This window comes from Choloepus didactylus, chromosome X (genome assembly GCF_015220235.1).
Source record: "Choloepus didactylus isolate mChoDid1 chromosome X, mChoDid1.pri, whole genome shotgun sequence".
In the NCBI taxonomy this organism is placed as follows: domain Eukaryota; kingdom Metazoa; phylum Chordata; class Mammalia; order Pilosa; family Megalonychidae; genus Choloepus; species Choloepus didactylus.
This window is the reverse complement of record NC_051334.1, coordinates 168907937-168980025: the sequence shown is the minus strand read 5'-3', so window position 1 is coordinate 168980025 and position 72089 is coordinate 168907937. Positions and strand designations below refer to the sequence as shown.

The 72089-nt window shown below is 38.6% G+C and overlaps 1 pseudogene; it reads right to left on the bottom strand.

Moving 5' to 3' along the window:
* Positions 1–36363: 36363 nt before the first annotated feature.
* On the bottom strand, positions 36364–37728 carry LOC119523693 (annotated as a pseudogene).
* Positions 37729–72089: the final 34361 nt, after the last annotated feature.

Below are 72089 nucleotides of genomic sequence, written 5' to 3'. Positions count from 1 at the left end.
TGTGAATAATGCTGCTATGAACATTGGCGTGCAGATATCCGTTCGTGTCAATGCTTTCCGACCTTCCGGGTATATACCGAGAAGTGCAATCGCTGGATCGAATGGTAACTCTATATCTAGTTTTCTAAGGAACTGCCAGACTGACTTCCAGAGTGGCTGAACCATTATACAGTCCCACCAACAGTGAATAAGAGTTCCAATTTCTCCACATCCCCTCCAGCATTTGTAGTTTCCTGTTGTTTAATGGCAGCCATTCTAACCGGTGTTAGATGGTATCTCATTGTGGTTTTAATTTGCATCTCTCTAATAGCTAGTGAAGCTGAACATTTTTTCATGTGTTTCTTGGCCATTTGTATTTCCTCTTCAGAGAACTGTCTTTTCATATCTTTTGCCCATTTTATAATTGGGCTGTCTGTACTATTGTCATTGAGTTGTAGGATTTCTTTGTATATGCAACATATCAGTCTTTTGTCAGATACATGGTTTCCAAAAATTTTTTCCCATTGAGTTGGCTGCCTCTTTACCTTTTTGAGAAATTCCTTTGAGGTGCAGAAACTTCTAAGCTTGAGGAGTTCCCATTTATCTATTTTCTCTTTTGTTGCTTGTGCTTTGGGTGTAAAGTCTAGGAAGTGGCCGCCTAATACAAGGTCTTGAAGATGTTTTCCTACATTATCTTCTAGGAGTTTTATGGTACTTTCTTTTATATTGAGATCTTTGGTCCATTTTGAGTTAATTTTTGTGTAGGGGGTGAGGTAGGGGTCCTCTTTCATTCTTTTGGATACGGATATCCAACTCTCCCAGCCCCATTTGTTGAAAAGACCATTATGACTCAGTTCAGTGACTTTGGGGGGCCTTATCAAAGATCAGTCGGCCATAGATCTGAGGGTCTATCTCTGAATTCTCAATTCGATTCCATTGATCTATATGTCTATCTTTGTGCCAGTACCATGCTGTTTTGGCAACTGTGGCTTTATAATAAGCTTCAAAGTCAGGGAGTGTAAGTCCTCCCACTTCGTTTTTCTTTTTTAGAGTGTCTTTAGCAATTCGAGGCATCTTCCCTTTCCAAATAAATTTGATAACTAGCTTTTCCAAGTCTGCAAAGTAGGTTGTTGGAATTTTGATTGGGATTGCATTGAATCTGTAGATGAGTTTGGGTAGAATTGACATCTTAATGACATTTAGCCTTCCTATCCATGAACATGGAATATTTTTCCATCTTTTAAGGTCCCCTTCTATTTCTTTTAGTAGAGTTATGTAGTTTTCTTTGTATAGGTCTTTTACATCTTTGGTTAAGTTGATTCCTAGGTACTTGATTTTTTTAGTTGCTATTGAAAATGGTATCTTTTTCTTGAGTGTCTCTTCAGTTTGTTCATTTCTAGCATATAGAAACATTACTGACTTATGTGCATTAATCTTGTATCCCGCTACTTTGCTAAATTTGTTTATTAGCTCTAGTAGCTGTATCAGTCGATTTCTCAGGGTTTTCTAGATATAAGATCATATCATCTGCAAACAATGACAGTTTTACTTCTTCTTTTCCAATTTGGATGCCTTTTATTTCTTTGTCTTGCCGGATTGCCCTGGCTAGCACTTCCAGCACAATGTTGAATAACAGTGGTGACAGCGGGCATCCTTGTCTTGTTCCTGATCTTAGAGGGAAGGCTTTCAGTCTCTCACCATTGAGTACTATGCTGGCTGTGGGTTTTTCATATATGCTCTTTATCATGTTGAGGAAGTTTCCTTCAATTCCTACCTTTTGAAGTGTTTTTATCAAAAAGGGATGTTGGATTTTGTCAAATGCTTTTTCAGCATCTATTGAGATGATCAATTGATTTTTCCCTTTTGACTTTTTAATGTGTTGTAATACATTGATTGATTTTTCTTATGTTGAACCATCCTTGCATGCCTGGAATGAACCCCACTTGGTCATGGTGTATGATTTTTTTAATGTGTCTTTGGATTCGATTTGCAAGTATTTTGTTGAGGATTTTTGCATCTATATTCATTAGGGAGATTGGCCGGTAGTTTCCTTTTTTGTAGCATCTTTGCCTGGTTTTGGTATTAGATTGATGTTAGCTTCATAAAATGAGTTAGGTAGTGTTCCATTTTCTTCAATGTTTTGAAAGAGTTTGTGTAAGATTGGTGTCAGTTCTTTCTGGAAAGTTTGGTAGAATTCCCCTGTGAAGCCATCTGGCCCTGGGCATTTATTTGTGGGAAGATTTTTGATGACTGATTGGATCTCTTTGCTTGTGATGGGTTGGTTGAGGTCTTCTATTTCTTCTCTGGTCAGTCTAGGTTGTTCATATGTTTCCAGGAAATTGTCCATTTCTTCTACATTATCCAGTTTGTTGCCATACAGTTGTTCATAATATCCTCTTATAATTTTTTTAATTTCTTCAGGATCTGCAGTTATGTCACCTTTTTCATTCATTATTTTGTTTATATGGGTCTTCTCTCTTTTTGATTTTGTCAGTCTAGCTAGGGGCTTGTCAATCTTGTTGATCTTCTCAAAGAACCAACTTTTGGTGATATTTATCCTCTCTATTGTTTTTTTGTTCTCTATGTCATTTATTTCTGCTTTAATCCTTGTTATTTCTTTTCTTCTACTTGGTTTAGGATTGGTTTGCTGTTCATTTTCTAGCTTCTTCAGTTGATCCATTAGTTCTTTGATTTTGGCTCTTTCTTCCTTTTTAATATATGCGTTTAGTGCTATAAATTTCCCCCTTAGCACTGCTTTTGCTGCATCCCATAGGTTTTGGTATGTTGTGTTCTCATTTTCATTCGTCTCTATATATTTAGCAATTTCTCTTGCTATTTCTTCTTTAACCCACTGATTGTTTAGGAGTGTGTTGTTTAACCTCCAGGTATTTGTGAATTTTCTAAGTCTCTGATGGTTATTGACTTCTAATTGTATTCCATTGTGGTCAGAGAATGTGCTTTGAATAATTTCAATCTTTTTAAATTTATTGAGGCTTGTTTTATGTCCCAGCATATGATCTATTCTGGAGAAAGTTCCTTGAGCACTAGAAAAGTATGTGTATCCTGGTGATTTGGGATGTAATGTCCTGTATATGTCTGTTAAATCTAATTCATTTATCAGATTGTTTAGGTTTTCAATTTCCTTATTGGTCTTCTGTCTGGTTGATCTATCTATAGGAGAGAGTGATGTGTTGAAGTCTCCCACAATTATTGTGGAAACATCAATTGCTTCCTTTAGTTTTGCCAGTGTTTCTCTCATGTATTTTGTGGCACCTTGATTGGGTGCATAGACATTTACGATTGTTATTTCTTCTTGTTGAATTGCCCCTTTTATTAGTATGTAGTGGCCTTCTTTGTCTCTCAAAACATCCCTGCATTTGAAGTCTATTTTATCTGAGATTAATATTGCTACACCTGCTTTCTTTTGGCTGTAGCTTGCATGAAATATTTTTTTCCATCCTTTCACTTTCAGTTTCTTTGTGTCCCTGTGTCTAAGATGAGTCTCTTGTATGCAACATATTGATGGTTCATTTTTTTGATCCATTCTGCGAATCTATATCTTTTAATTGGGGAGTTTAATCCATTTACATTCAACGTTATAACCGTGAAGGCATTTCTTGAATCAGCCATCTTATCCTTTGGTTTATGTTTGTCATATTTTTCCCCTCTGTCTATTAATATCCTTTATTGTACCCATACCGAATCTCTTTAGTACTGAACCTTTCTCCAAGTCTCTCTGTCCTTTCTTTGTTTCTCTGTCTGTAGGGCTCCCTTTAGTATCTCCAGTAGGGCAGGTCTCTTGTTAGCAAATTCTCTCAGCATTTGTTTGTCTGTGAAAAATTTAAGCTCTCCCTCAAATTTGAAGGAGAGCTTTGCTGGATAAAGTATTCTTGGCTGGAAATTTTTCTCACTCAGAATTTTAAATATATCGTGCCACTGCCTTCTCGCCTCCATGGTGGCTGCTGAGTAGTCACTACTTAGTCTTATGCTGTTTCCTTTGTATGTGGTGAATTGCTTTTCTCTTGCTGCTTTCAGAACTTGCTCCTTCTCTTCTGTGTTTGACAGTGTGATCAGTATATGTCTCGGAGTGGGTTTATTTGGATTTATTCTATTTGGAGTTCGCTGAGCATTTATGATTTGTGTATTTATGTTGTTTAGAAGATTTGGGAAGTTTTCCCCAACAATTTCTTTGAATACTCTTCCTAGACCTTTACCCTTTTCTTCCCCTTCTGGAACACCAATGAGTCTTATATTCGGATGTTTCATATTATCTGTCATATCCCTGAGGTACGTTTCGATTTTTTCAATTTTTTTCCCCATTCTTTCTTTTATGCTTTCATTTTCCATTCTGTCCTCTTCCAGGTCACTGATTCGTTGTTCAACTTCCTCTAGTCTTGTACTATGAGTGTCCAGAATTTTTTTTTTTTAATCATTTTATTGAGATATATTCACATACCACACAGTCATACAAAACAAATTGTACTTTCGATTGTTTACAGTACCATTACATAGTTGTACATTCATCACCTAAATCAATCCCTGACACCTTCATTAGCACACAGACAAAAATAACAAGAATAATAATTAGAGTGAAAAGAGCAATTGAAGTAAAAAGAACACTGGGTACCTTTGTCTGTTTGTTTCCTTCCCCTACTTTTTCTACTCATCCATCCATAAACTAGACAAAGTGGAGTGTGGTCCTTATGGCTTTCCCAATCCCATTGTCACCCCTCATAAGCTACATTTTTATACATCTGTCTTCGAGATTCATGGGTTCTGGGTTGTAGTTTGATAGTTTCAGGTATCCACCACCAGCTACCCCAATTCTTTAGAACCTAAAAAGGGTTGTCTAAAGTGTGCGTAAGAGTGCCCACCAGAGTGACCTCTCGGCTCGTTTTGGAATCTCTCTGCCACTGAAGCTTATTTCATTTCCTTTCACATCCCCCATTTGGTCAAGAAGATGTTCTCCGTCCCACAATGCCGGGTCTACATTCCTCCCCGGGAGTCATATTCCACGTTGCCAGGGAGATTCACTCCCTGGGTGTCTGATCCCACGTAGGGGGGAGGGCAGTGATTTCACCTTTCAAGTTGGCTTAGCCAGAGAGAGAGGGCCACATCTGAGCAACAAAGAGGCATTCAGGAGGAGACTCTTAGGCACAAATGACTAGGGAGGCCTAGCCTCTCCTTTGCAGCAACCGTCTTCCCAAGGGTAAAACTTATGGTAGAGGGCTCAACCCATCAAACCACCAGTCCCCTATGTCTGTGGTCATGTTAGCAACCATGGAGGTGGGGTAGGCGAATACCCCTGCATTCTCCACAGGCTCCTCAAGGGGGCACTACATCTTTTTTTTTTTTTTCCTTGTTTTTCTTTCTTTCTTTTTTTTTTTTTTTAACTTTCCCTTCTTTTTTAAATCAACTGTATGAAAAAAAAGTTAAAAAGAAAACAAACATACAATAAAAGAACATTTCAAAGAGACCATAACAAGGGAGTAAGAAAAAGACAACTAACCTAAGATAACTGCTTAACTTCCAACATGTTCCTACTTTACCCCAAGAAAGTTACATAATATAGCAACATTTCATGTGAACTTGTTCCTACTATATCCATCAGAAATTAACAGACCATAGTCATTTCTGGGCATCCCCAGAACGTTAAATAGCTTATCTGTTCTTCTTGGATTATTGTTCCCCCTTCCTTAATTGCTCTCTACTGCTAGTTCCCCTACATTCTACATTATAAACCATTTGTTTTACATTTTTCAAAGTTCACATTAGTGGTAGCATATAATATTTCTCTTTTTGTGCCTGGCTTATTTCGCTCAGCATTATGTCTTCAAGGTTCATCCATGTTGTCATATGTTTCACGAGATCGTTCCTTCTTACTGCCGCGTAGTATTCCATCGTGTGTATATACCACATTTTATTTATCCACTCATCTGTTGAAGGACATTTGGGTTGTTTCCATCTCTTGGCAATTGTGAATAATGCTGCTATGAACATTGGCGTGCAGATATCTGTTCGTGTCACTGCTTTCCGATCTTCCGGGTATATACCGAGAAGTGCAATCGCTGGATCGAATGGTAGCTCTATATCTAGTTTTCTAAGGAACTGCCAGACTGACTTCCAGAGTGGCTGAACCATTATACAGTCCCACCAACAATGAATAAGAGTTCCAATTTCTCCACATCCCCTCCAGCATTTGTAGTTTCCTGTTTGTTTAATGGCAGCCATTCTAACCGGTGTTAGATGGTATCTCATTGTGGTCTTAATTTGCATCTCTCTAATAGCTAGTGAAGCTGAACATTTTTTCATGTGTTTCTTGGCCATTTGTATTTCCTCTTCAGAGAACTGTCTTTTCATATCTTTTGCCCATTTTATAATTGGGCTGTCTGTACTATTGTCATTGAGTTGTAGGATTTCTTTGTATATGCAAGATATCAGTCTTTTGTCAGATACATGGTTTCCAAAATTTTTTCCCATTGAGTTGGCTGCCTCTTTACCTTTTTGAGAAATTCCTTTGAGGTGCAGAAACTTCTAAGCTTGAGGAGTTCCCATTTATCTATTTTCTCTTTTGTTGCTTGTGCTTTGGGTGTAAAGTCTAGGAAGTGGCCTCCTAATACAAGGTCTTGAAGATGTTTTCCTACATTATCTTCTAGGAGTTTTATGGTACTTTCTTTTATATTGAGATCTTTGGTCCATTTTGAGTTAATTTTTGTGTAGGGGGTGAGGTAGGGGTCCTCTTTCATTCTTTTGGATATGGATATCCAACTCTCCCAGCCCCATTTGTTGAAAAGACCATTATGGCTCAGTTCAGTGACTTTGGGGGCCTTATCAAAGATCAGTCGGCCATAGATCTGAGGGTCTATCTCTGAATTCTCAATTCGATTCCATTGATCTATATGTCTATCTTTGTGCCAGTACCATGCTGTTTTGGCAACTGTGGCTTTATAATAAGCTTCAAAGTCAGGGAGTGTAAGTCCTCCCACTTCGTTTTTCTTTTTTAGAGTGTCTTTAGCAATTCGAGGCATCTTCCCTTTCCAAATAAATTTGATAACTAGCTTTTCCAAGTCTGCAAAGTAGGTTGTTGGAATTTTGATTGGGATTGCATTGAATCTGTAGATGAGTTTGGGTAGAATTGACATCTTAATGACATTTAGCCTTCCTATCCATGAACATGGAATATTTTTCCATCTTTTAAGGTCCCCTTCTATTTCTTTTAGTAGAGTTATGTAGTTTTCTTTGTATAGGTCTTTTACATCTTTGGTTAAGTTTATTCCTAGGTACTTGATTTTTTTAGTTGCTATTGAAAATGGTATCTTTTTCTTGAGTGTCTCTTCAGTTTGTTCATTTCTAGCATATAGAAACATTACTGACTTATGTGCATTAATCTTGTATCCCGCTACTTTGCTAAATTTGTTTATTAGCTCTAGTAGGCTGTATCGTCGATTTCTCAGGGTTTTCTAGATATAAGATCATATCATCTGCAAACAATGACAGTTTTACTTCTTCTTTTCCAATTTGGATGCCTTTTATTTCTTTGTCTTGCCGGATTGCCCTGGCTAGCACTTCCAGCACAATGTTGAATAACAGTGGTGACAGCGGGCATCCTTGTCTTGTTCCTGATCTTAGAGGGAAGGCTTTCAGTCTCTCACCATTGAGTACTATGCTGGCTGTGGGTTTTTCATATATGCTCTTTATCATGTTGAGGAAGTTTCCTTCAATTCCTACCTTTTGAAGTGTTTTTATCAAAAAGGGATGTTGGATTTTGTCAAATGCTTTTTCAGCATCTATTGAGATGATCAATTGATTTTTCCCTTTCGAGTTTTTAATGTGTTGTAATACATTGATTGTTTTTCTTATGTTGAACCATCCTTGCATGCCTGGAATGAACCCCACTTGGTCATGGTGTATGATTTTTTTAATGTGTCTTTGGATTCGATTTGCAAGTATTTTGTTGAGGATTTTTGCATCTATATTCATTAGGGAGATTGGCCGGTAGTTTTCCTTTTTTGTAGCATCTTTGCCTGGTTTTGGTATTAGATTGATGTTAGCTTCATAAAATGAGTTAGGTAGTGTTCCATTTTTTTCAATGTTTTGAAAGAGTTTGAGTAAGATTGGTGTCAGTTCTTTCTGGAAAGTTTGGTAGAATTCCCCTGTGAAGCCATCTGGCCCTGGGCATTTATTTGTGGGAAGATTTTTGATGACTGATTGGATCTCTTTGCTTGTGATGGGTTGGTTGAGGTCTTCTATTTCTTCTCTGGTCAGTCTAGGTTGTTCATATGTTTCCAGGAAATTGTCCATTTCTTCTACATTATCCAGTTTGTTGCCATACAGTTGTTCATAATATCCTCTTATAATTTTTTTAATTTCTTCAGGATCTGCAGTTATGTCACCTTTTTCATTCATTATTTTGTTTATATGGGTCTTCTCTCTTTTTGATTTTGTCAGTCTAGCTAGGGGCTTGTCAATCTTGTTGATCTTCTCAAAGAACCAACTTTTGGTGATATTTATCCTCTCTATTGTTTTTTTGTTCTCTATGTCATTTATTTCTGCTTTAATCCTTGTTATTTCTTTTCTTCTACTTGGTTTAGGATTGGTTTGCTGTTCATTTTCTAGCTTCTTCAGTTGATCCATTAGTTCTTTGATTTTGGCTCTTTCTTCCTTTTTAATATATGCGTTTAGTGCTATAAATTTCCCCCTTAGCACTGCTTTTGCTGCATCCCATAGGTTTTGGTATGTTGTGTTCTCATTTTCATTCGTCTCTATATATTTAGCAATTTCTCTTGCTATTTCTTCTTTAACCCACTGATTGTTTAGGAGTGTGTTGTTTAACCTCCAGGTATTTGTGAATTTTCTAAGTCTCTGATGGTTATTGACTTCTAATTGTATTCCATTGTGGTCAGAGAATGTGCTTTGAATAATTTCAATCTTTTTAAATTTATTGAGGCTTGTTTTATGTCCCAGCATATGATCTATTCTGGAGAAAGTTCCGTGAGCACTAGAAAAGTATGTGTATCCTGGTGATTTGGGATGTAATGTCCTGTATATGTCTGTTAAATCTAATTCATTTATCAGATTGTTTAGGTTTTCAATTTCCTTATTGGTCTTCTGTCTGGTTGATCTATCTATAGGAGAGAGTGATGTGTTGAAGTCTCCCACAATTATTGTGGAAACATCAATTGCTTCCTTTAGTTTTGCCAGTGTTTCTCTCATGTATTTTGTGGCACCTTGATTGGGTGCATAGACATTTACGATTGTTATTTCTTCTTGCTGAATTGCCCCTTTTATTAGTATGTAGTGGCCTTCTTTGTCTCTCAAAACATCCCTGCATTTGAAGTCTATTTTATCTGAGATTAATATTGCTACACCTGCTTTCTTTTGGCTGTAGCTTGCATGAAATATTTTTTTCCATCCTTTCACTTTCAGTTTCTTTGTGTCCCTGTGTCTAAGATGAGTCTCTTGTATGCAACATATTGATGGTTCATTTTTTTTGATCCATTCTGCGAATCTATATCTTTTAATTGGGGAGTTTAATCCATTTACATTCAACGTTATAACCGTGAAGGCATTTCTTGAATCGGCCATCTTATCCTTTGGATTATGTTTGCCATATTTTTCCCCTCTCTCTATTAATATCCTTTATTGTACCCATACCGAATCTCTTTAGTACTGAACCTTTCTCCAAGTCTCTCTGTCCTGTCTTTGTTTCTCTGTCTGTAGGGCTCCCTTTAGTATCTCCAGTAGGGCAGGTCTCTTGTTAGCAAATTCTCTCAGCATTTGTTTGTCTGTGAAAAATTTAAGCTCTCCCTCAAATTTGAAGGAGAGCTTTGCTGGATAAAGTATTCTTGGCTGGAAATTTCTTCCACTCAGAATTTTAAATATATCGTGCCACTGCCTTCTCGCCTCCATGGTGGCTGCTGAGTAGTCACTACTTAGTCTTATGCTGTTTCCTTTGTATGTGGTGAATTGCTTTTCTCTTGCTGCTTTCAGAACTTGCTCCTTCTCTTCTGTGTTTGACAGTGTGATCAGTATATGTCTCGGAGTGGGTTTATTTGGATTTATTCTATTTGGAGTTCGCTGAGCATTTATGATTTGTGTATTTATGTTGTTTAGAAGATTTGGGAAGTTTTCCCCAACAATTTCTTTGAATACTCTTCCTAGACCTTTACCCTTTTCTTCCCCTTCTGGGACACCAATGAGTCTTATATTTGGACGTTTCATATTATCTATCATATCCCTGAGGTCCATTTCGATTTTTTCAATTTTTTTCCCCATTCTTTCTTTTATGCTTTCATTTTCCATTCTGTCATCTTCCAGGTCACTGATTCGTTGTTCAACTTCCTCTAGTCTTGTACTATGAGTGTCCAGAATCTTTTTAATTTGGTCAACAGTTTCTTTAATTTCCATAAGATCATCCATTTTTTTATTTAGTCTTGCAATGTCTTCTTTATGCTCTTCTAGAGTCTTCTTGATTTCCTTCATATCCCGTACTATGGTCTCATTGTTCATCTTTAGTTCTTTGAGTAGCTGCTCTAGGTGCTGTGTCTCTTCTGGTCTTTTGATTTGGGTGCTTGGGCTTGGGTTATCCATATCGTCTGGTTTTTTCATATGCTTTATAATTTTCTGTTGTTTTTGGCCTCGTGGCATTTGCTGAACTTGATAGGGTTCTTTTAGGGTTTGTAGACCTATTGAAGTCCTTATCTCTAATTTATCAGATCTACAGCTTCGTGGAGTACACTTTCTCTAACTAACCAGCAGGTGGCGTCCACGAGCCACCTGTTCTCCACAAGCCAGTTCTCCCCTGCTTAGCCTTTTTGGTGAGTGGGGGAGTGAGTCTTGTGGGGCCCAATTGGTTGTACCAAGCTTGCGTGTGTAGTTGGTGTTGCCTGCCCTGTATGTGGGGCGTGTTTCTGGGCAGTCGGGGAGGGGGGGTGGCCCTAACAATCAAATCTCCCTGGTGATCCTAGAGTTTTAAAGCTGCTGCAATAGTCTAATCCTTCAGTTCAGTCCTGCCACAGTTTGTCTCTGCCACTGACCCACAAGTCCTTGGTATTGGCGTATGGCTCCTGAGACTTGCAAGTGGGCCCCTCTTCCAGGCTGTGCACCCCGGGTCCTCTGTTGAGGGATGACTGTGCTATGTCACAGGTGAGTGCCGTCCCCCCAGGGCAGTTCTGGGCTGCTGGGCTGTGTAGGGAGGCTCCCAGTCTGCTCAAATGATGGCTGAATGGGGCTTTGTTAATTCACACTGCTCCCCCTTCCCAACTCTGGGACAATTCAGCTGAGGTTGCAGGGAAGGCTAATGTCCACGCCCAGTTTTGTGGTGTGTGCCTGTTATTTGAAGCACTTCCGTCACACTGGGTTGTCTGGGGCAGCTCTGGGCTATGGGGCTGGCGATGGGCAGGAGTGTTTCCTGTCCACCAGGATGGTGGCTGTGAGCGGACACCCCCTTTTCTTGGGAAGTTGTGGTGTTTAGTGAATTTTCTCAGCCACTGGAATTATTGCCTTTTGTCTCAGAGCTCTCTTAGTTCTGCTCTTGACTTGACGTGCCCAAATTGCAAGTTCTTTGAAGCTTTCTGTATTGGGCTTCTTAGAGTAATTGTTTTAGAAAAAGAAAAAAGGATTTAAAAAAAAAAAAAAAAAGGGTCCCTCCTCAGAGATCTAATGGGTTATTGAAATGCTAATAGACAAAGCAACCAGGGCCATTAAGGAAAGGTCCACAGGGCAGAGAGATCAGCTTTTCTTCGGGATTTGCATATGCGCCTTAGGGCCTGAGCTCCGCCCTTCCCCTTTCTGTGTTCACCAGAACTCCTAAAAATCCTCTGCTTTTATTTTGGAGTTTTTCGTGTTGTTTTTTTTTTTCTATGCCTGTCTCCTCTCTGCTGGGCTGGCTGCTCACAGATTCTCTGGTGTCTGGTCTCTGTCTATCTATGGTTGGAGTCTGGATCAGTAGAATGAGTTTCCGATAAGAGCAGCCACTGCAGTTCTCCCTTCTCCTTCCCGGAGCTGACAGCCCCTCCTCCCACGGGACTGAGCCTGGCAGGGAGGGGCGCGGGTCCCCTGGCCGCAAAAACTTACAGATTTCGCTGATCTCAGCAGTTCGACATTTTCATGAGTGTTGTATGAAGTATGCCCAAAGACAGATTGCTCTGTGGTGTCCAGTCCACGCAGTTCCTGGCTTTCTACCTACTTTCCTGGAGGAGTAACTAAAACATACAGCTCACCAGTCTTCCATCTTGCCCCGCCTCCCCAGAATCTTTTTAATTTGGTCAACAGTTTCTTTAATTTCCATAAGATCATCCATTTTTTTATTTAGTCTTGCAATGTCTTCTTTATGCTCTTCTAGGGTCTTCTTGATCTCCTTTGTATCCCGTACTATGGTCTCATTGTTCATCTTTAGTTCTTTGAGTAGCTGCTCTAGGTGCTGTGTCTCTTCTGGTCTTTTGATTTGGGTGCTTGGGCTTGGGTTATCCATATCGTCTGGTTTTTTCATATGCTTTATAATTTTCTGTTGTTTTTGGCCTCGTGGCATTTGCTGAACTTGATAGGGTTCTTTTAGGATTTGTAGACCAATTGAAGTCCTTATCTCTACTTTATCAGATCTACAGCTTCGTGGAGTACACTTTCTCTAACTAACCAGCAGGTGGTGTCCACGAGCCACCTGTTCTCCACAAGCCAGTTCTCCCCTGCTTAGCCTTTTTGGTGAGTGGGGGAGTGAGTCTTGTGGGGTCCAATTGGTGTACCAAGCTTGTGTGTGTAGTTGGTGTTGCCTGCCCTGTATATGGGGCGTGTTTCTGGGCAGTCGGGGAGGGGGTGTGGCCCTAACAATCAAATCTCCCTGGTGATCCTAGAGTTTTAAAGCTGCTGCAATAGTCTAATCCTTCAGTTCAGTCCTGCCACAGTTTGTCTCTGCCACTGACCCACAAGTCCTTGGTATTGGCGTATGGCTCCTGAGACTTGCAAGTGGGCCCCTCTTCCAGGCTGTGCACCCCGGGTCCTCTGTTGAGGGATGACTGTGCTATGTCACAGGTGAGTGCCGTCCCCCCAGGGCAGTTCTGGGCTGCTGGGCTGTGTAGGGAGGCTCCCAGTCTGCTGAAATGATGGCTGAATGGGGCTTTGTTAATTCACACTGCTCCACCTTCCCAACTCTGGGACAATCAGCTGAGGTTGCAGGGAAGGCTAATGTCCACGCCCAGTTTTGTGGTGTGTGCCTGTTATTTGAAGCACTTCCGTCACACTGGGTTGTCTGGGGCAGCTCTGTGCTATGGGGCTGGCGATGGGCAGGAGTGTTTCCTGTCCACCAGGATGATGGCTGTGAGTGGACACCCCCCTTTTCTTGGGAAGTTGTGGTGTTTAGTGAATTTTCTCAGCCACTGGATTATTGCCTTTTGTCTCAGAGCTCTCTTAGTTCTGCTCTTGACTTGACCTGCCGAAATTGCAAGTCTTTGAAGCTTTCTGTATTGGGCTTCTTAGAGTAATTGTTTTAGAAAAAGAAAAAAGGATTAAAAAAAAAAAAAAAAAAGGGCCCTCCTCAGAGATCTAATGGGTTATTGAAATGCTAAGAGACAAAGCAACCAGGGCCATTAAGGAAAGGTCCACAGGGCAGAGAGATCAGCTTTTCTTTGGGATTTGCATATGCGCCTCAGGGCCTGAGCTCTGCCCTTCCCCTTTCTATGTTCACCAGAACTCCAAAAATCCTCCGCTTTTATTTTGGAGTTTTTCGTGTTGTTTTTTTTCTATGCCTGTCTCCTCTCTGCTGGGCTGGCTGCTCTCAGATTCTCTGGTGTCTGGTCTCAGTCTATCTATGGTTGGAGTTTGGATCAGTAGAATGAGTTTCCGATAAGGGCTGCCACTGCAGTTCTCCCTTCTCCTTCCCGGAGCTGACAGCCCCTCCTCCCACGGGACTGAGCCTGGCAGGGAGGGGTGCGGGTCCCCTGGCTGCAAAAACTTACAGATTTCGCTGATCTCAGCAGTTCCGCGTTTTCATGAGTGTTGTATGAAGTATGCCCAAAGTCAGATTGCTCTGTGGTGTCCAGTCCACGCAGTTCCTGGCTTTCTACCTACTTTCCTGGAGGAGTAACTAAAACATACAGCTCACCAGTCCGCCATCTTGCCCCGCCTCCACATAAACTGTTTTAATGTATTGCATAGTTAACAGTTAAATAAATCCTTCATCTGCAGTGAAGCAGGAGCCCTCCAGTAGACATAAATGAAGAGCAATTTTCAATTCTGGACAATTCTATTTAGATCAATCAATGAGAGTGCAAATCAAGGTGATTGATTCTAAAATCACTTTACTCTGCAAACACTCCTCCTGCATTTCCACCATCTACCCAGTATTTTAGGATTAAAACTCTTGGATTATGGCAAGTGCTTTATTAATATTGATATCATTATTTTACATATGCTTCGATTGTAAAATATCTCTACCTCCACACATCCTAAATTTTACTTCATAGCTAGTCATGCTTGCTGTGGGTCAGGCACTCTTCTGATTTACATGTATTAATTTATTACATGTAAATTTATTTACATATAATTTATTTATTACATGTAATTTATTTACATGTATTAATTTATTTAATTTTCCCACTGACCCTATAAGGTTAATACTATTTTTATTCCCATATTAGAGACGAGGAAGCTGAAGCACAGTGGTTAAGCAATTTGACCAAAGTTATATACCTTTTAAGGACAAAGTCATTTTAATTCCTATGCTTGTAAACATTCTTTTATATGGCCTTGAACTCCATCCGTCTGTATGCCAAGTTGCTATGACAAATATCAGACAATATTTTCATTAAACAATAGGAATTTATTGGCTCACTTTTTTAGAGACCAGAAGTCCAAATCAACACACTGCTATAAGTCTGTTTCCTTCTGGGATCAGTAGCATTCTGACTGGCTGGCAATCCTCAGATTCATTGGCTTTCCAGGTGCCATTGATTTCTGGCTTCTGGCTCTTCCACGTGACTTTCTCTGACTCTGGCTTCCGGTTTCTTTACCTTTATAAGGCTCTTTCAAAGACGAGCCTGCACTAGACAGCGTTAGATGGGGTAAGGAAGACGTACTCAGGGTTGGTATAGTTGCGGAGGGAAAGTAGAATTCAGCTCGACTGAAACGAAGGTCAGCAAACTCTTTTAAAGTCTGGGAGTAGGTTGGAGGAAAAGCGCTGAAATATATAGTATGGGGGAGTGGTTGTACTTACTAGTGTGAAAAGGAGAAAAGAGGCAGAGGTCTGAGTGGGGCTGATACTTAGAATGGTTAGAATAAAAAGTTACTTTTTCCCTTTTTTCTTTCCTGCAGTTCAAGTTGTTTTTCTCGGCAGTCCCACAGCTGCAAGATTAGTTTCAAGGTAGCCAAGATCGGGGGATGGATCAGCGGGGCATATTGGGAGTCAAGTTAGAAGTTTGGTCAACAGAAAGAAAAACGGTCTTGGTCAAAGACCTCCATACCTTAACTATAAAGAACTTCTTAGAGAGATCCTGTTTGCAATGGGTTCATACCAAGGAATGTGGATTAAGAAAATGTCTAAATCAGGGTACGTAACTCAGTTTACCACATCATCATGTGGCAGAATGGAATTAAGTTGGAAGAGATTGAAACCTATTTTGTTGTTGATTTCCAGTATCCTAGATATAAGGTTATAAATAAAAATTACACTAGGATGTTGACTTTATATAAAAGCCAAGAAAAGAGAACAGGTTATTTTAATCATGTTTTTAAGCTTCAGAGAGTTAGAAAACAAAGTCCTTGAATTCTTGACCAGCTGAAGTCCACCTGTCCAACTCATTTGCAGGTTTCAGAGGGGTTTAAGCAAGAAAAAACACTCTGGACAGATATTCTAATTCTAGCCTGAGTATCAACTGAATTCTGTTCTAAACTCTTAAGCAAATTATATATAATATAAAAGAACCTTAATATTTGTCAACATTCAAAAAATTATTTTTTAAAACCATAAAATAAAAGTCTTTAGGTGTTAGTGCTTTTATATTTTTTTTTACCAAGTTTTTCTTAAGGCTTTCTAGGCAGTGGAGCACAGATGCGATCCCTTTTCCACAAAGATGGCTGCCTCTAGCACTTCACACAGGAAAATGCAATTAAATGAAATTTAATTTTCAAGTACATTCTGCAGTTTATTCAAAGTGGAAAATAACTCACATTACGTGCTTTCAGGCTCCAGGATGAACGATATGAATGCTACTTTCCTTTAATAATGCATTTCTAAAACTTTACTTTTTTAAAGACTTAAGACAGGAAGGAGCCTATAATTAATATGACCAGGTTTAGCTCTTATTTAGACAACCTGATGAGACCAGCAGATCCAAAATACAACCCGTGAAAGGGCTAGTCTACCCTCACTCTCTCTTCGTAGCTTTCACCCTGATAGGATAGGACTGGGTTTAAACTCTGCCACTTTAAATCAGCTTTGAATCTTGCATCTAACTCTTCTCCTGGGTTTTAGTGCCATATTGCAATGTTAAAGTGTAAAACTCTGCATCTGCTGAGGCATTTGGCTGGAAAAGCAAGTATGTCAATGGCCATCCCTTGCTGCCATCACACATATGGAATTTCTGTGTTCAGCTCTGCCATCTGGCCGTTAGGCCTGGATTCACTCTTCATTGAATAAGGACCATCTACCATATCAGTGCCTCTTACAATATGCTATCCTTTCCATGTTGTTATTTTGCAGCTCTTCTCTGACATTTTCTCTTTCCCTGCTACCCATTATTTTTCTTCACAAATGTCCAAGGACACTGGGGGTGGGGAAGTGGGGGAAGGGGGAGAAGAAAAGCACACAGTGCAGTGGATGTAATTGGAACAAGAACAATTAAAATTTCAAGTAGCTACAAGCACAAAACTAGGAATCTCATACTTTTGAATGCTGTAGATTGTACCTTAAAAATGTGCAAGATATCCTTTAGACACACAGCAACCTTAACCAAGAAGGACCACTTAACATTATGAAGAAAATGTGAATTAACTGTTCCTGCCGCTCCATTTCCCTTATTTGTGACAGTCATTATCAAGGGACTGGATGACATTTGCTTTCCTTATTCTGATTTCTATTACAAGGACATGGCCCAAGGATGGTACGCAACTCCTATGATAGTCTGTTGCCACTGAACTATCCCCACCTTAGGCAGATATACATAGCTGACTATTTCATTTCCTACCCAAACACCTTATCTTCTTCTTGGGAAGAAAAGAACAGAAGTCTCAGCAAGAAAATAAACATCAATTTAATTCAATATTTTAAAGGAAAACTCGCAGCAACCAAGTCAGCGTGATTCATTGTATAATCAGAGATAGAATTGAGCTGGAACTTCATTAGCTTGATAGTAATAAAAAAGGGAATTTAAAACCTGTAGCCATAGCCTGTGAAAAAGAATATGGTGGCTAAGGCTGGTTTGAAAGAGAATTATATAGAAATGAGTTTTAAATTTTATATTCTGAAACCTTATTAACCATCCCCCCGACCCTATGCCCAAATCACCAACCACCAGCCTCCCACATGTGCCATCAATTTAATCAACGTGCATTTCATTTCATCAGGTATCTGCTAGGGCACCTGCTTAAACTTAATTATGCACGCAAATCACCTGGGGATTTTGTGTAACTGCAAAATCTGGGGTGGAACCCAAGATTCTGTATTTCTAATGATCTCCCAGATGATAGCTATGCTGCTGGTCTGAGGAGATGCCCAAATTTATTCAAATATCTGTTGCTCATGCCCCTCCAATCTCCCCAACCCTTAGAGGAAGGCAATTTAATAAAGAAGACTTGAAGCAATGTCGATTTAATTTAATAAGCATCTTCAAAGTGCCAGGCATAGTGCATTAGCTATTTTTCATTGTTTAAATCACCTAACAGTCCTGGGCAATGGTTATTTTCTCATTTTATAGGCAAAGAATTCAGAGTGTAATTGGCAAAGGCAGGATTCAGCCAATTTTGTCTGGCTCCAAATCCTGAGCTATTTATGCTGCTTCATTGTTTCTCACTAAATCATACTGTGGCATTGGACCCTTAATATACTACCCAATGGAGGATTCTTCCCATATGAAGAGAAGTTCCCAGACTTCTGAAATCTCTCATTTTTAAAAAATTTCTGCATGCCCGAAACCTAGGATAGTATCTATTATAATCAATGCATGTTTGTTAACATGAAATAAATTAACTTACACAAGGCAAGTTTCACCCATAGGACTGAGAAGAGATGGAGTATAATTGCTAAGGGCAAATTTTTGTGGTCAGGGAAGTTAAGTTTGAGTATTTGTTTTTGCATTTACAGGTTGTGTGATTTGGACCAAGGTAGTTCTCTGCCCTGAGCCTCAATTTCCTCTTCTGTATAGTGTGAAAATATCATAAGTTGCAAGGGGTTATTGTGATGATTATAATTAAATATAAAGTTCTTGGCACCAGGCTAGCAAACATTAAGGCTTCAATAAGGGATAGATTTTATTATAAGAGAATAGCTTTGCTAAAAAAATGAGGTGTAGAAGGACCCATAGCACTGGTCCTTAAACTTACTGCAAATTGCAATCACCTGGTGAGTCCTAAAAACCTACTGATGCTGGGTCACACTACTAAAGTTTCTGGTTTAATTAGTATGGGGTGTGGCTTGGCCTGGGCAGCAGTACTAAAAAAAAAAAAAAAAATTCTCCAGGTGATTCTGATATTATACAATCATGATGCTCAAGAAACTTTCCAGATCAGTTAAGTCAGAAACTCTGTGGATGAGACCCAAGCATCAGTATATCAAAAAGTTCAAGTGGTTCCAGTGTGGAGCCAATATTGCAGTATTGCAACACTGCCTTAGACACAAGCTACTCCAGTGATTTTTTAAGTACTGGATGGACATTGTAACCATTTTAGGAGACAAAAATATTGATATTTGAACCCTATCCCAGAGCAATTTATGCCTAATCTCTGGGGATGAGGCCCAAGCACCTGTAGTTTTTAAAGGGCTCCTACAAGAGACTTTTGTGCAGCCAGGATTGAGAGCCCCTATTCCAGTAGTTACCAAACTTTACAAAGCTTCTGAACACCTAGAAAGCTTTGTTAAAACACAGGTAATAGGGTCCCACCCCCAAAATTTCTGATTAGGTAAACCAGGGATGGAGCCTGAGAATTTGCATTTCCAACAAGTGTCTGTTATGCTGATGCTGACGGCCCCATTAAATAAAATAGTAAACCATGAGTGCATACAGTTAAAAACAAAAAATGTAAAGGTTTGACAAGGAACAGAATATTTATATTGTTTCTAAGCACTGTCCCACAAAATATTTATTTATTACAAAATGGAAAAGAATAACTATTTGGAGAAGTCTCGAAGATATCACCTTAATCCAAGTGATCAAAATGAACTTCATCAGTTATGAGACAGATCAAAATCATGCAGCACTTGATAGAGTGCAATGAGGAGATGGCAAACACTGTGGATGCATAACCTGAATCCGTTCATGAGGAAACATATAAACTTAAATTCGGGGTCATTTTACAAAATAATTTAAAGTAATCTTCAAAGATGTCAAGGTCCTAAAAGTCAAAGACTGAGAAACTCTTCAAGACTGAAGCAGACTGGAGAGACACGACAACCAGTGAACTCATGACTCTGAATGGATCCATTTGTCAGACTGGACATTATTGGGTCAATTGGGAAAACATGAGTTAATCAGTGAGGGCTGAAATGTATCAATGCTAATTCCTGATTGTGGACGTTGTACTGTGGATTTAAAGGTGGATGTGTCCCTGTCTGCAGGCAATACATACCAAAGTATTATGGGGAGCTAGGACATAGGTTAGCAAGTTATTCTTGCTAAAGGTTTAGAGGAAAAAAAATATATTTTGTAGTATAACTCTAACTTTTCCGTATAACTCAAACTTCCCTAAGGTGTGATTTTTTTTTTTTTTTTTAACAATAAAAATTGTCTTTGCAACGTTCAGCCAATTTTGACTCTGTAGAGGACTTTCTTGGAAACAGGATGGCCAACCAAGGCTAGAAATGGGTTTTGTATCTCAGTACAGACAAAAGCCAAATTACTTGCTGAAAAATCCTAATCCAAGCTGTTTTATGTTGCTTGTTAAAATGCCTCAACTTAAACTCCTCTAACTGGTATTTCCTCTTACCCGTCTTATGTCTCCCCTGACTTCACACTCAAGTTTCAAAAGAGTTTCAAAACCGGGCTTAAAGTGGTCCTTGCTGTGGCACTTTTGTTTCACCCTTGTGTTTCTTTACGATTTCATCATGCCCCTAACAATATTTGTTCACATTCTCTCTTTCTCTAGTCTCATTTTCTGCCTCTTTCTAATATATTTGCACTTTCTGCATACTTGCCACATGTTTGAATCTTTTCTGTGTGATCTTTTCATTTTTCCATCCTACCACTCATTTTTATCTCATTACTAAAACCATTAAATTCTTTCTGGTCTATTTAGTTTTATCTTAGACTTGATTTTCTACCACTGATAGGCATTTTCTCACATAATGAATCTCCTTTTTACTAGCTTCCCTATTTTCTGTCTTCCTTTAGACCAGGTAATATTTAAATTCATAACCTTAAAGCTACAGTCATCTTTACTTGTTCATCCCTCCAGTTATTCATTCATTTCACAAACATGTGTTACACACTTTAGAATGATAAAACACTGTGCTATGCACTTGACATGTGCAGATAAATGGTATGTTATGGTCTTTGAGTTTAAAGAGTCCATGGCCTTATTGTCATTCTATATTGCAATGTAGGATGAGCACTGTTAAGCAGAGTTGACTGCTCCTTTCTCTGTGATTCTATAGCACTGTGTGCATACTTCTGTCTGATGAGGTGATGAGTTTCACAGAAGTTATATTTTGAGTTTATTTTGAAAAATAATTGAGTTTACTAATTATAGAATGATTGCATATATGCCAATTCAGAGAGGAATGAAGGAGCATGAGGGTTCAAATAATACCAGGCCTTTGATTTGGCTTACGTGAAAAGGATGGTAGATGAGATCAGAATACAAGGATGAATAGATAATATAAAATTTGTCCTAGAAACAAACAAGGATGTTTGGGCCCCAATCCATGGGTAATAAGAAACCATTAAATAAGATTTTAAATTGAGGGTTGATATAATCAGTTTTATCTATTGGAAAGACCGCCATGGAGAATTTACATTGGGTGACTCTAGCAAGCCTCCAGAAGGGAGAAGATCAAAGCCTGCAAAAGGCAGCAACATCAGAGAGAGGAAGAAGGGGGCCATTAGAGATGTCCTATATCTCTCTTCCACCTCTGATAACACCTTGCCCTGACTTGATCCCTTCCACCTGAGCTGTGCCTTCAACGTTGACTCTTGAACACTTGGAAGGTTTATGGAAGATGTGATTGAGAAGGGCATGACTATTGCAAGGGAACAGGAGTCAAGGTTGAATGACACTGAAACCACAGAAAGGATGAGGACCTGAACTAGGGTTATTATGATTGGGTTGAGGAAAAGCAGAAGGATTTTAGAATTTAGGAGAAACAGAAGTTTGCTTAAGACATGATTTGGGAGTGAATTCCACATGAATTTCCTTTGGTCTAACAATTCCTTTCTCATTTACCTGAAACTGTGATAGCTAACAAATGAGGAAAAGTCAGTCATATGGAAGATATTTTTAAAAAATTAACTATTTTGACATTTGAATTTTAGCTATCTATGGGAGATTCAAATGAATATGTTCAACTGAAAGCAGTTGTATGCATCTAGAGCCAGATGGATGTTGGATATTGATCTGGGAGATTTAGCTTTAGAAATCACAATGCTATCAGTATTTGCTAAAATCATGACACTAGATATGATTTTCAAGGATAGTGCATGAAGACAGAAACACACACACACACACACACACACACACACACACACATTGGCTTGAGAACAAAGCATACAGAAACCCATGTCTAAGAGGCAGGTGGAAGGAATCAACAAAACAAAAGATGTTATCAGAAGCCCTACTAGAGTACTAGGAGACAGCCACTCTTTTTCTCCTTCCTATCAGTACTTCTCACAGCAGCCAGAGTGCTATTATTTTTATAATAGAACAAAGATACTGGATCAGGTCATTCCTCTGCCTAATGCCTTTCAAGGCTTCCCATGGCTTTTAGAATAAAACCTACTCATTTCCCTAGCCCCACAAGACCCTCCATCATCTGGCCCATGATTACTTCCCCTTTCTCATCTTATGTCAACTTTTCTCTCCTTCCCTGTAAACAGTTTCTGGGTCCTACTCTGGTTTTGCATCCTCAGAATATTTACCTACCTTGGCTCCACATTCTTCACAGGGTGGGCTTCTCCTAATAGTGTATTGTCACTTCTCTCCTCAGAAGGACTTCACATCCATCAGATCTAAGCTGGTTTACCCATGTCATTCTTTCCTTCAATCCCTTGTTTTTCTCCTTCATAGAATTACCAAAATAGAAGTTAGTTACAAATTGTCTATTTTGTTCCTTTTTCATGCACTTGAATGTGAACTCCATGTCGGCAAGATCATCGAGTTCCATTTTCACCTTAACATGCCCAGCAGCTGCATAGAGTATGGCTCGAGCCCTTTGCATCTGTGTTGGATGAATGAATTGGATCATTGAAGAAAAAGACATAGAGAGTTTCAAGGATAAAGGAATAATCAGATGTTCTTAAAATCCAGCAGAAACTTTTTTAAAATGGGAAATGTCCAATTCATTCTGTTAGATGAAGCCATTACTGCTATTTGCCTCAAGAGCTGCAGTGGAGCACTTGGACATAAAATGGATTGCAATAAAATTAAGATTCTATGAGGGTAGGGGTTGGGGATGCATTGGAAAAGAAAGCCTAGAAGACTCTGTCCAGACAGGCAAAACACAAAGGAAAATCAGAGGACTAGAGATGAAGGGTGTTTTAGTTTCCTAGGCTCTTCAAGCAAATGCCCTGTAATGGGTCTGTTTAAACAGTCACAATTTATACACTCACTGTTTTTTGAGGCTAAACAAAAGTCCAAATTAAGCCCTCATCAAGATGGTGCTTTCTTGGTGAAGAATGGCATTCTGGGGCTGGCTGCCAGTGATCTTGGTCCTTGGCTCCTCTGACTCATGGTGGCTTCTCCTGGCCTCTCCATTCTCTTCTGGGTTCTATTGACCTTCAGCTCCTTGCTTCTCATGGATTTCTCTCTCTGTCTGAATCTCCTTCCACTTATAAAGGACTCCAGTAATAGGAGTAAGACCCATTCTGATTGGGCCAGGCAACACCTTAACTGAAGTAACCTCATCCAGAGGTCCTAATTACAATGGGTTCACACTCACAGGAATGAATTAGACTAAAGAACATATCTCTTTGGTGTACATACAGCTTCAAACCACCACAAAGGGTGATGATGACCAATTTGGTGTTTTCTTTTCTGTTTTCTTCTGTCTTAAGAAGGAAGAGGCTTAGACTATTGAGAAAGCAGAGGAGAGGTCAATAGGAGAGACTGGAGATATCAAAGGGAACCATTTTGGGAACTGCTTCTAAAATAGAAGCAAATAGGTGGGGTAAAAATCATAAGTGGAGAGTTGATCTTTATGAAGAGGAAAGTCTTAACCTCTAAAACTGGAAGAAAGCAGCAAAGGAAAAAGGAGAGAAGGAAGGAAAGAAATATGGATGTGGCTGTAGATTATTATATAGATCTCAATGACAGGAAGTTAAGATGCCAAGTTGAGAAGGATAAAAATATGAAGTTTTAAATGTTTGCCTGTGTGTGTGTATTTATATATATGAATGGAAAAGGTGATTTCACAAATGTTGAGTAAGACCAGCTTAGGATGGTGATCATAAATTTGGAGGGACACCAAGTCACATGGCTTATACATTTTCTCCACTAGCATTCAGAAATACTTGAAGGAGCAAAATGCAGGATAGGATTACCTGAAATTTCTCTAGGTTAGTACCTTGGAAGGACAGAGGAGCAAGAGGGCAGATGATAGTAATTCAGATATCAGCCATAGAGTGGAGACTGGGTATCACAGTCAGTGATGCTAAGAGAAATCTTGAAGACTAGGGGAAAATGGAGGCTTAAAGGTACCAGAAGTTTCTATAAGACAAGAAGCAATGTGAGGTCATATGAAAACTGGAAAAACAAAAGGTTTTTATTTTAGTTACTGGATTTATGATTTCCAAGGCAGAATGGGTAGATGGCAGTAGTACTCTGGTGTGGTAGAGGACATGATTGAGAGTTTCTGAAATTATGAAACTTTGAGGCTAGATAGAGTACTGTGAAGCTATCTTGAATGATGGAAAGACTTGGAATTTATAGGAAATTGTGAAGCAGATTTTAAAAGCTTCAATGAATGTTGGGGAGTTATAGATGCTAGCAAGCATACAAGAAAGCAGAAGGAAGTATAGCTGGATGATATGAACCTCAAAGGAAATGGGATCTTCAAGTGTGCCTCATCAGATGATGCTGACTTAGTTTTCTAACCTGAATATGAAACATTCTCTCTATCCCAAAAATGTTTTTCCTCAATTATGCCTCCACACTTTGCTCATATTGTTTCTCTCATCTGGAATTCTCTGTTTTTAATTCTAGGAATATTCAAGTTTTTCCCAGTCCTTTGAGTCCCATTTCAAGTTTATCAGCCTCCTTGCCCATTGCCCATTCATTTATTCCTCTATTACTGTATGGATGTGTTCATGTGTGTGTGTTAGCAGAGGAATACTTATATATATGTGTGTGTCTATATATATAGCTTGGTAGTTTGGTTTTAGCAGAACTTCTGAATCCTACCATGTTGAAGGAGCATGTTAGAAAGCAGTGAGGGACACAGAAATGAATATGACTCGGTCCCTTTCAATAATAAGGCTATAACCCAAATTGAAGAAATAAAAATAAACAAAGAAAATTAAAAAAAAAACAGAAAGGACTGCATTAAACCTGAAGAAGTGGGAATCATTAAAGAGTTAACAAGCTTCAGAAAAGGTGATGTTTAATAATGGAATATCAAACTTTGTCTGGACTTATCATAGGTGTATTCTTGGGCTAATATTTCTGACAATGAATGTTAACTTGGAAAGAGAAGAAAGAAAATGTTTCAGAAAAATTAGAGAAAATAAAGCAAGTATTTGCTATACTTTTAATGAAAGTTGATATGTTTCCCATAGTTTAAATCTTAATGATTTTCATTAATAGTCCTAAAACAATGGAGCTGGGAATGAGAATGTGTGGGTACTGGTCAGGCACTATTTGACACTGATGAGTTGAGTGGCCTTACCCCTCATTTTCTCCACACACCAAATACATTCCATATATGCCAATACAATTAAAAATCTCAGTTATGAAAAGGCTTAAAAAGTGTGAAGTTTTAAATAAATATAACTGAAAAAAGTTGATCATTGAAGTAATGGTGAAAACAATTTGCACCAGCATCTTTAATTAACACTTCTCAAAAAATCAGAGTAGCAGTGGGTTTGCCCATTAATACCCTTTTAATGATTTTTCAACATCCAAAGTTTAACTAATCATATACTACACAAAATATTCTATCTGAAAAAGATACGAGCAAATAGACGGTAAAGAGAATGGAAAGAGTATGCTTGCAATGTAGCCTAAAATCAAGACAATTAGCTATTTTTTAGTGGAATGGACATGTTTTTATTAGAGGTTAAAGATGGAATAGTGTCTGGAAAGGCAATGTCAAGGTTTTGTTTTTTTTGTTTTTTTAATTTGAGAAAGCCATTTCACTCTATTTAATTTAAAAGCAACACACATTTATTATATACCATGTGACTGCCAAGAAATGTAGTAGCTTTTGGAAGAAATAGTAAAGGATAGACAAGGACCTTAATCCAAAGGAGTTATAATTCAGTCAACACTCAAAATATATATTCATTAAACATTTAAAAATACTTAAAATACAGTTGGGGATAAGATACACACATGGAGCTGCAAGAGAACATGGAATAATACAATCAAGCATATATCGTAAGAATCACACTTTGTTTTAGGAATTTAGGAGGGGAAAATCTGTTTAGAACTGAGTTTTCTGGAAGAGCTCCATGTAACAAGTTGTAAGAAAAGTTTTAAGGAAATAATAGAATTTGGCTTGACAAAGAAAGGGACACACTTTCTAAATAAAAAGGATAACATAAATGGAAGCATAAAGATAGCATGGATGGCATTCTATATTGCCCTGCACATAGTGAGTATTTAATAAGTAGTGCCCAGTAAGAAACATGGGTGATTGTCGGATCAGTTAATGGGAAGCACCAAATGCAAGGCTAAGGAGTTTGAATTAAATCTAAAATAATACGGGGAGTGTATTCAGTATTTCTCCACCCTAACTTTGACTGTCTTTCAGTCTAAAAGTTTTGAGATACATCTAATATTACTTGTCTATTACAATAATTGCCTGTTGCAACAATGTCACATTCTACACACTTCAAACTTTCTTTGGTTTCCTTTCATTTCTTCAATTAATCTATAAATTAAGATTTAAGTGATTCATTAAGTATAAAATAAAATTACATATATATTAAAAGAGGTTCTTGCATTATTCTAATTGACCAATTTAACCTTCCTCTGTGTTATTATTAAATTGATTTAAGTAAGCTTAATATCTCAACAATTTTTAAATTATTGCTTCTCAGTGACTGGCTGTTCTCATTTGTTAGAAGACCAATTATTTCACAATATTTTTTTCCTCAGTATACAATGCAAAATCCATTTAGCATTTTTTACCTTTATCGCTTTTTTATTAACATTATCTCGTACAGTACTTTTCATTTTTCCACATGGTTGTTCCTAGATTTGATTTTGTGATATATGCCATTATTATGTTAGGTTGAATTTTCAAAGCATAATCTCTATACCAACAATTTTCTAATTTTTTTAGACAATCATTTATTTGAACAAAAGCACGTGACTGACTCTAATATAATAAATAAAATGGAGCTACTTTGGTCAAAGTGGATGTCAGATGCTCAGCATTCTGTCCATGTTCTCTGCTCCCTTTGCTCCCCCACTGCTGTCCCCAAGAAACCTCCAAAAAGATATCCTGGTTTTCTGTTAACCAAAGCTGGAAACTCCGTGTTGCAGGCACCAGTTCCTATTAAGCATTTGTCTTCAAGTTTAGTTTCTATCACCAAGCACTTGGTAATATCTCTGGTTATGGAACATAACGTATGAGTGTTCATTTTTCCCAGGAATAAAAGGCGGAAAATTGAGCAATGCATCCACTCTCCCACCCCCACCCCACCTGCATATAGGCATTTGATTTGTCTTTGTTTTATAATATAAAAAAGAGTTGAAATTCTCATAATCAATATATTTGAGACCTATAATTCATCAAATGAAAAAAAATAGTTAAGCTGAGATTCATGAAAAAGATACTTGCATTCCTTGCACAGTTTAACTTTAAGCATACACATTTGTATTCCTTTCCCAATTTTTCAGTGAACAATCAAAGCCTTTTCTAGGAATTTTCTGAAGAGAGTTCTACCTTTTCCTTTTCACATAAACCGCAACCATTATTCACTGTTGGCAATTACCAGTATTCGTTCATTTAAGGTGGAGAGAGAAATGAAATATCCTTATAAGGTGGTGAGATTCTTTCCTACTCTTACACAGGGTCTCTCCCACAGCTAGTTGGACAACACCTTTTTAAGACATGTATTGTGTACAACTGGTATAAATAGGACAACGCAAAATAAACTGGTTCTGGATTAGTAAGTATAGTGCTCATCCAGAAAGAAAAGGGTCTTGGCATCTCCTAATGGTGAGAAGGACTGGTGCAATCATAACATGGACACCAGTTAGAATGTTTGTCTTAGCTAATGGACATTAGCTGGCTATGCTGGGGTTGGCTAAGTAATTGCTATGCTATCTATGGGAATATCTAGAACAGCATGGCTAAAATACAATTAGAGGAAGGTCTCCAGAAATCTCTAGTCACAATGTATATCATGTTGAATCCTTAGGTGGCAGCAGATGAGATGTTGCTAAAGGGATATCCAGACCATAAAAGCCATACTGTAACAAAGAGGAGCAAAGCATATTGGTGCAGAGTTCTATCCTTGGAGTCAGAGAGCTCTGGCTTCAAGTTCTGACTCTGCCACTAGATAGTTGTGGGGCCTTGAGTGACAAATGGAGCCTCTCTGAGCCTTGGTTTTATTATCTACCCCCATGGATTATTATGAAAAAAAAAATCTATATATGCCTAAAGATCTTAGCACTGTTCTTGCACATAAATGTTACTGGATTCAGTATCATTATAAATTAATAACTCACCTTAATGAACAGGTTAGAATTTGGAGAGGCAGACAATGGGAGCAGACTGGAGAGAGAGGAAGCACCAGAAACAGAACACTTCAGAGAGAGGAGGGCACGTGATATCAGTGCTTCCATTGCAGTTAGAATTTCCTTCTGGGGTGGAATTGCACCTGGAACCCTCAGAAGGCAGCCACGGAGGCACGGGCATACACACAAGTGACTCGACCTGAGCAGAAGCTCTGTGTGGCTGGGCGGCACCACTGGCCTTGTTCACTGCTATGTTCCTGTTTTCTGACACATCATAGGAGGTGACTGATGAATATTTCCTGACCACCCACATGAATGAACAAATGAATGATAGATTCTGATAATGCAGCATCCTGCTAATTCCTACTTTATATGCTTTTAATCTCTATTTAGTGTACTCTTCCCTGGTGATCACATCAGCCTATTTAAAATTCACTTTAAAACTTCTCTTACGATTCAATCCCAGATATCATTTGGACACTTCTTTAGTGTTTCCATATATTTTCATTATTTCATTATTTATGTACCATTGTTCCTGGATCTCACTTCTAGAGAGGCTCACTCAAGGAGAGCCTAAGTGGCCATGTGCTGTCACATCTATCTTGGGGCCTCACTTGTTAATCTTAAATTAAAAATCAGTGGATCATTTACATATAAAGAACTACCGCTCTTCAGCACAAATAACAAAATATGTTCCTTTAATCAAAATCCCTATTTGAATCACATTTTTCCTTATTTACCTTTTAAATGTATTTTGGATACAAAAACACATTTTAATAAGGGTTTCAGCTAATTGTTATCATATATAATAGAAGTGCTAAAGCCCATACTTCATCAATCTGAGAATGGAGAGGACTCTTAATGTATCTCACAAATATTAAATAATGTATTCATGCAAGTAATAATTTCTACATTCTTGTCTCTGAGCTAAGCAAAGAGACCTATTGGTGAAAAACTAGATATGTTTTCCATCTCCTTGTTCAGGAATTGTCATCAAAGTGGAAATGATAAAGGTAGCAACATTTATTTTCATTAGAGAAGTATATCCTTTTCCCTCCTATATTCTTATTCCAATTTTCTGGTTTGAGTTTATATGATTTGGAATACGATTTGATGGAATTATTTGTAAGCCACAGGACTGAACTTGTTCACCACTTCTTTAAAAAGAAAAGAAACTAATAATTTGCTGATCTTTTTTTAGATGTTCCATTGTTTTTTGTTTCATAAATATGACTATTACTGAATTACTATAGCATTTTCTGTTCCCCCTCTTACTCGTTTTTAACAAGTTGTGATTAAGATTTCTACTTTTCCAATTTGATTTCATGAGGCACTAAATCTTACAATTCAGAATTTTTTAAATTGCATGTGCTGCTTTTCTTTGTAAGTTGGCCTTTGGAATCGTGGAAATATAAAGAAACATAATTTCTACCCACAACATGTGGCAACGTCTTCGTTTTTTTACTATATCCTAGTTCTGATTATTTTTTATACTACATCAAAATTAAACCTGCTAACCAACATCTTCTCTCATATCCATAGATCTTAAATGCATGTGGCATAATCGGTACTCACAATGTGTGTCTTCTGAACCCCCTACCAGTCCTCATGGTACATCTCACTAATTCATCACCTTCCAATCAATAATGGCCCCTGCTGAGAAGGGGGTAAGAGAAGGATGCCTTTCTCTTTCACATAAATATTTGAAATTGGCCTAATTAAATTTTCCTGTGCTTAGATGCAGTGACAATAGCCTTCCCTTTAGACGAGTGGAGAGATACACAGGTGAAGTACCTAGTTAGACAGATTAAATAGAAATGTTCCACTGAAGTATGTAACTGCAGAAACCATCATCAGCTTATATCCCAATCACAAAAACAAGATCTCTTAAAGAAGGGTGCTGTCAGACAGAAATCAACTGTACAAAACTTTGCAACCTTTCCAGTGTCAGATGTACTTCCTTTCAGCCTTTCTCTTTCCCCACCCTTTTCTTTTCTTTTTGCATCTCTTATTTTCTCCTTACGGAAACTTCCTTATCCTCTTTTCCCACCTTTCTCTATTTCTTTCCTTTTTCCCATGCCTCCTTTTCTCCTTAATCTGTCCTTTCTATCTTCCCTCTTGGACATGGGACTATCATAAACAGCTTACTGATTTGGAACACTTAGTCTTACAGCACTAAGAAGCATGAACTTCAAGGGAATTAGTCCATGTGCATGGAAAATGATTAGCAAAATAATTACAAGAGATGATGAGTGTCCAAAACAGTGGTCCACGGGAAGGGTAAAAAGAGGATCGAGGCAAGAGTGTTGTGAAGACAGAATTGACAGCCTCACAATTAGAGAGGAGGCTGGGACACACCTTCAGAACACTTGGTGAATCATTTGTACATCATACCTATGAATTTTCCAACTGCTAATTCGGTCATTGCAATGTGAACTTCAGCAATCTGCCCTTTATATGCATAACAACGTCATAAATAAATCAGAGGAAAGCTAATGAGAAAATATATATCAAAGCACCAAATAAGCTCCATGCAGAAAATCAACAACAGTTTGTAATTCAGTTCAATCATGTGCTGGGTAATTGCATATTTTGCAATCCAAAAGCATGTGTACTTTCTATTGTAAAATCAGGTTAGTACTGAACATAGGCTATCTGTGAATGCACACTTCTACATAGGGACTATGGTGGGTTTGCATGTTTAAATGTGCTAAAATATACACTTGAGAGAGAAGAAAAAAAGCTGCTCTCCCACGACCTCTTTGGAAAAATAATACCATTGGGCATCACGCCTTGGAAACCCACATGGCATGGTTAATGAAAAGCCAGGAGTTTGGAGAGAATATTGAATTTGAAAGTCTGTGAGAGTGTTCCCCAAATGGGTTGTTAAGTCCCTGTGACAGAGAACATTAGTGCTAGATGATGACAGTCATTCGATTCTAAACAGAAACCATATTGTCTGTGATTAAAGGCAGATGCCAGAGGAGCGTTAGAGCTATCCCTTGGCAATTTCAAGGCTATGGCCAAAAGTAATAAAAATAATCATAATAAAATTAAACAAAATCTACCTTCTTCCCTGTATCAAAGGTTAGGTATCCATGACTTTTCTGAGACATTAAGGTCCAAATTTTCTCCCCATTTGTGTCTTCAGAGACACAAGATGACAAAATAAACAAACACCAGGCCCTACAACAAGATATCCACAGCAACCAATTATAGCATGTTTATGAATGAGAGTCTGTTTGTGACTTATCTGTTTGTCTGTGTGGCATGTTATGTATGGGTCGGGAAAGAAGACGTGATTAACCTGTTGTTTTTTTTTTTTTATCTCTATAGTACATTAAGCCAGAAAAGCAGAAATATTTTTCTGCATTGATTTTTTTTCTCACCATAGTACTTATATTTTTAGTCAAATATCCTTTCTTTATTAAACTATCACAGCACCTACATTGTTTCACTTATTGCTTTCAATTTATTGGGATTACTTATATACAACTTACAACTCTTCTACTCCATAATAAATAACTTTGGGGGGAAGGCCGTATATATCTAACATTAATTGAATTTTTTTATATGTCAGCACTTTATACAAGCTTCACATGTATTATCCCATTTAATACAACAATCATATTAGATAGATATACAATTTCCCCCATTTTTATAGTTGAGGCAACTGAGGCACAGAATGGTTAAGTATCTTATCCAATGGCATATAATTAGTAAGTGGCAGAACACTGGGATCTGAACCCAAGATATCTGACTTTAGAGCCTATGAATTTTGTGAGAGGCGTGACAAAGCTTAAAGGCTCCTGAAAGTGGGGCATCTATATGATATCCCCTCAAAAACTTTTATACCCCAAAGTTTAGCAATAACCCAGAAATAGGTGTTTCTCCCTTCCCATCCAACACATATACCCAAGGGATTACAACAGCAAGTGCCTTGCATCTGAGAAGATCAGGAGAAAAATCATGTCCCTAAGAGTTTGTATCCAGAATTCTGTACTGCTTAAATCTGTAGCACAAATTTATATCTCCTGATTGTTCCAAATAAACTAGACACATATTTATTATTAAATGGATCCATACTAATAGTGATGCAGACTGTGTAGCAAAAACAAAAGGAAATGTTTTCTGGAGGAAATGTTTTCTGGAGGAAAACGTCTTCACCGTAACCTTCAAATAATTACATAATTTTCTAAGGTAAATGAGTTTATCACTCTCAAGGAAACAAAATACCATGAACAAGGAGCAGCAAAAACAACAGTCAGAAAAAATATTTAGATTAAGATAATTAAAGACAGATTTTAAACAAGTGTGTTTACTATATTTAAAGAAAACATGAGATTATTAATTTTCTGCTCTGTACAGATATTTTCAAAGTGACTTATCAAATTGGGAAAAAACAGAATTCAGGAAATGAAAAATAAATTGAGGAATTTAAGAGATCATATGTAAATGAAAAGAGAATTAAACAGAAATTGGGTTGAAAGAAAAATATCCAGAATTAAGTATAGAGGGGTCATGAGATATAAAATATGAAATAAAGTCTAACAGGTTTGCTGGATAGGTTGAAAAATCATAAGTTTCTCTAATATTAAGGAAGTAGAGGGAAGAGAAAATGGTACAAAAGCCATCTTTGAAGAGATAGCTAAGAATTTTTCAGAACTGGTCAAAGACTGAAGATAAAAATTAGAGAAGTCTGTAAATTCCAAGCAGGATAGAGACAAAATTAAACCTATACACATCATAGTGAAACTACAGAACAGCAAAATCAGTAAGATTTTTAAAGCAGCCAAGGAAGAGACAGATTACCTTCAAAGCAATGATGGTTGAATTTTCTATAATTATGAAAAAAAAAAATAACCCAGTAGAATGATGTATTTTCTATGTGCTAAAAAGAATTCATTCTATTCTACAATTTTCTACCCAATTTTCTACCCACTGAGATTAACATTCAAAAATCAGAATTAGTTCTGGTCCTAGATGTAAGAACTTGGAAGTCATCACTTGTATTCCCTCAACAAGAAAACATGCTGAAAAACTGAAAATCAACAAACCTTCTTAGGTCCATCAGAAAATTGAAGTCACGAGGGAAACCACCACGCTGAAAACCAGAGAGGCAGATAACAGAATCATTGCTCATCGGGAGAAGAAACCACATCACGTGGTAGTAACTGACTAGTTGCTGGAGATGGAGAGTGGACTAGCTTGCGAGATAAAAACTCCTGGGGGCCTAACCTTTAGGGGCTCCCAAAATTTAATGAGTTTTACCTCTAGTTGCCACACAAGGTTCCCACTGTGAAGATGAGAGAAAAAAAATCCCCTTGTTTTCCCCTTTTCCCTTGATACCAGCAGGGGAAAAGTAACCATTTTGAGACATATCCAGAACATTCTGCTCTTCTTCAAAAATGCCTGCCCTCAAGGGAAACCATTCTAACAGAGTTTAACCAAGAGGGCTTTATCAGAGCCTACTTAATGTGGGGGGAGTGAAGCACCCAACCTCTAGCCTCACCATATCGGGGTGGTGGGGGAGACAGAGAAGCACTTGGGAAGATCACAGCCAAGGGCACAGGCTCACCAAAGACTGAGACTTAAATCACAGGATTATAGAATGCTTCCCCTCCCCTCACATCAAATACCACTTCAATAAGCTTCCAGGGAATTCCAGCTGAAAAGAACTGTGAGGTTCATACCCCATGTAAGAATGACTCTCTAAGGACACCTAAAGATGACAGGAAAGACAACAAGGATATCAGAGGAAATTTTAGACTCTGACACCTATATCTACAGCAAACACAGACTCAATCCTAGTGAGAGAAACATAAAAGCTCACACTTAAAGGCCTGTTAACTTCAGTTCCTTTTACCCAATACATCGTGCCCAGCTTTCAACAAAAAATTACAAGGCATGCTGAAAGGCAAGATAGCACAGTCTGAAGACTGAGCAAGCATGAGAACTAGACTCAGATATGGCAGTGATTTTGAATTATAAAACCCAGAACTCAAAATAACTATGATTAACACACTAAGCATCCTATGCAAGACTGATGGAAAATGTCAAATATCAATTAACCTTATTATGTGTGTGTTTATTTCTAGACTTTCCATTCTGTTCCATTGCTGTTAGTTTCTTTATGATAGTACCACACTCTTTTGTTTTCTATTGCTTAATATTATACCTTAAACTTCATGGTATAAATCCTCCTGTTCTCTTTCTCCAAGTTGTTTTGGCTATCCTGGGTTCTTTGCATTTCCATACAAACTTTAGTATCATCTTGTTAATTTCTACAAATAAAAGTCTGCTAGTATTTTAACTGGCTTGTGGAATCTAGAGGTCAACATAGGAGAATTGGGGAGAATTTACATAATAACCACATTGAATCTTTCAATCCGTGGCATGGTATTTTCTCAACTTACTTGGGTCTTCTTTATTTAGTTTATTTATCTTAGAAATGTGCTCTACTTTTCAATGCATAAGTCCTAAATATCGTTTGTTATGTATTTTTAAGTATTTTATGTTTTTGATGCTATCGTGAATGGAATTTCTAAAACAATTCTCCAATTTTTTTTTTTGCTGCTCATATATAAAAATATAATTGAATTTAATTAAAATTTAAATGTAAATTTTATTGAATTTTTAAGTTAACCCCGTATTTTTGCTAAGCTCTTTTTATTCTAGTTGTTGTTTTGTAGATTCTTCAGGATTTTCTACCTAAATAATCATGCCAACTGCAAAAATGAGACAGAACAACTTCTTGCTATCCAATCTTTATACTTTATTATTTTTAATGCATTATTTCAATGTAATTTTTCTGGATAAGTGCAGTGGCCAAGAAATATGAATATAATTACATGTCTCTCAAATTTCCTTGGAGGCTGAAAGAAGTGCAATCAATAGGAGGTGTTATTTATATATGTAAAAAATTTTTTGTAAGGAAAATGGTGGCAACTAAACTTTTTCCAAAGTGTACTATGCATATTTTAATGAAAAATGACATGTATTTGCACAAAAATTCTCAGGCTCATTAAATTGCTATAAACTGACATAAAATCCAGGTGCCTGCTTTGACATTGATATGGTCTGTGTGTGTGTTTTTAATGTAAAATAAAATTAAAATACAAAAAAAAGAACCAATGCAATTCTGGAAACAAATTTCCTTGATTCCAAATTACCCATATCTTCCTTCTTAAAGTAAATCCCTCCCATCCCACCCATGTTGGATTTTTTGGTGTGTTGTATGAAAATACAAATTTAAAAACTGAACAGCTAGATGCCTTTTTTAATTGCCACCACAACAGGAATTTTGGTGGTGTTTTGCTCCCAGTGGCTCAAAGGCCTGAAAACAGAAAGGAAAAATGAAGTCTCTACATCTGATCTTATTAAAAGAGGTAAAATTCCTTGTTTTGCTAATGCTGTTAACATACCATTGATAGTTTCAACTGACATTAACAGGGAAAACAACATAAGCTATTTTACTATTGTCTTAGTAATAGACTGAGCTCACCCTACCAACCCTTCAAAACAGCTTTCTTAAAGCAATAGTGAAAGCTGCCCCTTTTCTCTTCCCATCCTGCTAAAGTAGGTCTCCCTCATTATGTTTCCCAGAAATAAATGTGCTCGCAAGTTCAGCGTTTCTGGTATATTTCAATATTACTGAATTTATTTTCTATTATTTTCAAAATAAGAAAACCCAGCTGAAGGAGGGTATTAAATTTTTCTTCTGTTTCCACTCATGCCCTTTCACTTACACTTTCAATTTTAAGACCTTGTGCATTGGGGCTTCATCTCAATTCACTTTCCATCCCTCTACTTTCCCCTTGCCACAGTCACAACCCTCCTGCAACATTCCTTCTCTGACAAGTCAGACCAGACCACATGTATCTGTGAGCATATGTCCTTCATGCACTAAATTGTACAAAAGCTCAGTAATTGCTGAGCCTCATTCCTCTTTCAGGATACCCTTTTGGGTGAGGATGTACAAACTGGTGTTCCAAAGTCACCCATCATGACGGGAAGACTGATTCCTCCTTAGCCCAGGTAGTAAACTGCTACCTGATTTTAAATAAACAGTAGAGTCTGGTTTTGTGTGTGTGTGTGTATGTTTTGTTTTTTTTTATTTTTTAAGACTAACTTCTGCCTCTTGGCTTCTTCCATTCTATTGGGCATCAGGAGTCTTGACCACTCTGGCTATCCCTAGCCTTTCCATTAAATTCATCTTCAACTGGCTAAAAAATTTTCAGAGATATGTGATCAAGGCTCAAAGGACAAAGGAGAAGGGCAAGATGAGTGAAACAGTGAATTTGGTGGAGTGGGAGGAATAGCCAGGGCTTTGGGGAGAGGCTGGAGTAGAGAATGGGGCAGTGGGTACACTTCAGCAGAGATGCCTCGTTCTTGTAGAAGTTTGGCCAAGCTCCTGGTGCTACTGAAGGTTATAGTAGAATCTCATCGGTTGGTGATGGATTCACCAATCAGAGTCTATAGAACATTGCAGGAAAATTCATAGCTGTGCCTGATGCACTGTTACCACTATTTCCACAGGATAACAAAGGGAACCCAGAGCTGGGGATGACCTGAGTGATGTCAAAGGGATGCGATATCCTGCAGGTGGTGAATGTGAATGTGGAGTTTCTGCATGACATTTTTCTGGGTTTGAAGCTGCAACTGCTGAGGTAATGGGTGGTGGGAGGAAGATCCCTGTTACTGGCTTGGGTATTGTAGGTTTCTGTTCACTTGAAGAGGCTGCTGAACCTGAAAAGTGATACACTCCTCTTCATTCGCTTCTAAATCTGAGAAGCAATAGATGGTATCCTTGGGCAACTGGCTAAAGCCTTCAGTGATGACCCCTGATTGTGGATCAAGGTTGGTTCCCAAGTTTGGTTGAGCAAGCTACTGCCAATGGTACAGAGTTTGTTATCCTTCAAGGGACTTGAATAATTTGCAATTTTTATGGCATAAAACCCCGAAGGCAACTGGCACTGCTGAGGTCTGTGATCTCTGACTGGTTGGTTCAGAGAAAGGCAAGGCTCTCTGTGGGGGTGCCACAGCCACTAACCCCTTCTTTCTGGTTGGCCAGAACTTGGATCTTCCACTCCTATTCTTCAGCAAAGAACTGCTTCTCCATTAAATAGTTCTGTTGATGCAGAGTAAGATGGGGCATTGCTGTAGCCAAATCATTATCTCCAGAGGGTCCTGGTTGACCCATCTTCTGAGAGTACCCTGGAACCTCTTCCAAGTTGCTCCCCTGGTTCAGTAGTGTTTCTTCCTCTGCTTACTGTAAACCAGACTCATAAGGCTTTGCTGTCATGATGACACTTGAACAATTAGAGCCTGGGATGGGTAGCATAGCTGGGAATGGGACACTGTGGCTCTTGTGTCATTGGCAACCTTGACTGTATCAAATATCCATTTCTGTTGAGCTTTTCATTTAAAGAGAGAAGATTCTTCATCCAAACTTAACTTTTTACGCATGGTCCCCTCAATCTCAGCTGGTAGAGATGTTTAGCATATTTATAATAGCTGTTTTAAAGCTTTTTTTTCCCTTCTAATTCTTAGTAATTTTTTTTTATGTGTTTATGTTGACTGACTTTTCTTCTAGCTAAGGGTCACTTTTTGTGCTTCTTTGCTTAACTAGTAATTTTTCATTGCATTCAGGATGTGTATTTGAATGCCTTGTTTTTATTATCTTCCTTTAGAAGTTACTGATATTTGTTATGGCAGACATTTAAGTTACTATGGACCACTTTTTTATTTTTGAAACTTGTTTTTTTTTTTTTTTTTTTTTTTTTATTTTTTTTATCATCATTTTATTGAGATATATTCACATACCACGCAGTCATACAAAACAAATTGTACTTTCGATTGTTTACAGTACCATTACATAGTTGTACATTCATCACCTAAATCAATCCCTGACACCTTCATTAGCACACACACAAAAATAACAAGAATAATAATTAGAGTGAAAAAGAGCAATTGAAGTAAAAAAGAACACTGGGTACCTTTATCTGTTTGTTTGCTTCCCCTACTTTTCTACACATCCATCCATAAACTAGACAAAGTGGAGTTTGGTCCTTATGGCATTCCCAATCCCACTGTCACCCCTCATAAGCTACATTTTTATACAACTGTCTTCGAGATTCATGGGTTCTGGGTTGTAGTTTAATAGTTTCAGGTATCCACCACCAACTACCCCAATTCTTTAGAACCTAAAAAAGGTTGTCTAAATTGTGCGTAAGAGTGCCCACCAGAGTGATCTCTCGGCTCGTTTTGGAATCTCTCTGCCACTGAAGCTTATTTCATTTCCTTTCACATCCCCCTTTTGGTCAAGAAGATGTTCTCCATCCCACGATGCCGGGTCTACATTCCTCCCCGGGAGTCATATTCCACGTTGCCAGGGAGATTCACTTCCCTGGGTGTCTGATCCCACGTAGGGGGGAGGGCAGTGATTTCACCTTTCAAGTTGGCTTAGCCAGAGAGACAGGGCCACATCTGAGCAACAAAGAGGCATTCAGGAGGAGACTTTTAGGCACAAATACAGGGAGGCCTAGCCTCTCCTTTGCAGCAACCGTCTTCCCAAGGGTAAAACTTATGGTAGAGGGCTCAACCCATCAAACCACCAGTCTCCTATGTCTGTGGTCATGTTAGCAACCATGGAGGTGGGGTAGGCGAATACCCCTGCATTCTCCACAGGCTCCTCAAGGGGGCACTACATCTTTTTTTTTTTTTTTTTCCTTGTTTGTCTTTTTTCTTTTTTTTTTTTTTTAACTTTCCCTTCTTTTTTAAATCAACTGTATGAAAAAAAAAGTTAAAAAGAAAACAAACATACAATAAAAGAACATTTCAAAGAGACCATAACAAGGGAGTAAGAAAAAGACAACTAACCTAAGATAACTGCTTAACTTCCAACATGTTCCTACTTTACCCCAAGAAAGTTACATAATATAGCAACATTTCAGTGAACTTGTTCCTACTACATCCATCAGAAATTAACAGACCATAGTCATTTCTGGGCATCCCCAGAACGTTAAATAGCTTATCTGTTCTTCTTGGATTATTGTTCCCCCTTCCTTAATTGCTCTCTACTGCTAGTTCCCCTACATTCTACATTATAAACCATTTGTTTTACATTTTTCAAAGTTCACATTACTGGTAGCATATAATATTTCTCTTTTTGTGCCTGGCTTATTTCGCTCAGCATTATGTCTTCAAGGTCCATCCATGTTGTCATATGTTTCACGAGATCGTTCCTTCTTACTGCCGCGTAGTATTCCATCGTGTGTATATACCACATTTTATTTATCCACTCATCTATTGAAGGACATTTGGGTTGTTTCCATCTCTTGGCAATTGTGAATAATGCTGCTATGAACATTGGCGTGCAGATATCTGTTCGTGTCACTGCTTTCCGATCTTCCGGGTATATACCGAGAAGTGCAATCGCTGGATCGAATGGTAGCTCTATATCTAGTTTTCTAAGGAACTGCCAGACTGACTTCCAGAGTGGCTGAACCATTATACAGTCCCACCAACAATGAATAAGAGTTCCAATTTCTCCACATCCCCTCCAGCATTTGTAGTTTCCTGTTTGTTTAATGGCAGCCATTCTAATCGGTGTTAGATGGTATCTCATTGTGGTCTTAATTTGCATCTCTCTAATAGCTAGTGAAGCTGAACATTTTTTCATGTGTTTCTTGGCCATTTGTATTTCCTCTTCAGAGAACTGTCTTTTCATATCTTTTGCCCATTTTATAATTGGGCTGTCTGTACTATTGTCATTGAGTTGTAGGATTTCTTTGTATATGCAAGATATCAGTCTTTTGTCAGATACATGGTTTCCAAAAATTTTTTCCCGTTGAGTTGGCTGCCTCTTTACCTTTTTGAGAAATTCCTTTGAGGTGCAGAAACTTCTAAGCTTGAGGAGTTCCCATTTATCTATTTTCTCTTTTGTTGCTTGTGCTTTGGGTGTAAAGTCTAGGAAGTGGCCTCCTAATACAGGGTCTTGAAGATGTTTTCCTACATTATCTTCTAGGAGTTTTATGGTACTTTCTTTTATATTGAGATCTTTGGTCCATTTTGAGTTAATTTTTGTGTAGGGGGTGAGGTAGGGGTCCTCTTTCATTCTTTTGGATATGGATATCCAACTCTCCCAGCCCCATTTGTTGAAAAGACCATTATGGCTCAGTTCGGTGACTTTGGGGGCCTTATCAAAGATCAGTCGGCCATAGATCTGAGGGTCTATCTCTGAATTCTCAATTCGATTCCATTGATCTATATGTCTATCTTTGTGCCAGTACCATGCTGTTTTGGCAACTGTGGCTTTATAATAAGCTTCAAAGTCAGGGAGTGTAAGTCCTCCCACTTCGTTTTTCTTTTTTAGAGTGTCTTTAGCAATTCGAGGCATCTTCCCTTTCCAAATAAATTTGATAACTAGCTTTTCCAAGTCTGCAAAGTAGGTTGTTGGAATTTTGATTGGGATTGCATTGAATCTGTAGATGAGTTTGGGTAGAATTGACATCTTAATGACATTTAGCCTTCCTATCCATGAACATGGAATATTTTTCCATCTTTTAAGGTCCCCTTCTATTTCTTTTAGTAGAGTTATGTAGTTTTCTTTGTATAGGTCTTTTACATCTTTGGTTAAGTTGATTCCTAGGTACTTGATTTTTTTAGTTGCTATTGAAAATGGTATCTTTTTCTTGAGTGTCTCTTCAGTTTGTTCATTTCTAGCATATAGAAACATTACTGACTTATGTGCATTAATCTTGTATCCCGCTACTTTGCTAAATTTGTTTATTAGCTCTAGTAGGTGTATCGTTGATTTCTCAGGGTTTTCTAGATATAAGATCATATCATCTGCAAACAGTGACAGTTTTACTTCTTCTTTTCCAATTTGGATGCCTTTTATTTCTTTGTCTTGCCGGATTGCCCTGGCTAGCACTTCCAGCACAATGTTGAATAACAGTGGTGACAGCGGGCATCCTTGTCTTGTTCCTGATCTTAGAGGGAAGGCTTTCAGTCTCTCACCATTGAGTACTATGCTGGCTGTGGGTTTTTCATATATGCTCTTTATCATGTTGAGGAAGTTGCCTTCAATTCCTACCTTTTGAAGTGTTTTTATCAAAAAGGGATGTTGGATTTTGTCAAATGCTTTTTCAGCATCTATTGAGATGATCAATTGATTTTTCCCTTTCGAGTTTTTAATGTGTTGTAATACATTGATTGTTTTTCTTATGTTGAACCATCCTTGCATGCCTGGAATGAACCCCACTTGGTCATGGTGTATAATTTTTTTAATGTGTCTTTGGATTCGATTTGCAAGTATTTTGTTGAGGATTTTTGCATCTATATTCATTAGGGAGATTGGCCGGTAGTTTTCCTTTTTTGTAGCATCTTTGCCTGGTTTTGGTATTAGATTGATGTTAGCTTCATAGAATGAGTTAGGTAGTGTTCCATTTTCTTCAATGTTTTGAAAGAGTTTGAGTAAGATTGGTGTCAGTTCTTTCTGGAAAGTTTGGTAGAATTCCCCTGTGAAGCCATCTGGCCCTGGGCATTTATTTGTGGGAAGATTTTTGATGACTGATTGGATCTCTTTGCTTGTGATGGGTTGGTTGAGGTCTTCTATTTCTTCTCTGGTCAGTCTAGGTTGTTCATATGTTTCCAGGAAATTGTCCATTTCTTCTACATTATCCAGTTTGTTGCCATACAGTTGTTCATAATATCCTCTTATAATTTTTTTAATTTCTTCAGGATCTGCAGTTATGTCACCTTTTTCATTCATTATTTTGTTGATATGGGTCTTCTCTCTTTTTGATTTTGTCAGTCTAGCTAGGGGCTTGTCAATCTTGTTGATCTTCTCAAAGAACCAACTTTTGGTGATATTTATCCTTTCTATTGTTTTTTTGTTCTCTATGTCATTTATTTCTGCTTTAATCCTTGTTATTTCTTTTCTTGTACTTGGTTTAGGATTGGTTTGCTGTTCATTTTCTAGCTTCTTCAGTTGATCCATTAGTTCTTTGATTTTGGCTCTTTCTTCCTTTTTAATATATGCGTTTAGTGCTATAAATTTCCCCCTTAGCACTGCTTTTGCTGCATCCCATAGGTTTTGGTATGTTGTGTTCTCATTTTCATTCGTCTCTATATATTTAGCAATTTCTCTTGCTATTTCTTCTTTAACCCACTGATTGTTTAGGAGTGTGTTGTTTAACCTCCAGGTATTTGTGAATTTTCTAAGTCTCTGATGGTTATTGACTTCTAATTGTATTCCATTGTGGTCAGAGAATGTGCTTTGAATAATTTCAATCTTTTTAAATTTATTGAGGCTTGTTTTATGTCCCAGCATATGATCTATTCTGGAGAAAGTTCCGTGAGCACTAGAAAAGTATGTGTATCCTGGTGATTTGGGATGTAATGTCCTGTAGATGTCTGTTAAATCTAATTCATTTATCAGATTGTTTAGGTTTTCAATTTCCTTATTGGTCTTCTGTCTGGTTGATCTATCTATAGGAGAGAGTGATGTGTTGAAGTCTCCCACAATTATTGTGGGAACATCAATTGCTTCCTTTAGTTTTGCCAGTGTTTCTTTCATGTATTTTGTGGCACCTTGATTGGGTGCATAGACATTTACGATTGTTATTTCTTCTTGCTGAATTGCCCCTTTTATTAGTATGTAGTGGCCTTCTTTGTCTCTCAAAACATCCCTGCATTTGAAGTCTATTTTATCTGAGATTAATATTGCTACACCTGCTTTCTTTTGGCTGTAGCTTGCATGAAATATTTTTTTCCATCCTTTCACTTTCAGTTTCTTTGTGTCCCTGTGTCTAAGATGAGTCTCTTGTATGCAACATATTGATGGTTCATTTTTTTTGATCCATTCTGCGAATCTATATCTTTTAATTGGGGAGTTTAATCCATTTACATTCAACGTTAAAACCGTGAAGGCATTTCTTGAATCGGCCATCTTATCCTTTGGATTATGTTTGCCATATTTTTCCCTCTCTCTATTAATATCCTTTATTGTACCCATACCGAATCTCTTTAGTACTGAACCTTTCTCCAAGTCTCTCTGTCCTGTCTTTGTTTCTCTGTCTGTAGGGCTCCCTTTAGTATCTCCAGTAGGGCAGGTCTCTTGTTAGCAAATTCTCTCAGCATTTCTTTGTCTGTGAAAAATTTAAGCTCTCCCTCAAATTTGAAGGAGAGCTTTGCTGGATAAAGTATTCTTGGCTGGAAATTCCTCTCACTCAGAATTTTAAATATATCGTGCCACTGCCTTCTCGCCTCCATGGTGGCTGCTGAGTAGTCACTACTTAGTCTTATGCTGTTTCCTTTGTATGTGGTGAATTGCTTTTCTCTTGCTGCTTTCAGAACTTGCTCCTTCTCTTCTATGTTTGACAGTGTGATCAGTATATGTCTCGGAGTGGGTTTATTTGGATTTATTCTATTTGGAGTTCGCTGAGCATTTATGATTTGTGTATTTATGTTGTTTAGAAGATTTGGGAAGTTTTCCCCAACAATTTCTTTGAATACTCTTCCTAGACCTTTACCCTTTTCTTCCCCTTCTGGGACACCAATGAGTCTTATATTCGGACGTTTCATATTATCTATCATATCCCTGAGGTCCATTTCGAGTTTTTCAATTTTTTTCCCCATTCTTTCTTTTATGCTTTCATTTTCCATTCTGTCATCTTCCAGGTCACTGATTCGTTGTTCAACTTCCTCTAGTCTTGTACTATGAGTGTCCAGAATCTTTTTAATTTGGTCAACAGTTTCTTTAATTTCCATAAGATCATCCATTTTTTTATTTAGTCTTGCAATATCTTCTTTATGCTCTTCTAGGGTCTTCTTGATTTCCTTCATATCCCGTACTATGGTCTCATTGTTCATCTTTAGTTCTTTGAGTAGCTGCTCTAGGTGCTGTGTCTCTTCTGGTCTTTTGATTTGGGTGCTTGGGCTTGGGTTATCCATATTGTCTGTTTTTTTCATATGCTTTATAATTTTCTGTTGTTTTTGGCCTCATGGCTTTCGCTGAACTTGATAGGGTTCTTTTAGGGTTTGTAGACCAGTTGAAGTCCTTATCTCTAATTTATCAGATCTACAGCTTCGTGGAGTACACTTTCTCTAACTAACCAGCAGGTGGCGTCCACGAGCCACCTGTTCTCCACAAGCCAGATCTCCCCTGCTTAGCCTTTTTGGTGAGTGGGGGAGTGAGTCTTGTGGGGCCCAATTGGTGTACCAAGCTTGCGTGTGTAGTTGGTGTTACCTGCCCTGTATGTGGGGCGTGTTTCTGGGCAGTCGGGGAGGGGGGGTGGCCCTAACAATCAAATCTCCCTGATGATCCTAGAGTTTTAAAGCTGCTGCAATAGTCTAATCCTTCAGTTCAGTCCTGCCACAGTTTGTCTCTGCCACTGACCCACAAGTCTTTGTTATTGGCGTATGGCTCCTGAGACTTGCAAGTGGGCCCCTCTTCCAGGCTGTGCACCCCGGGTCCTCTGTTGAGGGATGACTGTGCTATGTCACAGGTGAGTGCCGTCCCCCCAGGGCAGTTCTGGGCTGCTGGGCTGTGTAGGGAGGCTCCCAGTCTGCTGAAATGATGGCTGAATGGGGCTTTGTTAATTCACACTGCTCCACCTTCCCAGCTCTGGGACATTCAGCTGAGGTTGCAGGGAAGGCTAATGTCCACGCCCAGTTTTGTGGTGTGTGCCTGTTATTTGAAGCACTTCCGTCACACTGGGTTGTCTGGGGCAGCTCTGGGCTATGGGGCTGGCGATGGGCAGGAGTGTTTCCTGTCCACCAGGATGGTGGCTGTGAGCGGACACCCCCCTTTTCTTGGGAAGTTGTGTTGTTTAGTGAATTTTCTCAGCCACTGGATTATTGCCTTTTGTCTCAGAGCTCTCTTAGTTCTGCTCTTGACTTGACGTGCCCAAATTGCAATTCTTTGAAGCTTTCTGTATTGAGCTTCTTAGAGTAATTGTTTTAGAAAAAGCAAAAAGGATTTAAAAAAAAAAAAAAAAAACGGCCCTCCTCAGAGATCTAATGGGTTATTGAAATGCTAATAGACAAAGCAACCAGGGCCATTAAGGAAAGGTGCACAGGGCAGAGAAATCAGCTTTGCTTCGGGATTTGCATATGCGCCTCAAGGCCTGAGCTCCGCCCTTCCCCCTCTGCGTTCACCAGAACTCCAAAAATCCTCTGCTTTTATTTTGGAGTTTTTCGTGTTGTTTTTTTTCTATGCCTGTCTCCTCTCTGCTGGGCTGGCTGCTCTCAGAGTCTCTGGTGTCTGGTCTCAGTCTATCTATGGTTGGAGTTTGAATCAGTAGAATGAGTTTCCGATAAGAGCAGCCACTGCAATTCTCCCTTCTCCTTCCTGGAGCTGACAGCCCCTCCTCCCCCGGGACTGAGCCTGGCAGGGAGGGGCTCGGGTCCCCTGGCCGCAAAAACTTACAGATTTCGCTGATCTCAGCAGTTCCACGTTTTCATGAGTGTTGTATGAAGTATGCCCAAAGACAGATTGCTCTGTGGTGTCCAGTCCACGCAGTTCCTGGCTTTTTTTTTTACCTACTTTCCTGGAGGAGTAACTAAAACTTACAGCTCACCAGTCTGCCATCTTGCCCCGCCTCCGGTGAAACTTGTTTTTAAGTATTTTTTAGGATGAGACCATAGAAGATTGTGCTCTAGGGCTTGTTTAGCCCTGCTCCTAAGGAATAAGCTTTTTGGGCTCTCCCCTGAATACCCTGGATATTCAGTGAGGTTTCCAGTCTGGATGGTAGAAACTCAAATATCTCCTCACCACCTGTGAGCTCTTCGAATTGTTCAGCTTATAGATTTGCAATGGTTGTTGTTGTTATTATTGCTTGATGTGATAGAATTTCCATCTTTTTGTAACTTAGTACTTAGCCAGTATCTCAAGGGACCCATATTCAGATTTCTGGACTTTTATTCTGCATACCATCCTCCTTTTGAATATTCTGTCCTATCAGTTGGCCAACCCTACCTTCCTAACCACTGAGCTTTGTATAATCAATTCAGTGAAATTTCCATTTTCTTGGGGTGCCCTTTCTTGCATCAGGATCTGAAAAGTGCATGAAAGCAGAAAACCAGGGTAATCATAGATGTCCCATTATTTGTTTCCCTTCTCTCAAAAATCAGTCTTGAGCTGCCTGTTGTTCAGTGTCTGAAAACAGTTATTTCATAGATTATATCCAGTTTAGTTATTTAAAGTAGGAAAGGAAATATGATACCAGTTCATTTTTTATGGCTAGAACAGAATTCTTTAAACTGTTTTTCTCTTCATGATTTATTTAATATACTTGAGTTTCTTTTTTAATAATTCTTTCCTATCTATATCTACCTATACAGTGTTTTTCATAGTAAGAGCTAAGTAAAAATTGAACAATCAAATTGATAAAATAAATGTCTTGCAGAATACCTTTTGGACTAATGATCATAATAACTAAAATGTATTGAGTGGCTATACTTTGTCATCCCATTTATTTCTAATAAACACCCTATAAATTATTTAGTGTTATACACCTGGAGCCAGCAAATTACAGTCCATAGGCCAAATCTGACCCACTACTTGTTTTGGTAATTAGTCTTATTGGAACACAGCCATACCTATTTGTTTACATATCGTCTATGGCTGCTTTCACGCTATTGTAGGAGCTTAGTGGTTGCAACAGAGACCACATGGGCCCGAAATCCTTTTTACTATTTACTAAAATGCAAATAGCCTATTTACTTTTGGCCCTTTATCCAAAAATTTGCTAACCACTGTTCAACATTCTTTTCCACATAAGGAAACTCAGGCCTAGAGAGATTATTTATTTTTACCAAAGTCAAATTAAACAAAGAACTTGCCATACCTTACAATTTCTATTATCAATGCCTCTACTTAATGACTTAAGACAAAATAATTCTGTTTGGAGTTTATTTCAAACTGCAACATTTGGAAATGTTGAATACGAAGACATGCAAACCTGAAAGAGCTAAAATTCCTTCTTCTCTCTAGAGAATGTTTTAAGTTTCCTTCCATTTCTCTTACTTTTCAGATTAATCTCTTATCTTTTATGAGAATCCTCCTTTGACTACCTCACACAAATTTACTTAATTATTAAAGTTTGAAAGTAGTATCACTCAATCTCAGCCTCAATTGAAAACTAGTTAGTGTAGTCTTGGCTCAGGGAGTCAAAACCCGTCTTCATTCACCTGTGTCCCCATAGGGTATAGTAAAGCTCATGGCTGTAGCTTATTAAGTAACTTAGAAACATGCATACTGATAGTGAGCCTTCAGTTGAGAAATGTTGATCAAGTACTTCCAATAACTCAATGTTGCTAGGTGCTGGGTATATATTGTTGAGCAGGATAGGCATTGTGTTTCCATTCATAGAACTTCATAGTCAGGTAGAAAAGAAAGACATTAAACAACTCTGTAGATTAGAACTCAAAGAGATATCTGAGCCACCTTTTATCTTTCTCAATAGCTCCCATATATGGCAGATGTTCCAGAGTCTCCTCCTTTCTGTTCCTGTCCTCTAAACTCTATCTCCAACCCTAAAGTTCTGCCTTGAAATATGACTCCCTTGCTCTCAGTTTCAATGAATTTCATTTCCTTTCCTAAGATCGTCTGCCTTTAGCAATATAAATCACACTTGGTTCACCTACTTCCCCAATTCTCCACTTCACCAAATTCCACAATCAGCAGAATGCAAGTTTAAAAGCTGATGAGGAAGCAAAAATAGAATTCTTTGTGTGAGAGGAGATAAGAAGACTGTGAATCATCATATGTTGTTTTGCTGTTTAATTAAATAATCACAATTGTTTTGATACAAAAGAAGAAAACATTTGTGAATGAATGACAGGTAAATCCTAATCTGGACCCAGGGTCAGAAAATACTTATAATAGGAAATGATTTCAAGAAGAATTCAGGAAAAGTGTTTCAGGTAGAAAGATCAGCCTATGTGAAAGCCTGAAAGAGACCAGGAAACACCTTTGAGGTACAGCAAAAGAAAAGTGAAATAAAAGTTTGAGGAAATCAATCCTAGAGCAAAACTAGCTGTTCTGTGTCATAACACAGCATACAATCACATAAATTTTTATTTTGGTTAATGATGGTGATTATGATTTTTTTTTTGGTAGTATTAAAGACTAGGGAGAAGAAAATAATATTAGCTTAGATTTTGTCTTGACACAAACACATATGCAAATATTTTGGTTTTTGCTTTATAAATAATGCCTAGCTAATGGGAACTGCTAAATTGTATCAACTTGATAAAAGTTTGGGGCATTAATTTTCAAACTTGATCATCTGGCAAAACCATGGTGCTCATTTTGGTGATAACTTTCCATCTCATGAACTAGGAATCAGAAACTGATCATGTTGCACTTATGCATAAAAAGAGCATTTGTTTATAAAATTACATAAGTCTAAGCACAATCAGCTATTTTCAGTAAGCATGCCTCTTTTTTTTTTTTTTTTCTTGCCACTAGGACAACTTTTATTAAATATTTGTCTGCTATAAGACTTATAAAGAAAAATTAAAATTTGAGGGAATGCTGTCTATTAACTTAATTACTTCCAAAAACTAACAAAGCCTGCTCATACTGAAATTGGTGGGGAAACATTTAGGTATAGATTACACAACATGGGTTATTTTTTTTTTTTTTTTTTTAATTCAGTTTTATTGAAATATATTCACAAACCATACAGTCATCCATGGTATACAATCAACTGTTCACAGTATGATCATATAGTTATGCGTTCATCACCACAATCTATTTCTGAACATTTTCCTTACATCAGAAAGAATCAGAATAAGAATAAAAAATAAAAGTGAAAAGAGAATACCCAAACCATCCCCCCATCCCACCCTATTTGTCATTTAGTTTTTACTCCCATTTTTCTACTGATTTTTTTTCAATTTTTTAACTTTGTTTATCAAAAAATTAAAAACAAACAGGCAAACAACAACCAAAAAAACCCCACAACATTTCAAACAAAGCAATGGATTAAGGAAAACAAATAACCTAAAATAACTACTTTGCTTCCAATATGTTCCTACCATACCCCAAGAAAATTAATAAACCATGTCCAAACAGAGGAGTAAGAAAAACAAATAATCTAAAATAACTACATTGCTTCCAACATGTTCCTTCCATACCCCAAGAAAATTAACAACCCCTAAGAAAACAAAGGAATAAGAGAAAAAAAAAAACCTAAAATAACTCTATTGCTTCCAACTTGATCTTACTATATCCAAGAAAGTTTACAAACCATAATCATTCCTGAGCATTCCCATAACATTGAGATTACCCTCCATAGTTTATCTGTTCTTATTAGATTATCATTCCCCCTCCACTAATTGGTATCTCTAGGTCCCCTACATTCTACAGTATAAAACATTGTACATTTTTCACAGAATTCACATTAGTGGTAACATACAATATCTCTCTTTTTGTGCCTGGCTTATTTTGCTCAGCATTCTGTCTTTTTTTTTTTTTTTTTTTTTTTAATCTTCATTTTATTGAGATATATTCATATACCACGCAGTCATACAAAACAAATCGTACTTTCGATTGTTCACAGTACCATTACATAGTTGTACATTCATCACCCAAATCAATCCCTGACACCTTCATTAGCACACACACAAGAATAACAAGAATAATAATTAGAGTGAAAAAGAGCAATTGAAGTAAAAAAGAACACTGGGTACCTTTGTCTGTTTGTTTCCTTCCCCTATTTTTCTACTCATCCATCCATAAACTAGACAAAGGGGAGTGTGGTCCTTATGGCTTTCCCAATCCCATTGTCACCCCTCATAAGCTACATTTTTATACAACTGTCTTCGAGATTCATGGGTTCTGGGTTGTAGTTTGATAGTTTCAGGTATCCACCACCAGCTACCCCAATTCTTTAGAACCTAAAAAGGGTTGTCTAAAGTGTGCGTAAGAGTGCCCACCAGAGTGACCTCTCGGCTCCTTTTGGATTCTCTCTGCCAAACATGGGTTATTTTTAAGGAAACACAATGGTAATTTAAATACCATTGACCATATGACCAAATTGGTGCTTCAAGTTTAGTATTCAGATAGCTGGAGTTACTCTCCACTTGTGTACACAAGTTAGGACCTCCTTCTCAAACACAAAGAGAAGAAAGGCGGAAAGAAAAGTCCTTCTCTCTTGGGTTCTGGTTTCATTGGCTCTCTCCACATGTCTCTCGGTGTTTCTCTCTCTCATCCTCTTAAGGGATCCCAGTAAAGGGATTAAGACCCACACTGAATGATCTGAGTCACATCTCAATGGAACCAAAAGGTCCCACCAACAATAGGTCTGCCCTCACAGGAATGGATTAAAAGAACATGGCCTTTTGTGGAGTACATAACAGCTCCACACTAGCACACTGTCCTTTAAAAGAAAATAACAGTCCCCGCATTTAGTCCTTTGCTGTTCATAAGCAATGTTGACAGCATCTGATGTATCAGGATGAACACATTAATTATATCATTCTGACTGACCTTAGTCTTTTCTTAACTGGTCCCCAGCCTCCCCGTTCATTGCGTTCCAGTTCTGTGATAAATAAAAATAATAGGCTGAAGTTGTTCAGAGAAGAAAGAGATAAGCCAATGTAAATCTGGGGGAAATAAGTGTGTGAATTAATTGTTGTGAAATTAGTGTAGGCATACTGCCAGGTGGAGCCCATTCTAGGAGAAAGTAACAGCACAAAGACTCTCAGGTGGGTACAAATGCGGTATGATTTCATGACGATGACATCAGTTAGAGGTGTCTGAAAATTTAGGGTGACCCCAGATGATAGAGGACTTGCAAAGTCAGGCGTTTTGGGGCTTACAGTCAAATAAGGTAGATAATCATTGTATTCTTGTAAGTAATGGAATGACAAAAATTGTGCTCAAAGAAGAGTAAGTTTATTTCTGACTTGCAGGCTGAAGGTTTATTTACTTTTTTTGTATTTTAATTATTTATGTATTTACTTATTTTATAATTGTCTCAGAAGTCCACTTGATTACACTCTGTGAGATCCATAAAAATCTACAGTCTAAATCAGTGGTGTTTCCTCGATGGAGCTCCTGGAGTTAACATTTATAGATGGCCCCTAGAAGCCTTAATGATTGTCACCAAGATAAACCTCAGCCATCCCCCAAAAGCAGCCAGAGGGCAAAGCCAGAAAGGTGAGCTGTGCTGGTACAGGGAAGATCTGGTTTTCTCAGAATCTGCACTACTAGCAAAGCAAAAACTTCCCCTGTGCCAATTCTGAAATGAATTAATTAGTTGAAGACCAATCTTGGGTGAACTTTTCTTTCCTTCCTCCTCTCATTTTTTCCTCACAATAGTGCATGTGGTGAGACCCTCGGGGAGCAATAAGACACTTGGATAAGCCAGTTGTAGATTAAATATAGACTCCCTGTGGCAACCCTTATCTCCTGCCTTCCCTCCTGCTTTCGAAGATGCAGAGACGGGATTATTGCCACAGCTGCGCTTCCTAGAAGACTAATCAGTGCAGCTATAAGAAGGTCTGAAATGCAGCAGGATTTCCAATTTTAAGGATAAAATTTTTTAAAGTAAGGAAGAAACTGTTCTGAAAAGCTGTAATGCTGTTAAATCCCAATATTCATTAAAGGTGGAAATTAAGACCATAAAAACTGGCCCATTGTTCTATTTAGCATGTATGTAAAACTGGGATTGGTAAAACCTTTTGACAGGAGAAGGAAAAATGAATCTAAGTTCCCAGAGAATATCTATTCTTTTTTTAGAACCCTGTTTATTTAAGCAAAAGTGGAGTCAGAGCGTGGTCAAAATCTGAAGCCATGAATACACCACTGGAGGTGTCAAATTGACCCTTGCTTCCTCTTCATGCATTCCCAATTGGTTCCACAGTTACAGAAGCATTTAGGACAAATCCCAAGTCAGATGAAGTTCAAAATCATAAGGAGAAACATAGACAATATAAGGTGCTGGAGGGAGAGGTCTAAATCTCTTAGGATTCCATCCCATATATGGTGTTTGCCACAATCCAGCTTTAGGGTTTGAAGGTCTGATCCTGTTACCTGACAGCATTCCCCACCCTTTGGGGAGTGGGAAGAGACCATCGTAGAGGGAAGGCCGTGCAAACCTGCCATGAACTTGTTACTCACTTCTAAAATACCCCAAGTTACTCAGTTTGCTCTACTAGTTCATATCAGTCAACAAATACGTATTGAAAATTTCCATGTACCGGATGCTATGCTGAGTAAGCCAGATTTGGACCCACATTCTTGTTGATTATACTACAGCTGAGAATATAAATATGAAACAATTATAATCCAATGATTTCACACCAAGAGAAGCAGAGGATGCCAAGACCAGGCTCGCAGAAATCTGTACAATTGAGGTGGTTGTTAGGTTCCCTATTTGCCCATCTAGGGAAAGGGTGGGGGGCACTGGGTGTACTGAAGATCCAGGTGAGTTGGGGCAAAAAGATAGAAAATAGGGAGTGAACTCAGACAAACTCATGATGGGTCAGTACTCCTTCCTGTGATAATGGGTGGACATACATGGAATGAAGCAGCCTGGTGTACTTTAGTTGGTGAAGGGGCAATTTGAGGCTTTGCTGCTCCTGGTGTTTATAAACTAGTCATCTATTTACTAGAAGATGTGGAGAAAGGGGTTTGGTTTCCTCAGCGCTCACTGCACAAACATTTTGGTTTTTCCTTTGCAAAATTCATCTTGATGTTGTCAAGTGCAACTATTTCTCCCCTACTCTGGTTAGGATACACTGATAAAAATTTGTAGCATATATCTTAGCAAAAGCTCTTCAGTGAATTTAGGATCCTAGTGGTTTTAATAGAATTAGATGCATTGTTTTTTTGGTTTTTTAGAGGAAGACATTAATGAGAAGTAAAATGTTTTATACATGTAGTAAAAGACATTAATGGGGAGGAAGAGATTCATTATGACCCTGCTCTAGACACAGAGGATGCCATGTGAAGGTTGTTCTCTGGGTGACTAAACAAGGTGCACACTTACTTTAATGGCCATATTAAAATAGCACAAGGGTAGAATATTGAATAGAGTATCCTTAGAAGATAAATTGTTTGTCCAATTCTCGACTTGGTGGTAAGAAAACACTGGGGTTTTTTCTCTTCCTCTCTTTTGGTTAAGTCTTAGTGAGTTCATTACCCTTCCATGTAGCCTTGCTATTATTCCTTCCTATGTCTTGATTCTGACAGATTCTGAAAAATACTGTGAACTGAAGTGATCTATTATATATTTTATATTAAATTTGAAAGCCCAGGTAAGAAATTTGGATTTGCATTCTAAAACTTTCTGATCCATTTGTTTGTTTGTTGTTTTACAATATACCCTGTGTCGAGATTGGAAGAGCCAGAAAATGTATTGCTATAATAAAGCCCTCTTCTGAATTCTTATTTACAGATTAAGTAGATAGGGCTAACACATATAAAATAGAATGAAATACATCCTGAAGAAGTAATAAACCTTTGTTTAATGTTTTAAAACAATCTCAAAAATGAATTAAATATTTTTAAGGATTTGAAACACAAATAATTCTAGCTTACAGATATGAAAAACATGACCAAAGGAAAATTCAGGGCTTACCTCAAAGTCGATCGTAATTAGGTTCTACACCTCTCAAAAAAGTTGTCTATGTATTTGTATCACAAGGAACAACAACATTCCAAAGAGTCTGATTTCTAGGAAGAGTCACACTCACTTATTGAGACTTTGCAAGGAGAAGACTGGTTTTTTTTCTTTAATGCACATATGGTAATAAGAATCCCTGAAAAGTATGTTTTTACCATTTCAATTTCTAGGTATAGTGTCAGAATATGAAGACCATCAAACAGTTGACCCCCACATCATATCTGCTTTTTTAAAAATTTATATAAGGGCTTTAAGGAGGTATAATTCACATATAATAAAACTCCCTCCTTTAAAATGCATGATTCAGTGATTTTTTTAATGTATTCACAGTGTTTAACCAAAATCATCACCACTATCTTATTTTAGTATATTTTCATCACCCCAGAAAGAAAACTTGTAGCCATTAACAGTCTCTTCCCATATCCCTACCCCTGGCAACCACTAATCTACTTTCTGCCTCTGTGGATTTGCCTACTCTGATCATTGCATATAAATGGAATCATTCAATATATGGTCTTTTGTTGCTGGCATCTTTCACTTACCATGATTCATCCATATTGTAGCATGAATTAGAACTGCATTCCTTTTTAAAGCTGAATGGTTTTCCACTGTATGGATATATCATAATTTATCCATTCATCAGTTGATGGACATTTGGGTCGTGTTCTAGTTTGCTAATGCTGCCAGAATGCAAAACACCAGAGATGGATTGGCTTTTATAAAAGGGGGTTTATTTGGTTACACAGTTACAGTCTTAAGGCCATAAAAGGTCCAAGGTAACACATCAGCAATCAAGTACCGTCACTGGAGGATGGCCAATGGTGTCCAGAAAACCTCTGTTAGCTGGGAAAGCACGTGGCTGGCATCTGTTCCAAAGTTCTGGTTTCAAAATGGCTTTCTCCCAGGACGTTCCTCTCTAGGCTGCAGTTCCTCAAAAATGTCATTCTTAGTTGCTCTTGGGGTGTTTGTCCTCTCTTAGCTTCTCCGGAGCAAGAGTCTACTTTCAACAGCCATCTTTGAACTGTGTCTCATCTGCAGTTCCTCTCTCAGCTCCTGTGCATTCTTCCAAGTGTCCCTCTTGGCTGTAGCAAGCTTGCTCCTTCTGTCTGAGCTTATATAGTGCTCTAGTAAACTAACCAAGGCCCATGCTGAATGAGTGTGGCCACACCTCCATGGAAACTATCCACTCAGATCCATTACCCACAGTTGAGCATGTTGCATTTCCATGGAAACACTCAAAGAATTCCAAAATCTAATCAACACTAATATGTCTGCCCACACAAGATTGCATCAAAGATAATGGGGTTTTGGGGGACATAATACATCAAACTGGCACAGGTCGTTTCCACCTTTTTGGCTATTATCCTAAGATAATGCTTACTATAAAAAGTAAAAAGACATGGAAATGAATGCCAGACTTTAAAATCTCTCCTGTGCCCTTCTACATGGAGAATGAGATGGAAAACGGAGCAAAATGAGCTTGTTTATTTACTCGTCAGTTGATATTTGGGTTGTTTCCATTTTTTGGTCTATTATGAATAATGCTGCTATGACATTCTTATACAAATTATTGTGTAGATATGTTTTCATTTCTCTTGAATACATGCCTAGCAGTAGAATTGCTCAATCATATGGTAACTCTGTGTTTAACTATTTAAAGGAAAGGCCAAACCTCTTTTCCAAAGTAGCTGCATCATTTTACATTCCCACCAACAATATACAAGGGTTCTGATTTCTCCACAGCTTATCTATTGTTTATATCTAACTTTTTCACAGCATAGTCATCCTCTCAAGGGAAAAGGTGTTCCTCAATCTGTACCTGGAGATTTCATCTCTCATCAGCATGTGTTTCAATTTAATGTCCATGTACCTACTTTTGCTTTATCTTCAGGCTCTGCTACTTTTCTTCCTCCTTCCTGTTACCCTACAATATGCTAAATTGTTAGGAAGAGGAGACAGAGAAAATTCTGACCTCTCTCCCAAATTCTTTTATCTGAAGGTTAAATAGGCACTGATTATATTCCATTAATTGAATCATATCCACACATTATCATAATGTAGAAATTACCAAATAATTACTGAAATTTCCATCTTCCCCATAGCCACAAATCCTGCGTCTAGCCTCTTCTCTCTACCCCTATGCTCCTTTCTTAATTTAAGCCTTAATCTTTCTTTCCCTGGATTATTGCAATATTCTTGAGTGTCTCTAGCACCAGACTTCTATCCAATTTTTTTTTTTTAATGACAAATTTATTCTCTCACAGTTCTGGAGGCTAGAAGTCTGAAATTAAGGTGTCAGCAGGACCTTGTTCTCTGGAGGTTCCAGGAGAGGATCCTTGCTTGCCTCTTTCCTGGCTTCAGGTGGTTGCCAGCGATACTGGAGGCTCCATGGCTTGTGGCGGCATCACTCCAATCTCTGCCCCCACTGTCACATGGCCTTCTTCTCTGTGTCCAATTGCTTTTAAATATTGTTTTTGAAATTATCTTTCTGAAGCACTTTCAGTAGTTTCTTGTTATTAGCAGGAAAAATCACAATTTCTTTGTCATGCAAGGACTTATAAAATCCATCAATAAATGGCTTTTCTACAACATCAACACCCTATGAATTAACTTCATGGAAGTTATCATTGATCATATAACTTTCTTTTTGAAGCTGTCTCTCTGCTTCTATTGGTGTCTCTACACTGTCTTCCTACCCCACTGCTCTCTTCCCCCAACACTATCTATCTACTGTCTTCCGTTAATTCCTTACTGATAATGTTGTCTCCTCTGCCTAGTCTTCCCTGGGTCTCAAAAGAAATGAGACGTATCAGTCTCTGAGTTCCCAGAGTACTGTGGTCAATTCTTCATTATATCTACACCACACACTTCATATTGTAATTCACTTCAGCTTACCATATTGTGTTGGATTTTTTTCTACTTGTTGAAATGTCTTCCCCACTGGCCTACTTATCAAGGGGAGGAACAATGTCTGTCATCCTTTTTTATATTCCCAACACACAACCCAGTACCTGGAATATATTGTAATAAGGCTCAACCAAAGAAGCGGAACTAGTAGGAGATGGTAGAGATGATGGATAGACAGGTAGGTGATAGATGGGTGGATACTGATTGGTTAGTTGCAGAGAATTGGCTTATGCAATTTGGGGGACTGGCTAAGCAATAAGGCCAACTTCAGGTCTAATGCTGGAACACAAAGTCCACAAGGCAGGCAGTTGGGAAGAGATGATTACAGATAACCTGGTACCCAATGACAATGAGCTGGAATCCAAGAGGATGAACTGAAACCTTTGTCTTTTCTTGTTCCCTGACCTAGGTGATAAGGATACCCCACAGAAATCAGGGCTCTTCATCCTAGAGCTGAACACAAACATGCATATTCCAGAATTCAGAGCAAATGAATTCAGGAAGAAGGAAGAGCAATTCTGTATTAATATGTATTGCCACAGAACAGTATTACCACAAACTTACCTCAAAACAATACACACTTATCTTGCAGTTGCTGTAGTAGTTAGGGCACAGGTTATCCTGGATTCTCTGCTACAAGAATGCAATCCAGGTGTAAATCAGGGATGTGATCTCATCTGAAGTTTGACTGTGGAAGAATCTGCTTCCCTGCTCATGTGTTTTGTGTTTTTCGGAAAATCCAGTTCTTTGCCATGTGAATTCAAATCAAAAATTTCATCAAGCCAGCAAGGGAGACTCCAGCAATATGGATGTTATACTCTTATATAACAATCTTATAATCAGGCACATCCTGCTAGCTTTGTGATATTCTGTCGGTGTGAAGCAAGTCATAGGTCCTGCCCATACTCAAGGAGTAGGGATCACAAAAGGGTTTGAACACCCCTGAGGAGGCAGGGGCCACAATGCACCCTATCGCCCCAATGGTCTATGTCCTCCCCATACACAAAATACATTGACCCCACTGATATTCCCCAAGAGTTACATCTACACGAAGTCCAGGATTTCATCATCCAAATCAGATCCAGGTGTGGATGAGATCCTTGGGTGCAGTGCCTTGCATGTAGTAAGGCTTAACCCTTGCTTGATGTTGGGTTGAATACATCTTCTGGTTCAAATAAAGAAGCTGAAATTTCCTCGATGAGGCCTAACAGTGACTATACATGTCTCATCTACAAAAGTTTGAGTTGCTAGTGGGTGAGACCCTTTGTATTTAATGTTGGCATCTCTATTAACTTACCCAATAAATTGCAGATAGCAGTGATCTGTAGATAATGTTGATAAACTAATGGCCGCACTTGAATGGCTGATTTGCTGATCATAGTCAGGAGACACAGTTGAATTGGAAGTTATAGCACCACTTCATCAGTCCATTTTTTACTTAATATACTGTTATATTTTTTTCCTGCTTGGTTGATGTCTGCTATTTACTAAATGTCTTTGAAATTCAAATCCTACCAAGGTTTAAATGATGAGAAAATATCACACTCAGTTGATTCCTCATAAGTACCATTAAGTTCTATATTTTGAAATATATTTTCCTCTAAAGGTTTGTACCTCTTGCTAGAGGAAGATTGAAATTAATGTGACTTTATTTGAGAAATATAATTTCCAAAGTGCAACTCTCTTGACCTGATTAGTTTACAGGCCAGACTAGTTAATTCAGGACCTAGAGAGTAGGTATCTGAACTAGGAATGAGTTGCATTCTTCACTTCATGAATAACTCATTAAACCAAAAAAATATTTATTGAATGTCAACTCTGTACCAAAGCTTGTGCTGGGCACTAGGGAAATGCTGATCAGGTGAAGCTCCTTCCCGCATGGAACTTACAGTGTAAGAGAGCAGGAAGGCAAAAAAACACAAGTAAACAAAAGATATCATTCAAATTATGATGAAGAGTTTGAAGGAAACAAGAAAAGCAGCTAATGAAGGGGGAATGATAGTCTAATAAGAGCAGATAAGATATTGAGGGTAATCTTAATGATAAGGAATGCTCAGGAATGACTATGGTTAATTAATTTTCTTGTATGGTAGGAGCATATTGGAAGCAATGAAGTTATTTCAGAATATTCGTTTTTCCTATTCCTTTGCTTTGTTTTATTAGGAACTTTTTTTTCATAAAGTTAATTTTTAAAAAAAGGGCTGAAAGAGAGAAAAGGTGAGTAGGTAATACTTTGAGGGAGGATGGTTGAGGAATGCCACAAAAGAAGTGAGATTTAAGTGGGAGCCTGAAAGATTATAAAGAGTTAATCATATACTAAGTGTGAGTGTGTTGGAAGTATCCAAAAAAAAAAAAAAAAGAAAAGGGAAATTATGTGCTTTGGCTTTAACGGCAGGAAAGAAATTCTAGAACTAGGAAGTTATCACCCTAAGGAATTAATTGCTCTATCATTTCTAAATACATGAACCAGAAAATCAAGTTTTCTTTGTTGCCTTTGCTACCAGAAATCTGGGAGTCAGATTGCCCTGTCATGACAATGACCTTAACCCTTAACTTAAACAGGATGGCTCTCAACAATTTTGCTTAGCCTGCTTTTCTATATATTTCTATTTGACTATCCTATTTTTGTTTAGTATATTTTGTGAAGGTCCTGGACCACCCACATGTTTGACTCACAGGACTCAGGCACTTATGCTTATGGGTAACATTTATTGCAGGAAAAAAAAAATACACTTCAGGCAGAATCTGGAGTAGTCCTGGCAGAGACTTCCCAAGTTCTCTCGCGTGGGCCTGGGGGAAACGGGCTGGTCACCCAGAACTTGTTCCTTCCTCCAGTAATGAAATACAGCAACACACACAGTGTTTCTATCCAGTGTTCTTTAGAATTCAGGGTTTTCCTTGGGGGCTGGCCACATAGACACTCTCTCCCTATACATGACCAGCCATGATTACCAAAATTCAGACTCCCAGAAGGAAAGCAAGTGCTCACCATAAATCACACTGCACAAATAGTTTAGGCAGGGTGGTACAGCAGGGGTTGATGCTCATGCATACAAAATATCCTTACCAGTTGGTAAGGTAGAGAGCATTCAAAACGCCAAGTTCCCAGCCCTGTATGTGGGTCCTTCTAAAGAACAGCATCAGGCCTGCTATGTTAACTATTTCCTGCACAGTACATGTCTCTACCCTTTATTGTAAACTATGGCAAACTGATTTTTTTAAATTAAATTCAGTTTTATTGAGATATATTCACATACCATACAATCATCCATGGTGTACAATCAGCTGTTCACAGTACCATCATATAGTTATGCATTCATCACCCCAATCTATTTTGAACATTTTCCTTACACCAGAAAGAATCAGAATAAGAAAAAACATAAAAGTAAAAAAGAACACCCAAATCATCCCCCCCATCACACCCTATTTTTCATTTAGTTTTTGTCCCATTTTTCTACTCATCCATCTGTACACTAGATAAAGGGAGTGCAATCCACAATGTTTTCACAATCACACTCTCACCCCTTGTAAGCTACATTGTTATACAATCGTCTTCAAGAGTCAAGGCTACTGGATTGGAGTTTGGTAGTTTCAGGTATTTACTTCTGGCTATTCCAAAACATTAAAACCTAAAAAGTGTTATCTATATATAGTGCGTAAGAATGTCCCCCAGAGTGACCTCTCTACTCCATTTGAAATCTCTCAGCCACTGAAACTTTATTTCATTTCATTTTGCAGCCCCCTTTTGGTCAAGAAGATGTTCTCAGTTCCACGATGCTGGGTTCAGATTCATCCCCAGGAGTCATATCCTGCATTGCCAGGGAGATTTACACCCCTGGGAGTCAGGTCCCACGTAGGGGGGAGGGCAGTGAGTTCATCTGCCGAGTTGGCTCAGCTAGAGAGAGAGAGAGAGGGCCACATCTGAGCAACAAAGAGGCACTCAGGGGGAGACTCTTAGGCATAATTATAAGCAGGTTTAGCCTGTCCTTTGCAGTAACGTGCTTCATAAGGGCAAGCCCCAAGACAGAGGGCTCAGCATACCAAGCCGTCAGTCCTCAATGTTTGTGAGAACATCAGCAACAATCAAGGTGAAGAAGTTCAACACTTCCGCCTTTTCCCCCAGATCCTCAGGAGGACCCTGCATATATATTTTTATTCTCTGCCCAAATTACTTTGGGATGTGTCACTATTTTACTCTAACCTATACAAACCTATCATATCTCACTTCCTATTTAAGGTTCCATGTGATTGTGGTGTTGGAACAAACTGTAGAAGTTATATTGTTTAGGAAATATAGATCCTACACCAAATAAACATATCTTCCCTTGGTCTCACATGGAAGTTGAAGTTTTGAAACACAGTCACTTTCAACCTTTATCCTTTGGCCTGATTTGGCAAACCAATTTTGTTGTTTAATGGTCAAAAGTTTTGTAATTTTTATATTGAGGATTGCAGTTAAAAAGCTCCATTGTGATCTACTTTTGTTTCCTCAATTGTAGTTTATATTCTTATGAGAAAAATAGTCATTTATCACATTTTGTGGAATCACATACTTAGGGAAAAGTCACATTCAATGAAAGTCATTTCTGTTCTTTAGCGCAAATACAGGAAAGTAAATTTGATTTAATTCTATTACAACTTCCATTTAGAAACTTTGTTGAATTTTTAGTCTTGTTAGCTGGGACCAACAGATTACCATTACTCTGTCTTGGAAGGAACCTTGAAGTGGCCCGGAGGCAAGAAATGTAAAGGAAAGAATTCCTCAACAACTAGTTGACTGTTACTTCAGTATGGGTCAGAAGTGTAACACAGTCACACCAATCTTAGATAGCAGTGATAAATGTGTGTGCAATGCTTAGATCCTGAGAAGTAATAGTTCTGCTTTATAGTGCAGACATCAGGCAGATCTGGAGTTTAGGAAACCCCTAGGAATGGGTCATACCCCCCAGATGTCTCTTGTGTTTAGAACTCAGAATGCATTTGTACAGAAAATAATGTAGTAGCGTTCACTGTAAGTAGTGGTTCAGTCCCTACACCAGCCCACAAATTCAACCTAACCAATGGTGTTCCTCAATTAGAGGACCACACGAGCCTCATGAGGCCCCACCGCAGTGTATGGCAGGTGCCTGTGGGCAGCTTGCGTGCAGTGCTGTGGGGTGCCAGCCTCCGTAGTCCAGAGTGGCACATGCCTTTGGGGGTTAGAAATAGATATGACCCTTCTATTATGCCCTTCCATGTGAGAGATTAAGAATTCCTCCAAATTTAAAGTGTCTAGGGGGTTTCCCAAGTGAGAGGCTCCAATACAGTTATTTCAGAAGGTGAACATGGGAGCAACACGGAAACCTGGAAGTAAGTTACAATCAGACAATTCTGATCAACAGAAGCTGCTTGAAATGGGGAACAAAACACTTCCCGTAATCACAGAAAGAGACCCTTACATTGGCAATGTCAAGACATGGTCTAAAATACCCTATAGAGAGGTCATGGTAAGCTTTTCTGTACTCAGTGGGACTAGGAACCTCTAAGAGCATCTCGAAAATTCTTTGACTCTATCTTGCATTGAAAACTACGGCATATAGGTGCCCATCTTGTTTCTCTCTGACAATCACTGGAACAAGCCATTGGTTGTCTTATTTCCCTCTTTATTCTTTGGGTTAAGGATAGACACAATTAAAAATACCTGTGGTGGAAAATTGAAATGAGTTCAGTGCTGAGCAGTGGAGGAATGTGCTTCATTAACGTGAGACAGGGGATGGATGTTAAATGATTCCTGTGTCAATTTGAAGACATCAGCACTCATATTTCTCACATGATATGGACTGTGACCTCATTGCACATTTATTCAATTAAGACAAGGAGTAAAATTCCAAAATGTTTTTTTTTCTTCATGTCTGCCAAATCAGCAAAACTTTTTGACTAACTGCAATCGTTATTACTATTGCCAGCACAAATACTGAGGGCTCAGTGAAAGGGATTGATCTAAAAAGCCTATTAAAAGTAATTATGATGAGAATATGGACCAAAACCAGACAGCAAAGACTCTAATCCTATACCAGCACTAACACTAGGCAAGTCACTTAGATTCTTTAGACCTTGGTTATTGTATCTATATAATAAAGAAACTGGATTAGGTATCACTAAGGTTTTCTTCACCTGAGACTTTTTGTGATTCATATCAATAGCTTCTGTTCCCTTCATTTTATGCTTTGAGCTTGTTTTTCTGTTTGTTCATCTTCCAGAGAAAGTGGCTTGGTCTGCTAAACCTTGTCTCCCCACATGCTCGTAATATGATTACTAGGAAAGCTGTCAAAAGCAAGTGAAGGTAACCAATCATGGTCAGTGGGCACAATGGGCATATTTCAGAACTAATTTGATAAGTTCAAGACTCAAGAGTTTTAGGACACAGATATTCCAATATCCTCAAGCTCAGTAGAATCTCAAGGGAATGAATGCCTGTTTTGTTTTGTTTTTTTTTCCTACCCTCTTCTGCACGTTACAAATGAGGAAAGTGAGGCCAAGAGAAGGCAACCTAGGGCCAGTTGTTACTATCAACAGTACTACTCAAAGGATTTGTTTGTGAGAAGGAAAAGCACTTTAAGAATTAACTAATGTAAAAGTCACCTAGCTGGGCTGATTATCAGTTTGTTGATAAAGATGATAAGGCTTCTGGTTGGAGGTAACAAAGAAATTTTATTTCAGAGTAGAACTCTGAAGAAATTGAAAGTAACTAATTCTGTAACCTCTGGGGATGTGGGCCTGTGCATCTTCAAATCTCTCCTACCTGAGAAGGCTACACATGAAGAACTAACCATTAGCTTGGCGAGGGAGAGCACATACAAATCTTCGATACCATGTCCAAAACCAGGGCTCACACCTACCCCTACCCCTTCTCACAAGCTGCTTGTGTTCTCAGCCAAGTTTGGAGGCCTGATATCTTCTCTCTGTGGCACCTTCCCAGTCCAATATAAAAGATCTTAGTATTCTGGGTGACACAGTTCATTTTTGGCCTAAAAGCAATTTTTCTGCTTTGCATGGAACTCTGCCTTTTTGTCCTCATTTTGAGAATGGGAACTAAGGTTCTCCATAAAAGAGTCTATTAACTTTCAACTGTGCCCACTTTGGGAGTGTTCTGTGCAGTTTAAACAAACAATTCAAGAAAATCAAAGGAAATGTCACCGCCAAAAAGGGCTCCCTGCCCACAGTGCCAATAGAGTACCTAAAATAAATAGACATGGAAGGCTAAATGCCAGATATATGTTGCAAACATTCAGCAGCAGTTTTCAGGGGCCCTAATGTGCAATTAAATTATGCCATGCAGTGAAATGCAATCGCTACCTACCAACAGGCCTGGATAGCACCGAAGCTTGGTCCCCACTTGGAGGATTAGACATGGAAGGAGGAGCCTTTACCCTCTGGCACGTACCTAAACAATTTAGCTGCTTCCCACTCAGTTGATAGCTTATTTTATCCAATTCCCAAGTATGTTTCACCTCTTTCCATCTTGTATTCATATCCTGGATTCTGAGACTGAAATAATACCTTTATTCAGCTTAATTACTCTGGGTTCTTAATAACTGTTTGTGTGTTTTTGGTTTTGTTTTATTTTTTCTTCCTTTCCATTTATTCTGCACAGTCATTTGCATCCTATTTCCCATTAGACTATCACAGGGAAGCTGGGGAGAGCCCATCTGTGCGTTTCAGGGGGCAAAATCAAACAGCCCAGGGACAGGTGGAGCAGGCAGCAGGAAGGTGACCCCTGGCACGTAGCAGGTGGTTGGCGCAGTGCAGGAAATCAGCAGGCAGCAGGCGGTGTGGAGGGCAGAGGGGCCCTGGCTGCCTCCGTCCAGGCAGCAAATCAAACAGAGGTGAGCCGGCAAGAAGGGTGACAAGAGGGCAGAGCCAGCGTGTGACCAGTGGGGAGGGAGAAACAGAAGGCAATTAGCCAGGGAGAGAGGGCAAATGGAGGGCATCCGCCGACAATTATCAGGGGAAAGGGTAGCAGGAGGGTAATAATAGGAGGCATTTCTGAGGGGAGAGAGGACATCAGGCAAGTGACACGCACAGAAACGAGAAAACAGGGTACGCCTTACCTTGGCAAAAAGCACCAAATGAAGAGCCTCACCATCCCCAGGACAGCACCAGGCAGTCAGTGTAGCCGGAGGCAACGGAGAGGGAGGAACCAAGGAATCTGTGGCCTCTGGGGACTGGGTGCCTGCTTTACGTCCCCACCTCAGGAGGCCCTGGGGCAGTAGATATTTGCATTGCTTGTATGGGCCCGTTCCCTGAGGGGCTTTGAAAAAGGGCTGGATAGTGACTTAACAGGGTTGGATAGTGACTTAACCAGGGTAGACACTATTTCAGAGCAGGTCGCTGCCTACCTGGTGCAATTTTGAGGAGAAGGATAAATCTGGGAGATTCCATTTTCCCAGTGTTTTCTGGAATCCGACTCTGCCAGGCGCTTTACATATGACATCTTATTCAATCCTATGGCAACACTTGCAGTTTACTGTTATTGCCCTTGTGGGTTTTTTTGTTTGTTATTTTTAGAGAAGTTGTAGGCTTACTGAAAAATCTTACAGAATATACGGAGTTCTCAGTAACATTTTGCATTAGCATGGTATGTTTGTTACAATTTTACCATAGTCAGTATTTTAAATTAGGGTTCACTGCTTGTGTTGTATGGTCCTATTTAAAAAAAAATTCTAGTAACGTATACCACCTAAAATTTCCTCTTTTAACCATGTTTAGATATAGAATTCAGTGGTGCTATTTACATTCACAATCTTGTGCTACCATCACCACTAGCCATTACCAAAAGAGAAAATTGAGATTAAGAGAGATTGTGGAACTGGCCCAAGATCACACAGCTGATGGTTGAGACCTGTGATTTCAACTTGATCCTGTTTGACACTGAGCCTCTTCCATCTGCTTCATCACAGTGAGCTGACAGCTGGAAAGCCCTCTTTGACGACTAGCAGACATTGTATTTTTATCCTCAGAGATAAAGACAGCTTTGGTGTCTGTTAAATACAAATTCCTCTAAAAAGAGACCTATTATAAAACCATGATGTTCGAATTTGATTAATGTACACAACTTCATTAAAAATACAAGAAGGCCTCATGTCAAGTTCCATAGGTAACAATACTGGAAGGTGCAGTAAGAATCTTCAGCAGCTCAGAAGGAAAAGTAGATTCTCTGCGAGTATATTGTTAGTGATCTCTGCATCAGTTTCTGTGTTCTGCACCCTCAGTGTGCCTTTGTGTAAGTCAGGATGCTTTCAACAGCAATTAATAGAAAGCCCTGGTTACAGACTGGCATAAACCATGAAGAAATGTATTTCATGTCACAAGAATTCAGAGGTGGAACAGGCTCCAGTGTCCCTGCCATGGTCTCTTGATCCACCTTCTTCCATGCTGACTTCCTCTTCAGCACAAAAGCAGGAAGATCATAACAGCTCCAGGTGTTACGCCCAGTTGTGGTGTGTGCTGGGGAATAAAGAGCAACTGTCGCATAATGTGTCCCTTTCTTTGGAGTTAAGAAAGGGACTTGGAATCCCCTTAACCCAAGCAGACTTGCTCACACAATTCATAGATCAGAAATAGTCTTGTGTCCCTTCCTAACCAGTCTCCCGCAAGGAGAATGGGATTATCTACAAGGGTGATCCTGTCATGAACCACCCTTTCCTCTGAGCTATGTCCTGAAAAGGGTAGATACCTGAACATAATGAGGATTCTTTTCAAAATGAGAGAGAAGATGGATGTTGGATAGACAACTAAGGGTAAAACAAATAACTGAAAGTGCATAATCTCTGCGCTGGCTTGACTGGGGAAAGGAATGAAATCACTGGATCCAGAATTTTTCTCTGGATTATTACTCATCCCACAGTAGCAACGTGACCTGGAACAAATCACTTCATTTACTGAGCTTTGATTTCCTCATTCGTAAAGTGGAGAAGATAATACCTGCCCCATGTTGTTTGGAGAATTAAATATATATGTGTAAAAGCTTTGTCAATGAAAAAGGGCTATATAAATGTGAGGCATTATTGTGATTAATATTCAGAATTTAATCAACCTTGTTATTCTGCCAGTGAGCAGATATTTATTATAGTCTAGGTGCTAGGTACAATTTAAGTGTGAGCTGTGGAAATCACAGAAAAGGTAACAGGAAATAGACTCATGAAGGAATCAGAATAGTTGCATGTTTGAAATTATTTAATACATCATTAAAAGAATAACACAAAATACCAACTTAAATGGTATCAGGAAAATTGGATGTACATTAGAAAAAATAATTAGCTCCATACATATTTAAAAGCAAATTCTCAGCAGAATAAAAATCTAAATATGAGAAGGTATAAATGTATTCAATAAAATATTAGAAAGCTATTTTGTGTCTTTGGGTGGGAAAGGACTTCACAATCAGCTTTCAAAACCCTGAGGCCATAAAGAAAACAGATTGAGGTTTTTTAATGCACAAAATTTTTTAACATCTTACAGCAAAAGATAAAAGCAAAAGAAAAACGTTAGTCCTCAAGAAAATAATGTGCAACATTTATGTTGTAACACAAAGTATTAATATTCAAAAAATACTTTTGAAGTAAAATAAACCATCTAATATAAAACTGAACCATTCCAGTAAAAGAGCACCAATTGCCAATATCAATATAAAATGAGTCAGTTGTTTAATCTCAGAAGTAATCACAAAACCTAAAAGAAAACATTAAGAATGTATAATTTTTGCTCTGTAGATTGGCAAAAACTTTCAAATGTCATCCATAGTACAGTTAGGGGTGTGGCTATTTAGATGTGTGGCTGTGAATAGTAATGTAACTGGTTTAACCATTTTGGAAAGCAATTTGTCAATGTGTAGCAGAAGCCTAAAGGCTCATACCTTTGGCTCAGCTGCTCATGTTTTAAGGCTTGTTTAAACTGGTTTTGCCTCCATTTCCCTTATTCCATGCTGTCTCTATGTGAAAACTAAACTTATTCCTTTCTTACAGATTCCCTCCTCTTTCTTTTTTAAACACTTTTAGTTTTCACATTTTAGATTCTCAAATTTGCTAAGGGCTTTTTCACATTCCTCATCATAGAGATCTTTCTTATTTTTGATTCTAGTGGTTTTGATGGGTTTTCGAACTAGCCTTTGGGCACACGGGATTATGTAGCACCCAGCTGTTATAAACATTTTGGCTGGAATGATAAGGAAAATTAAAATAGACGTTGCAATTCCTTTCCATTTCTCGAACCAATTTTCCAACCATTCTGTGAGTGGGTTGTTAATGCTAGAATTCTTTTCTAGTTTCTGAAATAAGGCTGTTAAGCCTTGTAGGGCTTTGGTGATAGTTCCATCAGGTGCGGTATTATTGGGGATGAATGTGCAACAATTTCCCCCAACTATAGCACAGATGCCTCCTTTTTCAGCTAGCATCATGTCTAGGGCCATTCTGTTTTCCCATGCCATTTGGCTAGTGGCATCTAATTGTACTGCTATTTCTTTAATGACATCCCTGGTATAGTTGATAAATTTTAGCTGATGATTGACATTTTTATTGATGGTGACCCACCAGAATAAGGACGATTTAAATTCTGCAGCTACTTGATTTTTAGCTTTAAACTCATTAGGAACTTTCTGGGGAACCCCTATACTATCTACAAACATTTTTTTATTGAAGGAACTAGGTACATTTTGTACATTTTTCTTTTCTCCTTTGCCTTGGGTTGGTACTTTCTTATTACTTTCAAATGCCAGGGTAAATGAGATAGCCAATTGAACCAGAGCACAGGTTCCTCCCCACCTTTCAGGTAGTGTTGGCCAGAGGATGCCCTTCCCACAGTACCACCAGAGGTCTGCTCAGGGTATAGTTAGGCTGGAGAAGTTGCCAGTACTATCCTTGCTCACATTCCACACCTGTGTACACAAAGCCATGGTACCAAGATCCTGGAGCCCTTCTTCCCATCTGGAGAGACAGGCAGAGTGGTTTCCGGGACCAAGGTGAGACGCTGGTATGGCTTTGACACTTCCCTTCTGGACTGGAGGGAAAAGGGAGGACAACATACTACAACTTTCACCAGGAGTAGCATTTTGAAAGAGGAGTGTTATACATTTAAACTCCCTTTCATGCTTTTTCATCCCCAAGGGGAAGGGCATAATCTGAACAGTGGGTTGTTTGGTTGTACAAGCATAACAGTCACTTCTGTTTAGACTCTGGATGGTATGTTTGCCCCATTCTACCCAGACATTTGTATTTCCATAACCTGTCTCTATTTCTGTGGTTTGCTTTAAGTCTTTGGCCTTAAGTATTCTAATGACCTTGGGGTCAATTTGAACTGGAGAGTTAAACTCCAGCCAAGTTTCCTTTAATGGTTTTTTCTCCAACCTGGGTAAGACCCATCCCTCATACTGTGTGGTCCACCAAGCAGTGTTCCAAGAATAACAGGGGTTAGGTGTCTCATAAGTTATACTCTCAAATGTTCGCCCCCCAACAATCTTGCTTTCTATTTGAACAGTCTGCTTACATAAATGCTTATATTCCTCCCTCAGTTGTTGCTGATGTTTTAGATTTTTACAGCTCATTACTTGACAAACATCAAATTGTACAGTTTGAGACTTTAAGCCTTTGACTACACTTATAACCAGCTTAGCAGAACCTGTTACTCCTTGAATATAGAACATTATGATCAGTATAAGCAATTTCATCATTAAGCTATACACAGAGCACAATGCAAACACAGGGTTTAATCCAGCCCTCCCTCCCTCCTAGTATGTTCTTTCAACTGTTGCCTATTTAAAGTGATCCTTAGGGGATCTGAGGTAGGAGTCACTTTCCAGGATTCAGGTTGAGTTGCTGGATACTTATCGTCTGGTTCAGGCACCGGTCCCTTCACTCGTGTGTAATGAGTCCAGCCTCTTTCTGCCGTTCGGACTGCCGTTTCAGTTGTCAGCAAGACTTGATAGGGTCCCTCCCAGATCGGTTGAAGTTTGGATTCTCTCCACGACTGGATCAGAACCCAGCTGCCAGGCTGATGTCGATGGGCAGCAAATTCAAGAGGCGGGGTCTGAGCCAGCAGTCCACGGTGCCTGAGAGATGATAAAGTAGAAGACAAGGCCAGTATATAATTCTTAAGAAAAAGAGCCTTTGTGTCTAGGGAGGGGAGCTCTCCAGTCCTCCTGGGGAAAGGCAAACCAAAAAGCATTTCATAAGGGGAAATTCCCAGTTCTTTTCTAGGGGCAGTCCTGATTCTTAGTAGAGCTATAGGTAAGCACTTGATCCAAGGTAACTTTGTTTCCAAAACTAATTTAGAAAGATGTTTCTTTATGGTTTGATTCATTCTTTCCACTCTCCCAGAGGATGGTGGATGCCAGGGAGTGTGGAAGTCCCAAGTGACACCCAGGCTTCTCATGACATTCTGCAATACACGGGAGGTAAAGTGACTGCCATTATCAGAGTCTATATTTTCCACTAACCCATAACGGGGAATGATTTGTTCAAGGATAACTTTAGAAGTTCCCAATACTGTAGCTGAGGATAGAGGGTAGGCTTCCACCCATCCAGTGAGGTGGTCGACAATTACCAAAATATATTTTAAACGACCGATTGGTGGCATTTCAGTATAATCAACTTGAATGCTCTGGAATGGTCTCAGGCCCGGCTCTCTTCCCCCTTGTACCTGTTTTCTTAAAACCTTTTTATTAATTTTTTGACAAACTATGCACCACTCACAGATTTGTTTAGCAACTGTATAAAGGCCTACACATCCAAATTGTCTAAGTACTACATCACACATGGCTTGTACCCCCCAATGACTCCCCTGGTGTAGGACTGCTAATATCTCCCTCATTATTTGTTTATTTAACATTTGTCTGCCATCTGGGAGAAACCATTTCCCCTGATCATTTAAGGTTGCTCCTAACTGTTTCAACTCTTTTACTTCTTTGGCAGACAATGTAGGGACCCCAAATTCCTTAGGGATAGAGGGTATTAGGACCATTATTTTTAAAGGGGGGTAGAGAGAGGCCTCCTTAGCCTTTTCATCAGCCAACCTACTGCCTTTTGCCTCAAAAGTAGGTCCCTTCTGATGTCCATTTATATGCACCACTGATATTTCTCTAGGTAAGAGTAGATTGGTTAATGCTTGTTTCACCAATTCCCCATGAACCAGTTCTTTTCCTTTGCTATTGATTAATCCCCTTTCTTCCCAGATCTTTCCAAAGGTGTGGACTACCCCAAAGGCATACTTAGAGTCAGTGTATATTGTACCATCCCTTCCTTCTAATAATTTGAGGGCTTGATTTAGTGCATACAACTCACAAGTTTGAGCTGACCACTTATTGGGCAATCGGCTAGCTTCTTTTACTTCACAAGTTACCCCATCTACAACTGCATAGCCATTGTTCCTTTCTCCTTCTAGGACTTTGGAGGATCCATCTATGAACAATCTTTCCCCCGAGTGCAGGGGAAGATCCCTTAGGTCAGGTCGGACTCGAGTTTGGTATTCAATTAGGTCTAAACAGTCATGCTCAGGGGTCTCTACTTGCTCAGGCCCCTTCCAGAGGAAGGAGGCCGGGTTTAGGCTATGATCTGTTGTTAAGACCAAATCATCTTTTTCCATTAGGATTGCCTCATATTTTAAGATTCGGGAATCAGTTAACCATTTCCCTGCCCTTTGAGACAGAATAGTTCTCACTTGATGAGGAGTACTAACTACTAATGCCCCTCCAAAGGTTAATTTCCTGCTTTCTTCTACTAAAAGGGCAGTTGCTGCAATGGCTTGAACACACCCAGGCCACCCCCTAGAGACTGGATCTAAAACCTTTGAAAGGAAAGCCACCGGCTTTCTTTGGCCTCCCCAGATTTGGGTTAGGACCCCCAAAGCTGTTCCCTTATCTACTGTAACAAACAGGTGAAAGGGTTTTTCGAGGGAAGGAAGTGCTAGAACAGGAGCTTGCACCAGTGCCTGCTTGAGTTCATTTAATGCCTTTATTTCCACTTCCTCCCATTCTATCTTGTCAGGCTCTTCCTCTAGTAATTTTTGGTATAGCCCTTTAGTTTGAGATGCAAAAGAATCTATCCACAATCTACAGTATCCTACCAATCCCAGGAATTTTCTTAGCTCTCTTTTTGTTTGAGGAAGAGGCAACTCTACTATGGCCTGGATTCTTTCTGGATGGATTTTTCTTTTTCCTTCACTTATGAGGTGGCCTAGGTACTTAACTTCCCTTGCTACAAATTGCAGTTTACTTTTAGATACCCTTAATCCTTGTTCCCCTAAAAAGTTCAGTAGATTTTTCGT